At 38.3% G+C, this 72,089-nt stretch overlaps 1 long non-coding RNA gene across 1 annotated transcript; it reads right to left on the bottom strand.

Moving 5' to 3' along the window:
• Nucleotides 1-39,641: 39,641 nt before the first annotated feature.
• Nucleotides 39,642-60,563, bottom strand: LOC130704768 (uncharacterized). The gene is made up of 3 exons (XR_009005249.1): nucleotides 60,466-60,563; nucleotides 59,577-59,694; nucleotides 39,642-39,760 (listed from the first exon to the last, which is right to left on the bottom strand). It is a non-coding gene; the product is annotated as an uncharacterized LOC130704768 (long non-coding RNA).
• Between the last annotated feature and the right edge of the window lie 11,526 nt (nucleotides 60,564-72,089).

Below are 72,089 nucleotides of genomic sequence, written 5' to 3'. Positions count from 1 at the left end.
ACCACCTAGAGGGGTGGGATAGGGAGGGTGGGAGAGAGACACAAGAGGGAGGAGATATGGGGATATGTATATGTATAGCTGATTCACTTGTTATAAAGCAGAAACTAACACACCATTGTAAAGCAATTATACTCCAATAAAGATGTTAAAAAAATTAAATTCAATTAAATTTTAAAAAAAAAGAATCTGAACTCAGACTGATTCCTGACCCATGTTCTTAACCACCAAGTTATAGTTCTTACATTACATTACAGCCTTGCTGTAACAAACAAAATGCATATCCTTGGAAAGGAAAGAAGCTTACTTGATGCACTGATATAGTAAAGAGTAGCCAACTTTGAATAAGGAGTCAAGATACATAGGTTCTATTCATGACACTAGCTATGTGAATTTAATCAAGTTAATTCACCTCTTTGACCCTCAAATAAAAAATTTCAGGACTCAGAAAAGCTAGTTGAGTTGAGGCACACTTAACTCCTTTCAGGTTTTGACATTCTTTGTTTTCTAACAAGATGCCTGAGGTAATTTCATCCTTCTCATTATGTACCTCCTGTGAATGACATGTCCAATTGGACAGAAATTCAAACTGTGGCATTTCTGTAGCAAAGCCCCATGAACTCAACATTATGAGTAATAATAATATGCGGGACAGTTATCACGGTAACTAGCAAGATTCTCTTAACTTATCACTTGGCAGATTTTCTTTTCTTATATTCCTTTGTGACGTCTCATTTTCACTGTGTTACAAAGAATCAGAGTTTATAGAATTAATTCATAAAAATCAATATTTTGCTGTGGCAAACACTTACTTTTCCTGTCAATCAATATTTCACCACCTTATTTATCTTCTGTAAATGAGAAAGCACAGCGTAGGTGAGGACACTGAGGTAGAGAAGTGTTAAAAGATTAAGGTCACACAATAAGTCAGTTTAAAAAGGCAAAAAATAGAAACAGGGGTTTTCTGAGCCACAACTAGTCAATGACAGACCCAGTAATGAGGCACAAGCTTACATTAGCTTACAAAATAACCACGGGCACATTTCCCCTGAAACCAGGCCATGCACTCAGTGCATGACCTGGTGCATGTGCAAATTAATTGCTGGCAGCAGGAGGCCCTGGTACTTTTCAACTCTGGTATACTAGTAATTAAAACAAACAGACACACGTCAATTTTTTTTTCAGGTAAGAAAACCAGAACACAGGTCAAGCCCTAATAATTTCTTGGGTTTTAGAGTAACTTATAATATGGGGAAAAAGACACTGAAACTTTTCATTTGCAGTATAACTTGTGTAAGTCCCCTCCTTCCAGAAATTTCTCTTCTGTACATAGTATACACTCAGTCAGCACGGGGAATATTTGTTCAGCCTATTTATATGTACATTGGATACAATGCCATTTCTTACTCCATGTGGAAATATTGCGAGAATCCTTAAATTGTTGTTTGATGTTTCAAGCCAGAAAGAATGGCTCATTCTTTAAATAAAGGAGTTTGGATGATAAGAGTTACACTTGTAAGTGGAAAGAAAGCCGGTGGGAGCTCTTTGAAATTCCTAGTGTTTTATTTTTACGATTGTTTTGTACTCCTTCCCATAGAATCAACTATAGAGCCGAGTAGCCTAATAAACATGAACTGCACTGGATTAAGGGGTATAAATATTGTCTGGATGGACCAATGGATGGAGATATTTTAAAGGTAGGCGCTCTGAATAAGCTCTGTATCAAGTCCTGAAGCCCAGTGGAGTACTGTACACCCCATGGATGCCAAATTACACCAGATTTTAGTAATAGCAATGATATTAGCTCATTTACTCATTTATTTATTTAGTACACGTGTACCAAGCCCCTATTCTGTGATAGGGAAAGCAGGAGCCTGGAGATACAGAAGTAAAATACATATACTCTGCCTTCAAAGAGCTCACAATCTAATGGGGCAGGTAGCCAAGAAAAAGACATTGCTACCCCAGATGCTAAGAGCTGTATACAAGGGAAGCTCATTATGTTACAGGGATTTGGAGAACGGAAACCTGGCCATGATGAGGGCTAGGCAAGTGGGGAAAGGGATTGTGAGGGAGGAAGGTGGCACTTGACCTTGATTTGAATGAAGAATGGGAGTTATCGAGGCTAAGAAAAGGAAAACGTGTTTTTCGAGGCTGAGTATGAGACTGCAAGCACCACGAGGAGGGAGAGAGCACAGAGTTTGGGGGTTTAGGATGAAATGACTATTGCGTGCCCAACTCCTGGGTAGGCACCATTCCCATCTTAGTCTAAGTGATGGTACTCTGCAGATTTGTGTGACACATCAACCCTTGTCATAGCTGTGAGTTCAGAACTGGTGAGAGATAGGGGAGAAGAATAGTCACCTCATCTACTAAGATAAAAGAGAGGAAGAGAAGAATCTATGTCAATCCATTTTTTAAATTAATAGCCTTTATTTTTTAGAGCAGTTTTAGATTCACAGCAAAACTGAGTGGGAAGTACAGTTTCATATACCCCATCCCCATGTATAACCTCTTCCACCCAGCAACTGGTACATTTGTTACAATCAATGAACTGACACTGACACATCATTATTGCCAAAAATCCACAGTTTACATTAGGATTCACTCTTTGTGTTGAACATTCTATGGGTTTGGACAAATGTATAATGACATATATCTACCATTATAGTACAGATGAATGAAACAGAATTGTTTCATAGCCCTGAAAACTTCTGTGCTCTACCTATTCATCCTTCTCTGCCCCCAACATCTGGCAACCACTGATCTTTTTATTATCTCCATAGTTTTACCCTTTTCAGAATGTGGTATATAGTTGGAATCATACGGTATGTAGCCTTTTCAAATTGACATCTTTCACTTAGCAATATGCATTTAAGTTTCCTTCATGTATTTTTGTGGCTTAATAGCTCATTTATTTTTAGCACTAAATAATATTCCATTGTCTGGATTATCAAGGTTTTTTTGTTTGTTTTCTTTTTTTGTGCTTTTTTTTTTTTTTTTTTTTTGGAGAGGGCAGAAAGGTGAGGAGTCTGTCCCATGAAGTAGGAGGATAATTTTTTTTTTTCTAAACGTCTTTATTGGAGTATAATTGCTTTGCAATGGTGCATTAGTTTCTGCTGTATAACAAAGTGAATCAGCTATACATATACATATATCTCCATATCTCCTCCCTCTTGCGTTTCCCTCCCACCCTCCCTATCCCACCCCCTCTAGGTGGTCACAAAGCACGAGCTGATCTCCCTGTGCTATGTGGCTGCTTCCCACTAGCTAGCTATTTTACATTTGGTAGTGTATATATGTCCATGCCACTCTCTCACTTCGCCCCAGCTTCCCTGTCCCCTTCCCCGTGTCCTCAAGTCCATTCTGGGAGGATAACTGTGTTATCAAATCTGATAAGTCTGCATTGTCTGCTATATCTAAGTCTGTGATAAAACCAATGATTGAGGTAAAAACCTGTGATCTACCTTTGGGCCTCTCTCCAGCTTGGCATCAACACTCTTTAGATGTCATCATTCCAACAGATAAGAAGGTAACTGATGTCCCGAACAGCAATATCAGATTATGCCCCAAGGTAAGCCTGTGGAATTGGAGTTCTAGGAAATATACTCAAAAATCAACTGCCCAAATACAGCCTGGAAATATTCCCAATCATAATTAAACTAGCTTTTTCTACATATCACCATTAAAGGTAATTTTTAAATAACATGTTTATCTGGGGCAGAGGTAGAACCTGATAAGGGGACCAAGTTGCAGCAAGTAGGCTAGTATGGGAAGACTTTCTTTCCCTTTAGGCCTGAGATTCTCTTCCTTGGGCCAGAGATACCAGTGCAGGTAGATGAGGGGCCCAGCAGAAGCAACAGCTTGGCAGCTTGGTCCAGGAAGTCCCTATGTCTGTGACTTCCCCTGCTCCCACCCTTTAGAGACACCAGGGCAGGAAAGAGGTACAGTAGGGGGATCCCACCATGCCCTTCCCCACTGAGAGACCTCTAGTGGCCCAGCCTGGGGAAACCCCTGCCATCTCCCTCAGGCAGCACCAGCGGGGACCTGTGAGAGCCCCAGTGGCACCTGATAAACCAAACGGATCAAAACAACACCACAGGGCTTCCCTGGTGGCGCAGTGGTTGAGAATCTGCCTGCCAATGCAGAGGATATGGGTTCGAGCCCTGGTCTGGGAAGATCCCACATGCCTCGGAGCAACTGGGCCCGTGAGCCACAATTACTGAGCCTGCGCGTCTGGAGCCTGTGCTCCGCAACAAGAGAGGCCGCGATAGTGAGAGGCCCGCGCACCGCGATGAAGAGTGGCCCCCACTTGCCGCAACTAGAGAAAGCCCTCGCACAGAAAGGAAGACCCAACACAGCCATAAAAATAAATAAATAAATAAATAAACCCAAAGTTTAAAAAAAAAAAAAAAAACCCACAAAATCAGTAAAAATTAAACTGCCATTGGAAGAACAGCCCTCAAAAGTAGGCCAAGACCTGCATGCTGCTGCTAAAATAAGAGAATTGAATAGGACCCAGAATCTGCTACATAATAGACAATATGCCTAGAATACAATAGAAAATCTCCTGTCATATCAAGAACCAAGAAAATCACAACTTCAGGGTGAAAAGGTAATCAATTACTGTAACACTGAGATGGATCAAATGTTGGAATTCTCTGACCAGGATTTTAAAGCAACGATTATAAAAGTGTTTCAACAATCACTTACAAATTCTCTTGCAACAGATGAGAAAAAAATATCTCAGCAAAGAAATAAACGTTATGAAAGAGAATCAAATAGAAATTATAGAATTGAAAAATACAGTAACAGAATTTTTTAAAAAACCACTTGCTGTACAGGCTCAGTAGAGTGGTGATGACAGAGGTTAGAATCAGTGAACTTGAAGACAGAACAATACAATTAACCCAAACTTGAAGACAGAAAAATAGAAAAACAAAGAGAAAATAGGCTTAAAGCAAAACAAAACCAAAAAACAAAGCTTCAGGGACCTGCGGGATAATAACAAAAGATTCAACAGTAATATTGGAGTCTCAGAAAGAGAGGAGTGACGGGGGGCGGGGCAGAAAGAATATTTGAAGAAACAATGGCTGAAAACTCCCCAAATTTGGCAAAAGATACAGCCAAGAGGCTGAATGAAACCCAGACAAGATAAACACAAGGAAATTCATATCAAGACACATAATAATTAAACTTTTGAAAATGAAAAATAAAAATAAAAATTTGAGACAAAAATCCAGAGAGAAACAATGCATTACCTTTAGAGAAACTCCAGTTCAAGTGACAGCGGATACCTTGCCTGAAACCAAGGAAGCCAGAAAAAAGTGACACAATATTAATCAAGTGCTGAAAGTAAAGAACTGTCAACCATGAATTCTGAACCTGGCAAAGATGTCCCTCAGGAATGAGTGAAAAGAAAAACATTCTCAGATGGAGGAAAAGTAAAAGAATTTGTTTCTAACAGACACACCCTTAAATTTTAGATGAAGGGAATTCTTCAGACTAACAGGAAATGATTTTTTTTAAAAAGAAATCTTGGAATATCAGGAAGGAAGAAAGCACAGAGAGGAAAGAAATACGGGTACATACAATAAACTATCTTTTTCTCATGAGTTTTATAAAGTATGTTTGATGATTGAAACAAAAATTATAACACCATCTGACATCCAAGACAATGATATTTAAAAGTGGGGAAGGTAAAGGAACTTAAATGGAAATGATATTTCCATACTTCACTCAAAGCAGTAAATGTTGAATTCAGGAGACTGTGATAAGTCCCGTATTTATATTGTAATCTTCAGAGCAACCACTATGAAAATCATACAAAGAGATTCACTCAAAATTACTATGAATTAATCATAGTACAAGTATGTTTGGGGAAAACTGAATAATAAGAGGTGGGTTTTATCAATGTCAATATCCCTGTTGTGATTTTATGTTATACTTTTGCTAAATATTTCCATTGGGGGAAATTGGGCAAAGTGTACAAGAGTCTTTCTGTATTATTCCTTACAACTGCATGTGATTCCACAATTATCTAAATAAAAATGTCAGTTAAAAAAAGGCATGTCAATTACATTTTATAATTTTACTATGTTGTAACACGTTGCAAAACACCTGTGCTTAAAAAAATGTTTGCTGTATTCCATTAACTTAAATCAATTCATCAAATAATAAAAACAGGATAAACTCATATTTTCTGCCATGTACATGGAATAAACTTTTGGCATTTGGAGAAGAAAGGAACAGGATATTCTCAATTTTTTTACAAACATTTTGAGATAATGGTCATTGTGGACCCATGAATTGAGAATAGTTGTCTAATCTTTCACCACAAACTTTATACTCTTTTCATAATGCACAAATGAGCAAGAGTCTCCAAAGAGAAGAATGAGTTGCCCCAGGGAAGAAACATTCTCATAAATCCCCAACAAAGTGGTTTGAAATGCTCTGTTGCTATGAAAAAAAAAAAAAAAAAGCCCCCTTAAATTAAACAGCAGGAAAAAAGGAAACACAGTTTGCTCTTCTGTTGAGATTAAATCTATTGCCACTGACTTTTTGAATTTGATTTTTGCACATTATTTGCATTTATTTTCAAGTTTTTCCTTAATCTTCAGCCTTAATCCCGATTGATTTAAGAGCGGTAATATAAATTATTGGGTAAAGGCCCACATCACAGAGTAGCACCTGTTTTGGAGCCATAATGGACTCCAGTACATTATGCCTAAACAGGCAGAAAGTCTTCTTCTATTTCCTTGATCGAATCAACAAATGGTGTGTAGCAACGTTAACAGATGTGACTAGACTGGAATCATATTTTGCTATTGCCCAAAATGTATTGAATATGAAAAAACACATCGAGTCTCATATCTTTGAACATCAAAGGAATGGTCCCTTGTGTATCTACACTTTTTATTGTCTTTACAAAACAAGATGAGTTCACAGTAGGCTCTCTTTTGTCTAGAATCTCCATGAACAGTCTATTACTCTCTCAGAGCAGGACAAAAGTACAGGTTGCCCAGTTCATTCTTCGAGTCCAGTCCTCAACTGCATCGTGTTTGCAGCACACTTACAAATTCTGAACCTTGTGGTAGTGAGCTTAAAGAGATTAGAAGACTGAAAAGAGTACCGAACAAATTAGCAGTAATTGCAGTGGAATCACTATCTCACATAACAGGGCTTCACGGAATCTATAACATCCATGCTTATGCTTGGTTGCCCTTCAGCGCTATATTTCCACTTGAGTAGAATTGTTTACTGCCCTGACCATACCTTCTTAGAGACCCAAAGGCGAAGTTTTCTTATTTCCCTGGAAACATGCAATTTTTAAACATTTTTAATATATGCTTTTCTCTTATCTTGTCCTTGTAGCAGGATGAACCTTACTCTGCACTACCATTATCTTCTATCTTCTCAGCAGTTCAGCCCAACATTCTAACAGCACAGGATTCAGCCTCAGTTACAGTTTTTTTAAGTGATTTTTTTTTCTATATTGGTCAAAAAGTAGTGGTAGATGGGTGGGAGTTATGTTTATGTCTCTGAGCTGTAGCTCAACAATGATGAACTATCCTAAGACATACAAGAATTTCTCACACAGCATCAATGATGGTCAACATTCAGACTTCTCTTTTTTAAAAAAAAATTGCTATAAGAACACTTAACATGAGATCTACCCTCTTAACAAATTTTAATGTGTTCCGTACAGTGTTGTTAACCATAGACACAATGTTGTACAGCAGGTCTCTAGAACTTATTCATCTTGCATGACTGAAATTTTATACCCATCGAATAACAGCTCCCCACCACCCACTGCCCTTGGCAACCGCCGTCCTACTCTCTGCTTCTACGTGTTTGACTCTTTTAGACATGTCCTTTAAGTGGAATCATGAAGTATTTGTCCTTCTGTAACTGGCTTATTTCACTTACCATAATGTCCTCAAGGTTCATCCAGGGATGGATTGCCTTCCTTTTTTTTAAGGAAGAATATGTATATTCTACATTTTCTTTACCCATCCATAGGTGAACATTTAGGCTGTTTCTACTTCTTGACATTCAGCCTTTTCTGAAATATTTATAGTTATAGGGAACTCACCATCAATGGCCACATTCTGAAAGCACTGTTCACTCTTCTTCATACAACTCTGCTAGAAAACTCTTTAATTGGGCTAAAATCTTCTCACGAACTCTAATTCTACACCCAACACAATACAGGATAAATCTAAACCATGGGCTACAATCTTGAATGACAGTGAGTGATGCTTTTGGGGAGTAAGAAAAAATTTGATAGAGATGTGAAAAATATAATTATCCTATTAGAAAAAGTATGGCTAAAAAATGCTGAAAGATGGCTATAAACTGATGTTTCCCTCAGTTTGTAAGGGAGAATAACAGTGACTGGTGAAATGGAAGACACATGCCCTGTACAAAGGGTAACTGCTACTCCTCTCCAGCTGTTTGCTGATATAAATGAGATAGAATTTCTAATTCTTCAAGAGTTCAGAGAGCAAGATTTTCAAGCGAAATCTTATGATTTTAAGAGTCGGCAGCTAATTCAAAACATTTAAAAAATTTATTTGGGCCAACAGTGAGTTGGCCAAACATCATACCTCTGTAGACCACCATCTTGCTACCTCCAGTCTGAAGGCTGGACCACACATCAGCCTCTGAGCGTTTGAAGACAGACACTGAGCCTCCAGGGATATCTTTTCTTCCAGATCAAATGCCACCACCTTCATTAACCATTTGGTATATAAGTGTTCCAAATCCCTAACCACCCTGAATGGCCTCCTGACTTGTTTTGATTTGCTAAAAAACCTTTCTGAAGTACAGGATTGAGAGAGGTATAGAGAACTTCACAGAGGCTCTGATTGGCTGGCCAGGCCAGCTATTCTAGAGCTGCACAGCATCTTAACTTATGGGTCCCTCTTTTACCACCTTCTGGGTGTATTTTTAAAACTCTGTGGCTACTGATTGGGATGCTGTCTGAATATTATTTGTTTCTTTCTCATCACAGGAATGATGTGGTCTAAGTGTTATTTATTATTGCCTACTTATCTCCTCAAATCATCTTCCCTTTTAAAATCTCTGACTATAAATTCATATCTATTTTGTCTTAGCAAATTTTAAAATCTATATTCCAAAATCAGAAATGCCATCATTTTTATGCCCAGAATGCAAATTTGTATTTTCTGAAGCATGTCTATACCTAGAATTCCCTTCCTTAAGGTTTATTAACCCTAAAAGGATCATTTATCCCTAAATATTCCAATTGCTTCAACTTCAAAACACAAATATGCCTTTTATAGTAAAAAAAAAAAAAAAAAAGAAGTAAACTCTGGCTATGTATTAGGCCTTTAACACACATTATTCTTTTATTTAATTGTTCCAATAACCCCGTGAAAGAGTCTTATTATCCCAGTTCCTAGATGAGAAAATCGAGGCTTGGAAAGATTGCGTAAACAGCCCAAAGTTGAACAGCCAACACGAATAAAAGCTAGGAATTCAAACTTGGGCCATCTGATTTTAAAGCCAGGACTCTTTACACTACACCACTTGTCTAATTCTTTCTTGTGGGTTAGAATTAAGTCCATAGTGTTAATTCCACTCATTGTTTCATTTATCTTTCGAGACATTCAGTTGTTATAAGATGTTTGGCTTTGTGCCAAACAGGATAAGGCTTCCCGCAACTGTCAGGAGAATTAAAAATCCTCCCGGACTTTTGGCATTTACCTCCATGCAATATGATCCTGAGCCTAATCTGTATTGGTTGGAACACACTGGGAATAAATGAGCACTCCCAACCCATGTATAGTTTCACCACGAGTAAATACAATTGGAGTTACAAACAATAAATATAGGAAATAACGTCGTTAGAACTTCAGTCAATCCAGAGTTAGTAATTGCCTGTGAAATATGTGCAAACAAATGAATAAAATGACTTAGAATAATGATTTCTCTCTACCGCAGACACTGCCGGCTATCTACTCAATATCCATTTTCTCCTCTTTTACAAACAGAAATTCAATTTTGTTCATGGTGAAAATGTATGATGAGTTTAAATATATTTTTTTCAGCCTGCGTTTTAGCTATGCGATGGTCTTGTGACACACTTTATGGCCAATGAGATGTAAGTGGAACTTGCTGGGTGTGACTTAAGGGAAATCTCCTGAAAGGGAGACTCACTTAGCCTGTACCTTTTGCCCTTTGCCCTTCTCCTTCTTCTGCCTGGAATGCAGCATGATGCTGAAGGTGAGAAGAGCCACCTTGCCACCATGAGGCAACAATCTTGAAAATAAAAGCCACATGTTAGGGGTGCCTGAAATCAGAGTCCGAATCCCTGATGGCATCGTGGAGACGATGGTCTGCCTACCTACACACTTCTCGGTATGGGAAAAAGCACTAATCGCTTATTTGTAAAATGGGTTTTCAGTTATATGCAGCCAAACCCATTCCTAACTGATACCTTGAACAATGACTGACAAGTATTAGATATGGCTTTTTGTATTACCAAAGTGGTGAAATTCCACACACAGATCTTAGTCTTTTTGAATCTCTCCATGACACATCTGGCAACTCAGTGAACAGTCTAGATTAGGCAGAGGTGCTGAGAAGATCAAAGATTCTGGAACCTCTCCCTATACTTGAAGACTGTGAGAGCAGGGAGCATTTCCATCTGTTTCCCAGTTGTCCACCAGGGCCTGTTACTGACATGCATAGAAAGTTAAATCTTTGTCCAGTGAATGGATGAATGGATGAATTTATAGTCTAGTTGGGGAGATTAACAAGTAAATAGATGATTCCAAGGGAACAAAATCTTCCTTAGCGTACCTGTATAGGGCTTCCTGGAGGAGATTCTTTTCAAACTGGGGCATGAAAATTGAGGCACTAGTAAAGTACAGGGATTGACTTTCCAAGGACAGGGAGTAGCATGTGGCAGACAACTGTGTACAGTTCTGTAGGCTTATAGTTTAGGAATCCGAAAAGACTGTGATGAGTCTGGGAAGGCAAGCAAGAGTTAGACCATGAAGGGCCAGGGTACACACACACCAAGCACAGTCTTCTGGTCTAGTCTAATCTAGCTGCAATGATAAAATAATTTCAAAGTATTCTCAACCTCCCCATCTGCAATCACAAAGTATAGTCTTTAAATTTCAGGAATTTTGTGACTTGAGTGTACAAACGTCTTCAATCATACTTTTTGACTTGGGCTATTTTCATTTCTGTTCTACAGACCTACAACCTGCATCGTGAGTGCATCTACCAATAGTTTTAGGAAAATCTCTTCCACTATTGAAGTGGAACATTTTGAAGACCCTCCTGTCTTAAAGCATCAGGGGTTGCCTGGAAGTTTTATCTCCTTCACTGGGAAACCCTTTTAGTCATAACTGTCTTCCCCAACCCGTGAATTTTTATCACATGACTGCAGCAGCCAGGGTGAAACATTTTCCCTGCTTCCTGTCTCAGTAGGGCATTGTGGTGTACTGCATCAAGGTCATATACATATGGCTTCACTTTGCCCCTGTTAGGGCAAGCAAAAATGAATTGAAAGCAGCAGGTTAATATTTGTCCATGATTGGGGTAAAGGTCACATAAGCAAGTCAGTACTTTTCTCCATCTTTGTCTACCTGTCTCTCTGCTCCCCAAACCCATTAACCATCTTTGTAATTTTTCTCTTCTATATCTGGCACCCTTCCTAGAGATTGGGGTTGTTTATTTGTTTAATCTGAAGCACCCTCAACCTTCAGCGAATCTGGGATGCACAGAGTTAGCCTGGTCTTCCTGTGAATCTCATCACTTTGCCACAAAGCTTGATAGGGAGAGAAAATGAAAATACCTTGCATATAAACTCACTCTTTCCTCATCTTTCTTATAACTATATTCTCAGGTGCATATTTCTAATATGCCGTCTTTATCATAAACTTTATAGGCATTAAAACCTGGCCCCTTTTATTAAGGCACATGGTTTGAATGACAGGAGAAAGGTGAGAATTTCCCATTTCATTTTGCTTTACCATTGGCTGCCATATAACTTTAAGTGAGCTTTGTAATTTTATAAAAGGGAGTGACAATCTCAAAGACTTAAAAATTAATAAGTATTTCTGATCTCTTTATATGTTTTCCATCTCATTTTAGAAGTAAAAAGAAAAAATGGAAAGGGAGCGATTACATGCATAAGTGTGAAATTAATATTTATGAATTAATATCTGATCTAATTAACTGCTATCATAATCAACAGATTTGTCTAAATACCAGCAAGGTCATAGATGGGGGTCACAGATTATTTTGTTTTTGTAACAGTGGGTTTTATTTCTTATCTTGATGACAAGTTTGCATTTGACCCTGCCTTACGGCTTAGATTCCAATTTACGTATCTGACTGCAATTTACCTTAGACAATTTTCTAACACATTTCAACAGCTAATATTTTTCTTAATCTGAAAATTTGAAGGTGTGGAACAAACAGCTTACTGCTGTTTCTCCTGAACATATTTATGGATTGGTCTGCTTCTGAAAATAATTTATTGGTCTGTTTTTCTACTCCTAAACAATGGTTTTAACAACTCACATGAAGACATTTTTCTATTTTTTTGTTGCCAAGTGCAGGCCGTGGCATACTTTGTTTCGTGCTGTTAATATGTATTATTCAGAAAGCAGTGATCGGATTGACGTGGTTCTATTAGTCCAGGAAGTGGCATTTATGTATAATCCATGTGTCACTTTTTAAAGATGTAAAATGATGAACCTCAAAACACTTGAAAGTCAAGTTTAGTCTCTCTTGATTGAGGCTTCAGTTTTTGTCATCAAAAACTGTTAAATGGTTCATTTTCTTATCAGCTGAAAAACAGTCATAAAGTATTGCAGTAGCACACTGATGCCTTACAAGCATTACATTTATGTCCATAAGCACTGTGTAATAATAAGAAATATAAATTGTTCTCTGATGCTGGTTCTTGTTAGTACTTGATCTTTGACCCCAATTCCTGATTCAGAGCTTCAAAACCTTAGAATTTCTTGAGTGATAGGAGTGTCTGAGACAGAGCTCCTAAGTCCCTTGGAATTTCCTAGGTGACAGGAGCATCTTTTGTTCTAATGAGGTGATTTTTGGTGGGCTCCTGGTTGGGGGTTGGTCATCAGAAAGACCAAGGCATGATTAGAAGCTTGGAACTTTCAGCCTCACCCAGAGAGGGAAGGGACTGGAAGTAGAATTAATAATTGATTATGTCTGTGATAAAGCCTGCATAAAAACCCCAAAATTATAGGATTGGGGGAGCTTCCGGATTGGTGAACTCATCTATGTGCCTGGAGAGTGGTGCACCCCAGCTCCACAGGGACAGAAGTTCCTGTGCTCAGGACCCTTCCAGACCTTGCTCTATGTACCTCTTCATCTGGCTGTTCCTCTGTATCCTTTATCATATTCTTTGTTACATAATAAACCAGTAAAGTAAGTGTTTGCCTGAGTTCTGTGAGCTGTCGTATGTAGTAAATGATGGAACCCAGAGAGTTGTGGGAACCTCTAATTTGCAGCTAAGTCACACAGAAGTTGTGGGTAACCTGGGGACTCACTACTTATGACTGGCATCTGAAGCAGGGGGCAATCTTGTGGGACTGAGCCCTTAATCTGGGGGTCTGTGCTAACTCCAGGCAGTTAATGTCAGAATTGCCTGGTATGGAAAACCCAAACATTTGGTGGCCAGAAGTGAAGTACTAAGAGTGCAGAAGTATTCTGTGAGTGGAGGAGAAAATGTTTTTTTCCCAGACATCCTCTGTCTCCTTGACCCTTGGCATTTACTCTCCCACAGCCCTCAGGAATTCTGTGGTCAGCCTTCCAGCCTTCAGGGCCTTTCTCAGCCAGCCAGTCACAGGGTAGGAGTTCTTTCAAGACTGGCTTGGATCCCATGACTCCTAATAATCAAACCTTACAGAGAGCTCAACTTGTGTCTTGGATGCATGAATCATTCATTAACTCATTCCCCCCAAACAGTTATTGGGGACAATTATTAAATGTTTTCATTTAATGACTCATCTTTAGCGAAACCAACTCCAAAAACAGGTTCTGCTCAAGCATCCCTCTGAGAATGCCTTCTTCACCTACTCCCTATTTTTTTCCCTTTCTCTTCATTAAAAAACTACATTCAAGCCTCATCTCAAGTCCTCTCTATAAGCATGTAAGGAATTTTATCCTCTTCTGAAACTAGCAAAGTCCCTACTGTCATGCTTCCCAAGTTCTTTTCCAATTATGTTGGTGTTTATATTTAGGTTTCCTTATACTTAAGATTTTAGAGTTTAGAGAGACTACAGAAAAGTGCTCTGCACAGAGTAATTAACCAGTGTTATTGATTCTCTAACAGGAAGCAGAGGTTTGTTATCATTAAGTTACCACTGAAAGATAAAAGTTTTGCAGCTAAAGTAATCAACATTTTTGTAAAACATGTGTATTCCAAAGCAAACCCTTAAAGGGAGCACAAGTAGAATTTTGATTTGATTATGTTTGCTTTGCTCATTCTTTTTTTTTGTACATTCTCCCAGTAAAAACTAGACAAACAACTTGTGTGACATGATAATGAAATAGTTATTGGACTTATAACCCATCAACAAAGATAGATTGGATTTTCTCATTTAATTCCAGGAACAAAATACATACCAATGCCATTATGACTAAAATATGTGATTATCTGCTAGTGTGGGCTGAGTGAAACCACATAAGAATTGGATTTAGGCATCTCTACTGTGGTTATGTGAGTTTGGAGGAGAATACAGAGAGAACAGAGCATGGAGTGAATACATTAATACAATTTTCTCTATTTTGAGAACCATTAAGCCCAATATTAAACTATCTTTGGTAGAAATTCTTAACTGAGAAATATAATCCTTTTCATGATTTACAAAAGTTTAGGAGTTTTCAGGTTATACTTAGGTGACTGAAGATGCACTTTAAAAATAGAATGAAGATTCTATCAGCTAAGAGAGCAGTTATGAGTACAAGCATTCAAAAATACGTCTTTAAAAGATATGTACATTATAAACTATAGTTCTATGTTTGAAAATATAAACAGTTCCTACATACAATGAAGCTACTCCATAATGCTTCAGTAGAATTATACATAAGTAAATGCTTCAGAACATTACAATTCAAGAAAGAGTACATGATAAAAGGTGTAAAGCCCTACTTCAAATATATACAGTATGTCTTACCTTGAATGAATTATTTATCTTGCAGTGAAACTGAAAAAACATTTTAAAAAGAAATCAAGTCAGTACAGATGCCCAAAAGGCACATGAAAAGATGCTCAACATTGCTAATTATTAGGGAAATACAAATCAAAGCTACAATGAGATATCACCTCACACCAGTCAGAATGGCCATCATCAAAAAGTCTATAAATAATAAATGCTGGAGAGGGTATGGGGAAAAGGGAACCCTCCTACACTGTTGGTGGGAATGTAAATTAGTACAGGCACTGTGGAGAAAAGTATGGAGGTTCCTTAAAAAACTAAAATAGAGCTACCATATGATCCAGCAATCCCACCCCTGGGCATATATCCAGAGAAAACCATAATTCAAAAAGATACATGCACCCCAATGTTCATTGCAGCACTATTTACAATAGCCAAGACATGGAAGCAACCTAAATGTCCATTGACAGATGAATGGATAAAGAAGATGCGGCACATATAGACAATGGAATATTACTCGGCCATAAAAAAGAATAAAATAATGTCATTTGCAGTGACATGGATGAACCTAGAGATTATCATACTAAGTGAAATAAGTCAGACAGAAAAAGACAAATATCATATGATATTATTTATATGTGGAATCTAAAAAATGATACAAATGAACTTATTTACAAAACAGAAACAGATTCACAGACTTAGAAAACAAACTTAGGGTTCCCAAAGGGGAAAGGTGAGGGAAGGGATAAAGTTAGGAAGTTGGGATTAACATATACACACTACTGTATATAAAATAGATAATCAACAAGGACCTACTGTATAGCACAGGGAACTCTACTCAATACTCTGTAATAATCTACATGGGGAAAGAATCTGAAAAAGACTAGATATATATATATGTATAACTGAATCACTTTGCTGTACCCCTGAAACTAACACAACGTTGTAAATCAACTATACTCCAATATAAAATAAAAATTAAATTAAAACAAAGAAATCAAGTCAAAATAAACTCCAACTGCCTCTAAAGTTAACCTTAATGTATATCAGGCTTCATTATGTCATTAAGACAGAAATAACGCAAGATGCTAATAAACAGGAAAACAGTAGCTTCCATGCTCTTTAATTAATGTATATTGTGTAATCTACAATTTTACTGTGGTTTGGTTCTTTTAGCCTCAAAAGGAAGCCAAGATGTTTTCTTCCTAACATTATAGGATTATAGGAAATAGAAATTTTTAAAAGTTGAAAAAATAATATGAATAAGATACACATATTTAAAGAAGAATTAATACTTTTAAATATAATGGGAAATTAAAACCACTTTTTAATTAAAATTTATATAATTTTTTATAATATAAATTTTAAAATTTATTATATACAAAAAATAAGCATGTTTAAATGTTCAGCCTATTTTGCACCCTAAATATCTGTAGGGAGGCTAATTTCTCTTCTGCACCCAACAGAGGCCTGAAGATTTCTTCCCTGGAGAGGATAAAAACATAAAGTTTTTGGTCTGGGGAACACCAGGTTCAGTTGAGGCAGCCCTGCTATAAGGAAACAGGAGGATTAAGTGACAGTTATGTGCGGAAGAGTTTACATACATTCAGCCTGAGACTACAGGAGAATTGTCCCAGTAATCTGGTTATCTGAAGAAAAAAACATTTAAGGATACAGACATCCAAGTTCCCAAAAGATTGTCCCAACCAGATCCTTCTACACTGAAGCCCAGAGTTAACAAGCCCTATATCCCTCTAGCATTCTACTGCCCTACTCTTAAATAGGAGTGGATTTGGAGGATGGCCTCAAATTAGGAAAATAGTGGCCAAAACAAATGGGTCAGTGGTGGGGCAGGGGGGAACCAGTTTGGAAAAAAGAGAGTCTAAAAAGAGTGAAAAAAACAAACCAAAAAAAGTTCACAAAGAAGGAATAATCCTAGTATAGTGTATGGGTCAACTGTCAACATCATCTATGTGTTTACAATAATGTAAACACTGAATATGAATATAATCAAATTCTGTATATCCGTACTGGCAGGTGAGGAGATTTATGTGTTAGGAGGAAGAAAAGTCTTATCTTCCATAGAAAGTAGTTAATATATTATTCCTAAAATTTTTTAGATCCTATTTTTAATGTAAAGATTTGGAAATAAATGCCAAATTAATCAGTGAAAAGAAGTGAAAGAGTCTGTCTCTGAGGAGCAGGAAGTGGAAACCAAGATTGAAGGGCTGCTGGGTTTGGTTTAACAAACCTTATAGGACTATTTGACTCTCTTTGTTCTTTGCAGCATTTTTGACTTGGGCGCTATTTTTTAAAGTAAATTTAGAAAATTAATTAAATGAAAAAATTTGGTAGCAATAAAAGGAATGGGAAGAACCAAACTACTTCTAAATGGAGGAGCTACATTTGTACCTATTCCCTTACACAGGTTTGGATTTGCCTTTGGGATTAAAGTGTGACAGGGATGTGGTTGGTGTATCAGGCGCTAGGTTTTGAACACAATGTCTTTGAACACACTGTCACGCTAGTAGTCAAGGAACACCCACGGTAGCTTGGGAAGCACCACACATGTCTGTATAGTTTGTTTTAATCAGGCTTGAGGTCCTGGAATACTATCAGTCAGCAGTGTCTCCAAACCACAGTGCAGTGAATTCTGTTTGAAGGGCTCTATAACACATATAAATCAGATACTGCTGACTTTGCCTAAGTCATCTAGGAATTATGTCTATATGATTCTCCAGACCTCAATACCTGAACTAATAACCCATCATGGAGTCGACCATGCAATAAAGGAGGGACAAAAGAAAGCAGACAAAATTTCAACTACCAAACACCTATCTAAGGGCTTTACATATTTTATCTTATTTAATCTTCACAGCAGTACTACTGAGTAGGTGTTTAAGATGAGGAAGTTGAGCAGTTAACTAAAGTCATGCAAATTAAAAAAAAAAAAAAAGGTAAGCTAAGATTTGAGCTCTGTGTACCTGATTCTCATGTGTTCCTTCTACTAGCGTTGCATTCAGGGTCTATGGAGAATTAAATATAATGAATATTGGCAAGGACGGAATGCTTCTTGAGGTGATGCTTGGAGCCTTAAAAATGAATTTCTCTGCACATTAGATCCTTTTATTTCTTCTGGGAAAATACTTCTTTGACAATGAGAAGGAAAATACTGAGTACTTACAGATCTTTGTTTTACACCTTGATCACCAGAAATATATTTAATTGTAAACAGAGATCAACCTCTACCAGAAAACATGCTCGTCAACTCCAAAATAAATTATCAAACCCTGCAGAGATCAGGGATTTGTATGACAAGTAAGACGGCTTTGCTAACAGTAATTCCTTGCTGATGGGTTAATCTCCCACTCTGACAGACTCAGAGGCCTTGTAGATTGAAAGGAAACAATAAATAATCTTTCCTGATGTTGGTAAAGGCTTTTCATTCTACTCAATTTACACACTTACGGGAAAGCAAGCTTTTGCTCTTATGTTGGTGAATAAAAGTGATGTTGAAATCTACATATGTCATTTGAAATCTACATGTCTGTATCTGTGACATATAAACAGGGAAAATACAGACTTAGGCAGTTGGAGATGAGAGATTGAGAGAGAGAGAGAGAGAGAGAGAGAGAGAGAGAGAGAGAACCAAGCAAGAGATGGGAGTTGGTACTCAAGGTTCAGGATCTAGGAATTGTAGGTTCTCACAATTATAAGGTTCATTGGAGGTCAGGACATGGACTGGTTTTACCATCAGAAAGCTTATAGGAAAGATCTTTGGCCTCTTAAAATCTGTAAAAGGACCGTCCTGAAAGAAGGCACTCAGGTAGACCAACCACATCTCCTGCTCCCTCCTCCTGCTCCGACCCGCAACCCAGACTCCCAGTCATACCATGTTGGAGTCCAAACGATGCAACATTCTCTACTCTTACCCACCCCTGTGAGTCTTCTTACAGCCTCAGCTTTTCTGCCCTCACTGCCACCCAACTAAAAGCCTCGGGCGGAAGTTCATTCTGGGCTTGGATAGCTCTAACTGCTAGCTATGTTGAGTCAGAAATCTTCCTGTAATAACAATTTACTTATCCTACTTGGCAGTCTAAGGTGTATTTCATATACCATGCAGACTGCAAGTATTTGAAGATATCACATACTTTTCTAGCTGCTTTGTATTATATTCATATGTAGATGAGATCTGGCAAGAAACATCTATACAGGCAGATTCTAGGATGAGTTAAGTGCGCCATGACCTAAAACGCAAGCAGTCTGTTCCTGATTAAAACTCAAACATCTGGCTCTAAAAGTTGTTATATAAAACACTGACCCTTAAAAGTATACGCCTTTAAGACTAGTTCAATTGACATTGATGTTTGGTTGACAATACCTTTACACTTCTTGTAAACCTTTTTATTCCTCCTACACAATTCATGCAGTCTGATTTTTGTGACAAAAACAATGCTTTGTCTTTCTAATCCTTTTCCTCTCCATATCAAGCCTTTTCAGCTATTTCTATCACCTTTCATTTCAGCCACTTCACAATCCTGATTGGTCATCCGAAAGTATTTCTTTAGTCCACTGGGCATAAACTTTAATTCAGGGTACTTAAAATAAGGGATAAAAGTTAAATAGGAGCTTAAATTCTCTTAGACCAGCAGTTCTAACCAGAAGCATGCTTCTGAATTTCTTGGGAAGCTTTGTGAAAATACACATGCCTAGATCACTTTCCTGGGGCGTCTGATCACGAGGTGGTCTGTGTATTCAGCAAAAGTTTCCCAAGTAATTCTAATACACACTCTTGGTTGAGAACCATTGTTTAATGTTGATTCTACCCTTTGTGGCTTCATTTATCATTTTTCTTGACTAAGGACAATTTGGGTGGTTTCACTTTGTGTCAGTCACTCATTGAACATTACAAGTCTGGCCCCACTACCTAAGAGTAAATGGGATTTCTAAGGAAGATAATATGGTAAGAGAAGAGTGGAGAGAGGAAGACCAAACTATGAAGAGTGCACACACTTCGACTTAGGACAGGAAAATGGCTCATGGCAAGAATTGATTGTGTGGAGTGGTTAGGATACAGGTAAGATCCCTGGAGTTTGAGAGTAGGCAATGGAAACACAGAGGCAGGTGAAGCCACAGTAAATCCACTCTTCCCTGGCCCCAGCTCAGGATGCCCACCATGCCTGCTCCATTCTCCAGAGTACGCACATCTTCACCCACAAGCCAAAGGGAGCAAAGAACTTGAACCAAGCACCCCATTCTACCCTCAGGTCCTTCAGACTCTCTCTTTTTTTTTTTTTTTTTAACATCTTTATTGAAGTATAATTGCTTTACAATGGTGTGTTAGTTTCTGCTTTATAACAAAGTGAATCAGTTATACATATACATATGTTTCCATATCTCTTCCCTCTTGCATCTCCCTCCCTCCCACCCTCCCTATCCCACCCCTCTAGGTGGTCACAAAGCACCGAGCTGATCTCCCTGTGCTATGCGGCTGCTTCCCACTAGCTATCTATTTTACATTTGGTAGTGTATATATGTCCATGACACTCTCTCATCCTGTCAGACTCTCTTTTTAATCCTTTGAATACAAAAGAGCTGATCCCACCCTCTATCCATAAAGTAATCCATAGATTTTAAGTCTTGGTATGGTGCAGGTCTTTGAAATACAAAGGACAGTTTATGATTACACAAGATCCAAACCTAATTCTGCCTAAATCCAACATCTGTACTGTCAAGCCTGATATTATACTGTCTCTCCTTAAGAAAATTTGGCGATGAAACCAGGAAAATAGGTGAATAGTTTAAAAAAAAAAAAAAAGGTTCTGGAAGATAAGAATGGCACAGGCAAGGTTTGAAGCCAGAGAGCAGGAGGCCAACAGAGAGACCATCTGTTAGATTGTTACTTTTGTTGGTTCTTCTCTCCTTTTAGACTGAAAGATTTCTGGAGATTAGGATCTCCCTCACCACATCTGATATTATACCCTGCACATTTTAAATGCTAAATAAATGTCTTCAGATGGTTGATGGTCTCAAACTGTGATCTCTTTAGAGGCCCACGGTTCAACAGGATATGAGAACTCTAGGGTTAAAAGTGATGAAAGGGTGGCAAGCATAGGACAGCGTGGTGAAAGACTGTGTGAAGAAGCTCAGTAATTATAACCTGGCATCAAAGGCATTGTGGTGGGTAAGACAGAGGCAAAGACTGGAAAATAGCTACATTCTTCACAGAGAACACATTGCACATGGCGACCATAGCGAGCACAGGAAGAATGTGGGTAAAATTTCCTGCTCTGTTCAGCTTCCTTGCTAGGCTAAGAATTCAGTGCATTTTTTTCTGCCACTTTAGCTATGTGCTATGGCCTGCTAGAAAAGGGGGATAGGTAAGTATTGACCTGAATCAGAGAGGTTGTGTTGTAGCCATTCCCCTCAAATGCAATGAGCCTCCCATTGTGACAATCTCTGTCTGGCATGACCTCATGTGGGAGACTACGGTACAGTCACAGGATGAGGCAGAGAGGTGAACAAAGGTAGAAAATAAAACTTCTGAGAACTGAAAGGTACAAAGGCAGTAGTGACTGTAGCTTATCCACAGATGTTGAGTAGAAGTGATCCAGATGTTTCAGTACCTCTTTGCTCTACTGAACACCAAGTGATTGAACAAAACCGCCGTAACTTATTATAAATTCCTAGAACTTATCTGGTTTAAAAACCTTTAAGCAAATCTCAATACAACTTGAAAGGGCTCAAGGCACTGGGCTGAGTTTCCTGGTCCTTTGCTGGCTGCCTGCTGGCATTCTCAGATCATATACATTGTCTGCTAATGCATACCCTGGGAATTAGTTCAATGATTTTTATGAGTTCTATCTTTCAGGTATAAATTTCTTAATTTTTTAAATCCCAAATAGCATTAGATATATAGGAGTAAATTCCTTACCCTTTAATACTTTGGTTCATTTAACTGGCCTGTATGACTACCTGGAAGAAATGGACAAATTCTTAGAAAAGTACAACCTTCCAAGACTGAACCAGGAAGAAATAGAAAATATGAACAGACCAACCACAAGTAATGAAACTGAAACTGTGATTAAAAATCTTCCAACAAGCAGAAGTCCAGGACCAGATGGCTTCACAGGTGAATTCTAGCAAACATTTAGAGAACAGCTAACACCCATTGTTCTCAAACTCTTCCAAAAAATTACAGAGGGAGGAACACTCCCAAACTCATTCTACAAGGCCACCATCACCCTGATACCAAAACCAGACAAAGGTATCACAAAAAAAGAAAATTACAGGCCAATATCACTGATGAACATAGACACAAAAATCCTCAACAGAATACTAGCAAACTAAATCCAACAACACATTAAAAAGATCATTTTTTAAAAGTCCAAAATTAATCATTGTGGAAGTCTTGGGTGTATGAGTATTTCAAGGGCATATAGTATTTCAAGCTGATGAACTCACGCATCATAAGTGCATCTGCATGGCTTCTGAAGATGCTATGTGCTTTCTCCTCCCCGGAGACTCTCCTTTACCCTTTCAAATATGCTGAAGTCTTCTTTGTTACAATACCCTTTGTTCTAATGAAAAGAAGCTACTCACTCATTGGCTCAGGAGACCCTTTACTCACAATAGCTGGTATTGAACCTAGACACAGTGATGCTTATTTGGCAGTAGCCTGAATTTAAATAAAAAGAGAAATTAACCAAATCAAATCATGTTTGAGCTGCCAGTTTTCAAAAGATTGATATGACTATCTTTGCATTTAATTCTTGGCTTTAAGACATACAATTAAGGAGGCCTGGAATACATCTAAAAAGAGAGGTACCTAGCCCTTTATGATTGTAAACTGTACTTTGGAGTAGCGCTTCCTGCAAGTGAAAGGGCTCCTCTAGCCCCCAGTCTTTCTTCAAGGAAGATTGTCCTGCCAGAAGGATACACCAGCGCCACAATCCCTCCTGTACTTGAGGCTTTGTCCCAATCACTCCTTTGTACCTGCCTATGAGAAGTACAGCCTTCCTCTCCATGGCCCTTATTCCCTAAGACTATAGAGGTTATCTCTCATTGTTTCCTTATTCCTAAAACCTGCTTAAAGATGGGTGGACTAATTATTATCTCGATTGCATTATCTTGAATGGGGAGAGAATAATTTATAACTCTTGGAACTAAAACATTCTTATAATCAGTTCTTTCTAATCAGTATAGCTTTGCCAATAATTCATTTCAAAGCAATACTTTCTGGAAGAAAACAAATTCACGATGGTTCCCACTTCTAAAGTAACAATAATATTGTTTGGGAAAATTTTATGTTGTTCTGATAGAGATATTCAGGAACAAGCATTGGCCAAGCATAAAAGGTAGAGGGGAATTTCAGGCAGAAGAAACAATAGACGCAGAGGTAAACAGAGGTTCAACAGTTTGCCATTAATAGGAAGCTAAAAGAAGTTTGAAATGGATGATGAAGTACCATAAAATATATACCTAAGAGTCATGAGAAAGAGGACAGAGAGGTAAGGCAAGGGCAAAATGATTTTTAAAAATCTGTTTTTTATGTTTAGGGGCTTAAATTTTATTCTAAAATTTGTAAGAGTTACTGAAAAATTTTACTCAATGGCTGACATGGTCAAAGTTTGAATTTTAGAACCGTTAGTCTGGCAGCGGTGAGAAGAGTGACTTGGAGGGCATCAGATTGGAGACAGAGAGACAAGTGTGACCTAGGGGAAGTTAATTGATCCCTCTGAGCCTCAGTTTCCACATCTGTGGAGTGGAGAGTAATAGAACCTATTTCATTTGTGGCATAAATGAAACGGCACATGTAAAGTATAATGTGTCTGAGATTTGGGAAGCAATCGATAAAAGATTGTTATTATAAAGCTACCTAGACGGGGTTGGGGTGGAGGGTTGAGGTGGAGTTGGAAGGAGTTAGCAGGAAGGAAGGGAAAGGATTTATTTGTTTATTCATTTAAGAAATATTTCTTGAGTGTCTGTTCTGTGTTAGGCACAGTACAAAACAATGGGGTACACTTATTATCTGATAGAATAACCATTAATAATGCCATACACGCCTTGTATCTTAGCCAAAGTTACTAAGCTACCAACTGCAAAGGGGCACTTGTATTGAAAATAGTATATGACTCACATTTTGAAGGTTTTTTTCTATTGTATAGTTAGAAATGAAGAAGAAACTCTAAAAATTATCCCTTCATTAATAAATTCTTTAATCCCATATTCTTTGTCAACCTCTTCTATCAGTGATTTCTTTGTAATATCTATTCACATTGTCTCTTTTGTGAGTGAAAATCAAAGATGAGCACTTGTGCAATGCCTGGAAACTGACACGCACGACATCAATTATTTCTTACACTGATTTGGCAGTTGAACAATAAAAGTGAAATGTACCCTTTAGATGAAAATTTGCTCTGCATTTTATGTAGACAGTTCAATATTATATCCTTATTTTTTCTAGATCCACAAAGTAAACAGATTTTTTTTATGCCATAGACTATACAGATCTTTGTCCTGTAAAACTTTTGTTCTAAACAACTAAGATCCAGAATTGAATAAAAGGTTTTTACAATGTTGTATATTGTTGTATTATTAAAACATATTTCAAGAAAGCTAAGATAGTATCCGTATGAGATGAAATGAAATAAACCTACAAGGTTACTATATATTTATACATAAACTTTACCTAAGGATATTTATAAATCCACAAAGTAATAACACAGGTATGTTACCTTTACTGACTTCTTAATGTTAGTTTTTAAACAAGGCAGTTGAATCTTTTTTGACACTTGAATATCCTAAGAAAATTTTACTCTTTTTTTCTTCCAGAGATTTTTCTCACATCATTAGGTTTAAAGACTAGATCTACCCATCCCAAAGATTACCTAATTAATTTCCTCTAGTACTTTAAAGCAGAGTCATTGCTACCAAAATCAATCTCTACAGCCTCACAGTTTTCATTCTTCAAATAATTTTCCTCTTGCTACCTCTTTTTCTAATAACAGAATTCCTTCTACAGTATATCACTTCTTCCCCAGGGCTACCATTATCTCGTTTGTCAAAAACTCATGATGCTTAATGGAATAATTTGGTAAAGAAAAACCACATTACATCAAAACAGAAGTCAGTCCAACATCTTCCTAGACCAAGTATAGGAGGTCTATAGTATAGACCTCCTATATCCAGAATAATATCCAGGATAATAAGCAATTTTAAATAATTACATTTAAAGGGTGTTGTTATTTATTAGACATTTACCAGAGGAGCAAAAATAACTAATACATATGAGCTATCAATAAATGTTTATGCATTTTTGAGCAGCTTTAACTAGAACTTACACGACTAAAAACTTTAGAAAAAAATAAATCCTTCCTGGGAAAAGTGTGCAACAGTTTGAATCATCAAAAAGAAGGTGGAAAAGATAAGGAACATTTGAGGATATAATCCTATGTGACAAAATACCATAGCCTTAATTTACCCATCTCCGTTTAAGTCTCTTCAGAACTTTAAAGAGGATTAAATTTATTTTTGTTCAAAAAGAGATTTTAAAACATTTTTAACTTTCAGAAATATCTTAATCATTCCTAGTGTTTCTTACAAAGAATTAATTAAGAAATGCAGCCTGTATAAGCCTTCCATTATATTTATAGGTTACCATTATTAAATATAGAGATACCAACTCTTCATAATATGTAGTAGAAGGCTGTGATCATCTTAATCAACATGCTTGTTTATAAGTAAAATTTTAAAAGCAGTGTATAAATGTGTCCCAATTTAAATTTGGTCTAGTTTCAATGTTCATTTTGGTAGTTTTAAACAAAAGTTCATACTAAAAGAAAAGTAAGATTTTTACAAATGTAAGAACCTGTTTGGGAACATTTCTTTTTAGCTACATTGTCTAGGAATAGATTTGCATGCAAATATGTTTAACTAAACTTGAACTATAGAATGGAGGGAATATAAGTTGGGGAGAAAAAAAGTACGCAAAATGCCTATAGACATGTAAAAGTAATCCTATTTAGTTAGAAATACCTACACTGTAACATCAATTGTGGTACCGGCTAAGTCCTTCCTTCTTTTAAAATGAGAAGGAACAGATATTTCAGTAGATTAAATAGCACACATACTAAAAGGAGGCTAAATTTATGCAGCAACCTGCTTTATTCCTTAAAATTCTATCTTGAAGACACAGAGTTGTTTTATAATAACTCTAAAACAGTGGTGTTTGGGGAGCTTAGTCTGAAGGAAAGTAACAAGAGTAAAGAATACATATGTGTGTGTGTGTATACACACACATACGTTTACACATATACATATTTTTACATTATATATTAAAATTGTTAGAAGTATATATATGTGTGTATACACACACACACACACACACACACACACACACACACACACTTGTAGAGTCAGGGTAGGGTAGGACATTTAAGAGATAGAGAATTTAATTTTTCCAGGAGAAAAAAAAAAAGATATTAAGGTTGCGTCTTTAAGTTACATCAGCACACATCAGCATGTGTTGGCAGTGGCGTGATGGCTCTCAGAAAGATATGTCTTAATCCCTGGGAACTGTGAGTGTGACTTTATTTGGAAAAAGGGCCTTTGCAGATGTAATTAAGGATCTTGAGATGAAGAGATCATCCCAAATTACCCAGGTGAGCTCGAAATCCAGTGGCAAGTGTTTTCCTAAAAGACACACAGAGGAGAATACAGTCACAGAGGAGAGGACCATATGAAGGTAGAGGCAGAGATAAGAGTGATGAAGCCGCAAGCCAATGAAAGCTGACAGCTACCAGGAGCTGGAAGAGCCAAGGAATAGAATTTAGAATCTAGAGCTTCAGGCAGGAGAACAGCCCTGCTAACACCTTGTTATTGGACTTCTGTCCTCCAGAACTGTGAGAGAATAAATGTCTGTTGTTTTTAAGCCACCCCATTTGTGGTAATTTGCTATAGAGGCCACAGGAAACTAATACAATATGTATATGTATTGTGTGTGTGTGTATGTATACATATACATGTAAATATATAAGTACATACATTCATATGCGTACGCTCATGTATTAAGACACTACTAGTACACCTACATACATACCACGCCACATATCACATGAGAGTCTATGAGGCGAGGTGAAGTTACCTGTGTCATACCATGTCTTAAAGCCGAGTTTAGCCTCTGCTAGCCGTAGAATACAGTTAATGTGCCGAGGACCATGCTAAGTCCTTCGGAAGGAACAGTGACCTTCTCTACTCAAGGAACATCCCGGGGGTGAACACACACAAGTAATCCCTTTAAATGCATTACGATGACACTTGCGAAGCTTGCATGTTGGGAGGCTGAAGAGCTGCTAAATTTCAGTGTAGGAGGGGCAGGAGTGGAGATCACAGTAAGTTTTCCAGAGGAAGAAACTTCTAAGTTTAGTGAAGCCAGAAAGGTGAGTCAGCGTGGTGGTGGTAGCAGCAGAATGGCAGGGTGGTGGTGGTGGGGGGGAACCTAGGGGAAGGACAGAGAGGAGGAGGGTTCAGGCTGAGGGAACAAAATGTGTATGAAAGAAGTTCTGTAAGGCTGCAGTGGGAAAGAGGCAAGAGATGAGACGGAGGGCGTTGGCAGAGACCAGAGAATGGCGTCTTGTAAGTTATTCTAAGGAGTTTATGCTTTACCATGAGGGCACTGGGGGCCACTGGAGGGTTTTAAGCCGGAGAAGGACATAAGAACATTTAGAAAAATCACCATCTGTGGTGTGAACTAATGTTGGGAAAAGTTGGAGCCAGAGATACTTTTTTATCCGGCTACCGCAGCAGCCCAGGCAAAAGATGATGGTGTTGTGGATGAGAGGACCAATACAGGGATGAACAGGCAATTGGCACTTGGGTGAATATGGGTTAGAAGAATAGAACAGAGATATCTGGGTGTCTAACCTGAGTAATTGGGTGGGTAGTGGGGTCATTTCCAAAACCTGGCATGAAAGCCAAGGGGCAGATGTTGGAGGAGGAGATGAGTTCAGAGCTAAAATGTGTGACGGCCACCCCAATGGAGATTCCAAGGCAATTGGATATGTGGGATGGGAACTCAGACTACAGATTATCTGGGTTAGAGATACAGACTCAGGAGTCATTAACACACAGATGATCGTGGAAGATATAGGAACAATTGCAAGATCCCAGGCGAGCAGGTGCAGTAAGAATTTGAAGGCACACAGGACAGAACTCTCAGGAATACCATGTTGTAGAGATAGAGGAAGAGGAAGCCTCAAAGGTGACAGAGGAGGAACCAAAGAAACAGGAGAAAAAACACACAAGCATAGGTTGCAGAGACCCAGAGGCAACAGTATTTTATGAAGATGGGAGTGGCCAGCAATGGTAAATGCCCCAGATAGTGTTATAATGACTCAATTTTCAAGTGCATTTATCAATAAGGAGGTGATTAGTGACCTTAGTGAGACACATTACAAACAGAGCCGAGGAGACAAAAGCTGGATTTCAGTAGCTTGAGGTGTGGTGGGTGGAAAGGTAAAATGGTGGCGGTAGCAGCAAATGTGGTCAGTTCTTATAAGTGATTTAGCTGTGAAGGGAAGGAAACAGAAAATGGGGCATCTGAAAATTTGCTTCCTTTTTAAGATGAAAGAGGTTTTAGATGCCGATGGTCAGAGCCATCTTTATTTTAATTTTATTTATTTATTTATTTTTCGCTTATAGGTGGAATCTTTTTTTTTTTTAACATGAGCCATCTTTATTTTTTTAATCTATATACCTGGCATTCATATAGATTTTAGAATGTTAGAATAATTCTAAAATTGAAAGGAATCTTAAAGGTAAGTTAAATTCTTGCCTAATAGGAGCATCCTTCCTATAAAGGCCTCTTTAGAAGATCATCCAGACTCTGCTTGGACACTTTCTGTGGTAGGGAACTCACTACTTCGTAAAGGCTCTGGTTGCATTGCTGGACAGCTCCACCACTTAAAAAGTACCTTCTTAAAATGACACAGATATGCTTTGCTCTGATATGGAGAACACTTAATTCCAGTTCTGCCCTCTTGGCACCATGTGTAAATATAACTATTGCATGTCCTTAGTTTTTCCAGTCTGTCAACCCTCCCCATCACCCTGGTTGCTCTCCTCTGGGTGAATTCTACTTTATAAATTTCTACTTTAAAGAGTAGTGCATCCAATTAAATAATTAAAAGCAACTTTTCAACTGTCATCTTGTCGATGTTGGATACATCAGGACTGTACTGCCTATGATCTGAGTTTCTGTTAACACAGCGTGAGTCTGTTGTCAAATAAACAGTTAAGAAAAAAAAAAAGCTACACTTTGCCCCTTATCCTGTCAGGCATGATACTGCATTCACTGATTCTCCTGCAAAGGAACATTCGGATGATCCTCTTGAGAGAGCTGATTGCCATCCTCACAATGACCTAGCTATCATCTTTTCAAAAATGCCGTAGCCAAGCTGGCTTTTAATAGCATCCTTATCATGACACTAAGTGGTCAACTAGGCCACCCAAATAGTGCTTCGAAAGGACCAAAGCCTAATCTTGTCTTTTTCTTGGATACCTGTACCCTCAGTGTTATTGCACAGAAGGTCAAGGAATCACCTAACCTGTCATTAAAATACAGTGCACAGGCAATAAATATTTTTCAATGTGCTTTCCATTAAATACTTTATGACCTTTTTGTAGAAATAAAATAAAGCTTTTCAATACAGTGGCTTTCTTAGAATTTAAATGTTAAGGCCTTTTGAGTTAAGCACCATTTTCCCAGGAAAGCATCATGATGTGTAATGGAAAGTACCTATAGTAAATTCTGTGGAAACTTGCATGTTCTTCAGGAGCCCATATATTTGATCATTTTGATTTTTCATTCTTTTATTTATTCAGCAAATATGTAATGAGTGCCTCCATGTGCCGAGTACTGTGCTAAGTCCCGGGGAGAGAGCAATCAACCAAATCCATGAGATTGCTGCCCTCAGAGGGTGTACATCCTATGGAGACATGAGCATTATTACCCAAGTTAACACGCAAAGAGCGCTGTTTTAGGAACTAGGATGGAGCAGGGTGATGCCTAATTTAGTTTGAAGAGTCAGAAAAGTGACTTTATGCTGAAAAGGATGAGTAGGTGTTTGGGTTTTTTTCTTGTTGTTTATTTGTTTGTTTCCAGAGAAAGTGGGGGAAGAACACTCCAGGCAGAAAGAACATAAAAACGTTCTATGTGAAGTTCCCAGAACTGTTTTTTGGTTGTTGTCATTTTGTTTTGTTTTTTTGTTTGTGTTCCTTCCAGTTTTAGTGAGATATAATTGACATACAGCACTGATGTACAGCATAATGATTTGACTTCCATACATCATGAAATGATTACCACAGTAAGTTTAGTGAACATCTGTTATCTCGTGTAGATACAAAATTAAAGAATTAGAAAACATTTTTTTCTTGTGAAGAGAAACAGGATTTACTCTCTTAACTTTTATATATAGCATACAGCAGTATTAATTACATTTGTCATGTTGTAGATTACATCCCTAGTACTTATTTATCTTGTAACTAGAAGTTTGTACCTTTTGACCACCTTCATCTGATTCTTTCTTCCCCCATCCCCACCTCTGATAACCGTAAATCTCACCTCTTTTTCTATGAATTTGTTTGTTTGAAGTTCCTGGAGCCGTTTTAAGCCTTAATTTTTCCCTGTGGCATAAAGATGACTGAGACACCATGGTTTGATCTGTGCAAGTGTGAGACATATCTATAAATTAGTTAGTGAATAAATTTTGCAGGTGTTAAAAAATAGATTCTTTGGCATGCAAATAAACCCAGCCTCCTCAATCATATGTATAAAAGGAGGACATTTTCTGAAGATGCCAGCTCTTTCAAGGACGATATCAATATTTTTTCATCTGCTAGGAACTGGCACTGTTTTTTTCCGTTCAGGCTTACTTCGTTAAACAGCAGGAAATGCTCTGAGTCAGAAGTCCCCTCCAGGTTAGCATTTGGGGGATCTTTTTCTAAAAAAATTCAGCATTATTGAGGTACAATGGACAAATAAAATTGTAAAATATTTAAAGTGTATGCTGTGGTGGTTTGATATACACATACATTGTGAAAGAACTCCCTTCATCTAGTTAATTAACATATCCATCACTTCACATATTTCTATATATGTATACACACACACACACACACACACACACACACACATATATATGGTGAGGACATTTAAGTTCTACTCTCTTTGACAATTTCAATTATACAACACAGTTGTCAACTATATTCACCATGTTTTACGTTAGATCCTCAGACCTTATCATCAAAAAGACACGAGATAAGTGTCGGCAAGGATGTGGAGAAAAGGGAACACTTTTTTGGTGGGAATGTAAATTGGTGCAGCCACTGTGGAAGACAATATGGAGGTTCCTCAAAAAGTTAGAAATATGGGAACTCCCTGGTGGTCCAGTGGTTAGAACTTGGTGATATCACTGCCATGGGCCCGGGTTCGATCCCTGGTCAGGGTACTAAGATCCTGTAAGCCACGTGGCACAGCCAAAAAAAAAAAAAAAAATTAGAAATAGAACTATCATAAAATCCAGCACTCCCTCTTCTGGGTATATATCCCCTCCCCAAAAAGAATGAAAACAGAATATCAAAGAGATATCTGTACTTCCCCTTTCATTGCACCATTATTCACAATAGCCAAGATGGAAATAATCTAAGCATCCATCAATGGATGAATGGATAAAGAAGATGTGATGTATATACACAGTGTAATATTCAGCCATGAGAAAGAAGGAAACCTTCCCGTTTGTGACAACATGGATGGACATTAAGGGCATTATGCTAAGTGAAATAAGCCAGAGAGACAAAGACAAATAGTGCATGGTACCATTTATATATGGAATCTAAAAAACAAAACAAAACTTAAACTTATAGAAACAGAGAGTAGAAAAATGGTTGTCAGGAACTATAGCATGGGGGAAATGGGAAAGGTTAGTAAAAGGGTACCAACTTTCAGCTGTAAGGTAGGAGATACTTAAAGATGCCTTAGAACTTGTGAGCAGTCAAAACAGAATTAATAATATTTGCAGTTTTTCTAAGGAAATACGTCCATTGTATTTTCAATCCCTCTTTCATTGGTGGTTAAGCTTATGCTGAGCTATATACATTCCATTCTGTCAATATGAAAGATAGAGATTTTTGAGGAAGACAATAGAAATGGAAAGCTGATTCAATTTAAAAAAAAAAAAACTGAGAGAAGTTTCCCATCTGTATTTTCATTGTTAATTTCATGTAAAAGCACCACTCTACTTCAAATAATACCTGATGGCTGATCTTTCAGAGAGCATCTCAGGAAAGATTCACTGAATAGACATTCTCTGGCCAAAGTCTGAATAGTTTGAGATCTGTCTTCAAGACCCACCAATGTGAAGTGGTATCACAGGGCTAGGGTGACTAGTTGTCTCAGTTTTCCCAGGACACTTCCGGTTTTAGCATAAGGAGTCCTATGTGCTAGGAAACCCCTCAGTCCTGGACAACCTGGGACAGTTGGTCACTCAGACTGTACTCAGACATGCCAAAATAGACATGGTATTCTTCACAGAAAGTAATTAAAAGTAACTAAAGACATGTTGACTATTTGCAGGGGCAGGGTAAGTAGGTTAATTAAAAGGGAAGTTTTTAAGAGAAGAGATTTGTAAGAGAGCCTCAAGGATGCATTGTACAACATGGGGAATATAGCCAATATTTTGTAATAACTGTAAATGGAAAGTAACGTTTCAAAATTGTATTAAAATTTTTTAATTTTTTTAAAAAGAGAAGAGATTTATATAAAACTGGCATTCATAGGCCATGAAGATCCCAGTACCGTGGGACAACTTGGGAAGTAAAGCGTGTGCACAGACACACACACACACACACACCCTTACCTCCACCCCATCCTATGGACAGTTATGCTGCCTGTGACCAAAATTCTGTAGGGCTGCTATTGATGATTGTGTAAATTAGTTGGGAACTTTTTCAACAAGGAAATTTTAGCTAAGACTTTTAGCCAAATTTGGGAGGTGGAATTAACATTTTCACCTCTTTGTGTAGCATACCTGAATAAAACAAATCTGTTTCATACATCAGTTTTAGCTGGTAATGTTACATGCTCATTGTGTCAAAAGCCATAAAGCCTCTGAACATACATCAGAATCTGAGTGTTAGGTTTTGCTTCCCTGCAGTCCTGGGTTTCGGGGGCCTTTTGGGGGATACATTCATATATTACTCTAATGAGTGGCTGTGAAACAGCTGCCTTCCTTGTCCTGCCTTTGGGAGATGATTATGCTCTAAGTTCTATGCCAAGAATGCTCTGGATATCCTGATGGAGCACTTTGCCAAGGCAGCCATTCCCTCTGTCAGCTCACATGAACACAAACCTTCAGATTGAGAGTCTGACCAGCTTATCTGTACGGAGAAGTGGTTGGGAAAAGGTAAAAGTGATTAGTAGAAAATGTCTGCTAAAATGAGATATTTTAATTGGGTCACTGAGCTTAGGTAATAACCAGAAGTGGGTTCTTTTCTTTATAGACAAATGAACATGACAGAACAAATATGGTGATGCCAGTATGGTTTTAGGTTTCAGCTTTCAGGGTGAAGCAACATCATCATTCCAAGGGGCAGTTGACCTTGATTTTCTGTAATCTACACACTTCCCCTTGTTCTTTCTTCTGTCTTCCCTAGGGACATATTGTGGCTTACCTAGTGATGGAATGAACCAGACTGAAGAAGGTTGGAACTAGGAGTCTAGTGAGACACAAATGAACAAGCAAAGGGTAGGCACAAGCCCATGAGACCAATATCTGGAGTGGGTGATTCAAAGGACAGGTTGATAGGGACCTGAATTTATAGGTAAGTCCCAAACTAGAAGGTCCAGCTATAAGAAATATTCAGGAGGTAAGGGAGACAACACACGTGGGCAGGATGTGTAATCTATGAGCTCTTAAGGAAGAGGAAATAGATGAAGGTGCTGGAAGGCAGGTGGTTGGCATTGGAATCCAGTCATGAAGAATCCAGCATTCATTGGCAGGAAATCCAGATAAACACAGTCACCAGGCAACCAGGTTGGAATTCTATCTCAAAGTGGCAAGGAAAGAGATCAGTTACTAGGAAACCAGTGTACCTAATTCAGAGAGGGATCTGCTTTCTCCAATGGAACAGCAGAGATTATGTACTCTACTCTCATTTCTATGTTGTATGGCCAAGGAAGAAGGCGTTTAAACCAAAATCCTTGACATGAAAAAAAAAAAAACCCATAAGGGCCTCCTCGTAAAAAAATTCATTAAGAAAACAAATCAGGGGCTTCCCTGGTGGCGCAGTGGTTGAGAATCTGCCTGCCAATGCAGGGGACACGGGTTCAAGCCCTGGTCTGGGAAGATCCCACATGCCGCGGAGCAACTGGGCCCGTGAGCCACAATTACTGAGTCTGCGCGTCTGGGGCCTGTGGTCCACAACAAGAGAGGGTGCGATAGTGAGAGGCCCGCTCACTGCGATGAAGAGTGGCCCGCGCTTGCCACAACTAGAGAAAGCCCTCCCACAGAAACGAAGACCCAACACAGCCATAAATAAATAAATTAAAAAGAAAGAAAACATCAATTTATTAGCTCTCCTTGTTTAGCTAATTGTATGAATCAAATGTTTAATTGGTACACATTGTAAACTTTCAAAAGAGTTAAGAAATACAACCCTTTATCCCTGAGTAGCAGCTATTCATTATGAAAATGGCCTCACCTCTAATTGGTTGTCATGCGTTGGCTGCTGAGATACAGAGCTCTACACCATGCAATTTTGATCTGGGGTCTATATAATCAGTCCTCCTGGTTGTCAAAGCAAAATCTCCAGAGATTTATTCCAGCAATCTAAGAAATATGAAAGTCCTATAGCACATAATTGAATATTTTATAGAAAGTTCTCTCTGGATTTTTTTCACATGTACTCACTGTCCAACTGAAACTCATTTGCAGGTTATAAATACAAAACTAAGAGCAAAATTCAATAGTGGAATAAAGAAAAAGAAGTTCATTGTAAATCCATAGTTGAGGTGTTGAATATATATGTACCTTATAGAGCAAGGAAATGCAGTTTTCACCTTGTACCTTGTTTTTAATTATCTACAACAGTTCCCAGCCTTAATTTTGGTCAATAATTTTAAACATTCATATTCTTTAATGGCTAAATATTTTAGCTCTATGATGTATATATAGTACTAGAGAGAAAGAACTATTAGTTATAATAAATGCTACCACTTTGGGTTTTCCTCTCAATTTCACTCTATGCCAGCGGCTCTTGAACTTTGATCTCTGGACCAGAAACAACAGCATCACCCGGGAACTGCTCAGAAAAACGAATCTGGGGTCCAGCTCCAGACCTACAACCAAAAACTCTGGAAGCAGGGCTAAGCAATCTGTTTACCAAGCCCTCCAGGTCCAGGCGATTCAATGGACATTTAAGTTTGAGAACCACCACTCTCTACCAGGTGGGCGGCTTCCAAATCTACATCTGTTCCCAAATACCAGAGGAGTGGAGACTTAGAGAGACGGCACAACCCAAAAACACATCGAAAACCAAGTGTTTCATCTCCTTGGCATATTGGTTCCTCTTTTCGTATTTTCTACCTTAGCTAATTAGATCTGCCCCGTTACCCAGTTTATTAGTCATCGATTGCTACGTAACAGATTCCCCAACCTTAGCAGCTGGAGACAACAAACACTTATTCTCCAACACAGTTTCTGAGGGTCACGATTCTGGAAATGGCTTAACTTCATGGTTCAGGCTCAGGATCTCTCAGAGCTTGTGGTCAAGCTGGGGCCATAGCCATATGAAGGCTCCTTTGGGTTGGAGATATGACTTCCAAGCTCACTCACACAGCTATTGTCAAAAGGCCTCAGTTCCTCAGCATGTGGCTTTATCCATAGGGCTGCTCACTAGACGTTCTCAGAGCAAATATCTGAGAACGAGCAACCAAGACAGAAGTCACAGTGAATTTATAACCGAATACTGAAAGTCACACACCATTACTTCTGCCATATTGTATTGGTCAAAGAGACCAATCCTGGTGCAGTCTGATAGGGGACTACACAAACATGGGAATGCCAGGAGGTATGGACCATGGGGAGTCATCCTGAAGACTGGATACCACAACCACAAGAAACACCAGGATATTTTCAACTCTCTTACTCTCACTGCCATATACAACTCATAGCCAAGACTCATCAATTATACATTCAATATCTGCCATGCCTATCTTCTTCTTTAGAGTCCAGTTACCCCTGCCCTATTTCCCTTTTCTTGCCATCTTGCCTCAAGTCTGTAGCCTCTAGAAATTCCCTTTCACGGCTGGGTGACATTTCTAAAATATAAGTCACATCTGCTCAAAAACCGTCAAAACCTCTCTGTTGCCTATGGAATAAAGTATATAATCCTTAACATGGCATTTAAAATCCTCATCTTTTAACTTTAATTCATCTTCCCAAACCCATTTCCCACTCTGACTCTCCATCATCCTGTCCTCCTGCCAATGATTGCATAGCACCCCTAAGTTTCTATTCCTGGAAGAGCTCCTTTGCTGTGATTCTATTCACCTAGAATATACTCCTTCTACTCCAAAACCCAGACCAAATGCTATCTTTCCTGGTACCCTGGTCAGAATGGACTGTGTTCTTCCCGTACTATTTCATTATACTTTAAATACAGAATTAGTTGCAATTGTAATTAGTTTTTTAGGAGTCTCTATCTCACAAATAGATTTTAATCACACCAGGGTTAGGTGTTTTATTTTAGTCATCTTTGTAATTATCAATAAAATACAATACAATATCAAGGTCTGCTGAATTATAACATACAGTTTCAACAGGCCTTTGCATATGGGAAATGATTCACTCTATTCTCAAAAATGCAAAGGGGAGATATTAAGTATGACTTTGAAATAATCATGACTGTTCCTCTGAAGAATAATCCTTCTTACAAGCTTCCAACTGGAAAAACTGCCTATCGTGTCCAGGCTATATTACCATTTGAAAGACTTTTCCTAAGGACCAATGGAAGAGTCTCCTTCTATGTAACATGGAAACCAGAGTTGTGTGTGGAGGTAGGAGTGGTGAGTGGTTTATGGACAGGCTAAATAGGGCGATAGGTGCTCCTAAAGGGTTTTTATCAAGGGGAGTACCTGATCAGATTGCATTTGGGGGAATAAACTCTGGGAGAATCAATTGCAGACTGCCCAGCTAAACTGGAGGGGTACAGGAGACTACAGAACTAGTCATGAGGGTGGTACAGGAGTCAAACCAGGGGGTGATGGTGATAGATTTGTCAATGGTGATAGCAGAAGAGATGGAGAGAAGAGAGTCACTTAAGGGGTAGAACTTGCCAGACTTGCTGATTGATTAAATGATTGATTGATTGTGAGGAGACAGAGATGAAGGTCTAGAATGACATCCAGATGTGGTTTTGTACCTGTGAATCTGGCCTATGTAGCATCACTCAGTGGGAAAAACACCTCAGAGCATTACCTTTATGCAATAAGGCACCTCCAGCATTATGTGATATATGGAAGACAACTCATTCTGGAGGAGGCCACAGGAGATATCAGGAAATTACACTGACATTTTTCACAAATGAATAGGCTAAAAATTAGATTCTTTTTTTTTTTTTTTTTTTTTTAAAGGATTTTCTTATTTATTTATTTATTTATTTATTTATTTTTGGCTGTGTTGGGTCTTCGGTTCGTGCGAGGGCTTTCTCCAGTTGCGGCAAGCGGGGGCCACTCTTCATCGCGGTGCGGGGACCGCCCTTCATCGCGGTGCGCGGGCCTTTCTCTATCGCGGCCCCTCCCGTCGCGGGGCACAGGCTCCAGACGCGCAGGCTCAGCAATTGTGGCTCACGGGCCCAGCTGCTCCGTGGCATGTGGGATCTTCCCAGACCAGGGCTCGAACCCGTGTCCCCTGCACTAGCAGGCAGATTCTCAACCACTGCGCCACCAGGGAAGCCCTAAAAATTAGATTCTTATAGCAACTGACTAAAGGGAACGCTATTAAACTCTCAGGCAAGAGCTCACCATGGTTTTTATGAATTACCATGATTCGTCTTTCCAGGGGAAGGATCCGAGTAAGAATCTTTTCTGCCGCTTCTTGGGAGTTCCTGAAGGATCACATAACTAGAGCATTAGAGCATAAAGAATGATTCATAGTAATAGTATCCAGATTTGATTGAACATCTACACACAAAGTGTACATTCTTGATATCTTATTATCAAGCCTGTGATGTGGTTTTACTAAATCAACTTGATTTTTCTGGTTTGTATTATGAAAGTCCTTTTCATGTGCGTTTAGGGGGTTAGGGATTGTAGAGATCCAGAATATAGCTACCTACATATGAAACAGAATCTTTCTAACTAAACGTGGTCAATTGACACCAATTATGACAGCCTCACACAGTAACACGCTTTATGTGTCATTAAGGAAATGGACTTCTTATATTACATATTACATTCAACAGCCACTGGGGAAATAGCCAGTAAAATATAACATGTTTTGCACAGCTTTTTGAAACATTTGAATTTGAATACCTTTAGATGGAACAAGTATCTTTCAGCCCACAGTCACAAATATTCCTCATTTTTTCACCCCCTATCTCACTTTTTTCTTTTACATTTCTACCTTGCTTCTGAGTTGGGAATTTTGAAAGAGAACAACTGGGAGGGCTGAAATGGATGTCCTTGAGTGTAGAGGTCACTGAGCCAATTTGAAAGGAGGCAGAAACATACGGGACAGCTACACTGCAATTTATGGGGATCGCATTGCCTGGGACTTGCGTTACCTGCCTGAAGCTGTGTCCATCCCTTGTCCTTCTGATTCCCTTCACTAGCTCTTAAGATAAAGTCTGAAATCCCTCAGACAGCTTCCAAGGCCCTCTGTAGTCTGGCTCCTGCCCACCCTTCTGACTTCTGTCCTACCCCTCACTCTCCCTCCAGCTTTCCGATGTCCAGCCGCAGAGCCTCATGGGGCCAGCAGCAGTGAAGGCTGTGGCATCCTACTGCCTCCTCCTCCAGGTCTGAGGTACTCTTCCCCAGCTCCCAGGGTGTGGCTTGCTAATGTCCACTGCTCTGTCTCATGCTGGGAATTGCCCTCTGCAGGCTCGCCTAAGGTCCCACCCTCCACTTTGGGGATGAAGGTCCACAGGGGGTGCAGGGGTTCAATCTGAGGCAGTTCAGAGGGGTCACCCCAGCTCCACAGCCTGCCTCACCTCCTTACAAGTGTGATTCCTGAGGGCACTCCCAATAAACAGCTGACCACAAATCTCCATCCCAGAGTCTGTTTCCAGGGAACCCAATATAAGACACAAGCTCCACTCATACCTGCCCAGAAGTCTGGTCGCTATTCTTTCTTCTGTCTGGAACATTCTTTAGCCATCCTCCCCTCCCTCTTCCCCTAAGTGTCTTACCTACCCCTCTTTCTTAGCTCTGGGATCATTTCCCCAGTAATGCCTTTCCTGAAAGTCCATCTAATTCAGGTCCTGCTGTTACATACTTTCATGGAAACCAGTTCCCTTCAATCAGAGGACTTCTGTAAATCAGAAAAGGAAAGACAAATACCGTATGATATCACTTGTATGAGGAATCTAAAATATGACACAAATGAACTTATCTATGAAACAGAAACAGACTCACAGACATAAAGAACAGACTTGTGGTTACCAAGAAGGGGTGGGGGGTGGGGGAAGGATGGATTTGGAGTTTGGGATTAGCAGATGCAAACTACTATATATAGAATGGATAAACAACAAGGTATTACTGTATAGCACAGGGAACTATATTCAATATCCTGTGATAAACCATAATGGAAAAGAATATGAAAAAGAATATATATATGTATAATTGAATCACTTTATTGTACAGCAGTAATTAACACAACATTGTAAATTAACTATACTTGAATAAAATAAATTTTTTTAAAAATCAGAGGACTTCTGTTTACAATTATATGGGAGTTAATTTGCATGTTTGATTCATGTCTCACCTACTCAACAGAAAACTCCATGTGAGTAGGGGCCCTGCTTGTTCTTGCTCACCGTTGGCGTTCCAGTACAGAGCACTACATTTGGCTCAGATTCGGAATTCAACAAATACACATTAAATTAAGTAATTAATGATTTGGTGAATGAATGACCTCTGCCATCAGAGTTCTTTTCTGAATGGCAACCATGTGATAAACTGTGATCATAGTTTCTCTCAAGGTTACCTTGGAGATGTTTTTTAATCTGTTATGTCCAAGGTTAATCTTAGGAGGCTGAGCTTGAAAACAAGGGGGAAATGTTTCCCCTACCCCACCCCCAGTACTGTACTTCATGGTAGGAATTGCAAATGGTTAATGGACAATAATAAGGAAATAGTTCAGTATATAAATCAGTATCAGTATTTCATCATGGTCTTTTAAAGATTTTATAGTGAAATAGTGGGGAATTGATTTATAAAATAAGGAGGACAAAAGCTCTCTTTGCATCTATATTCAGAGGTTTTTGTTCTAGAAATTATTTTTAGTGTTGGTAAATTATGCTAATTAAGACAACTAAGCTGAAAAGCAGTATATTTGGAACCAAGAAAACTTATTTTACTAATTTTTTTTATTTCCCAAGTAGATTTAAAATTAGATTTTTTTAAAAAGATTTTCTGATTATTCAGCCGAAAGCCACCCTGGGGTCAGAGAGAAAGGAGAAATCAATCCCAACCAACACTCCCTGAGCACATTCACGAGCAAGTTACTCAAGGCCAGGGTCGTGGGGACACAGACTCGGACCTGAGTGATTCTAAGCTTTGGTTATGGATTCTGAGAAAGAGCAAAGCAGTCAGAAGCCAGCCTGGCAGGCTTCCCTGGTGGTGCAGTGGTTGAGAATCTGCCTGCCAATGCAGGGGACACGGGTTCGAGCCCTGGTCTGGGAAGATCCCACATGCCACGGAGCAACTGGGCCCGTGAGCCACAATTGCTGAGCCTGCGCGTCTGGAGCCTGTGCTCCGCAACAAGAGAGGCCGCGATAGTGTAAGGCCCGCGCACCGCGATGAAGAGTGGCCCCCGCTTGCCACAACTAGAGAAAGCCCTCGCACAGAAACGAAGACCCAACACAGCCATAAAGAAAGAAAGAAAGAAAGAAAATTAAAAAAAAAAAAAAAAAAGAAGCCAGCTGGCATCACCACTTAGGCCTTAGTGTTACTAGACGCTGGCCTGACACTCAGGGCCAAGTTGCGGTGTTCTCCAGTTGGACATAATTTCACAGAACAGCCACATCGGTCACGGACACTCTGTGACTTTGATGGATCATGACACAATCAAGACTACCTCCAAATGATGTCTGAACAATGACACAGACAAGAACATTGTCCAAACACTGTCACCAAAATCAGTAACATCCCCTATCCCGGCTGATAGGAGTGCTGCAGCTTTACTAATTATAGCTTCAGCGTGGCTTCATTCCTCCTGCTATTTAGGTAAGATTTCATAAAGATAATAACATTAAGCCTGTTCTAACACCCTCGTACTGAGTGGCCACACAGTTCCCTGTGGCGTGTGTTTTGCCTTTGTTGCAATGAGTCAATAAACCACACTTTAACTAAAGATAATGAAACAAAGGGGGTCTTTGGAGGCCATTGAAATCTCCCAATGATGTAGAAGTAAAATATAGAGAGCTATATAGGAATAGTCAAACAGCCTGTATTAAATATTTAACCTTGAAATATATATATTTATTTCCACACCTGCACTCTTAGAGCTAACCCAGTAATTCATAGTGGAATAAGCATTTGGGGCACAACCAATGATGAATCAAGTCTTCTCTGACCGATCGATTTATATCTCTCAAAAGAGAAATGATAAATGACAGAAGGTCAAGAAATACAATGAATAGGGCACTGTAAACAGCAATTTTCAAGACCACAAAAAAGACCTGGTGAAGCCTAGTTGCCTGGTTTAGCTCAGTCCCCTAACACCCCTCCTCCAAACTGTCGAGGTGTTTGGCAGGCAGTAGCCAAGCAGCCTGGGGTGGGACACAGCCCATGCCCCTGCGGGGGCGCTGCTCCCTTCCCCTGTGCTGTGAGGAGACCTCCTGCCTGGGAGCTTGCCCTCCAGGGGATGCTGGGCCCAAGGCGGCCACAGTCAAGTGCTTCCACCCCATTGGCCTGGTTACGGGATCCTCACATGGTGGAGGAGAGTCATGCCCCACATCCATTCCCATCCCTCTGGATTTGTTACTCTTTTGCACTCAACACCTGCCAATAAAGACTGTCTACACGGAGGGGAAAAAAGGAGCAGGAGCAGAGTGGCCGCTGGGGTACAGGGTGAGCCCTGACTATCCAGGTAGATGTTCAGGCAGACAAGTTACTGTGCAGGTGATGTAACTTGCAAAGCTTTGGGCAGCATCCTGCTTCACTGTTTATGCCTTTACAAAAACAGCCTTTGTTTTCTTCTTGATTGTGGAATGTGTTATTCACTTGTTTAATTTTCATCTGATTTAGTTTAATGGTACATGGACTTTTTTCTAGTCTTCACATATCTTTAAGGCACTGTTATCCAAGTCTAAGATTTAAGTCTTAATTTGTCCCTAGAAAATTTCAGAATTATTTACGTGAAATATTCGCGTGAAGTATTTTAAGAAAGTAGAAATCACTGGGAAATCTGATTTACGCAATAATTTCAGAAAGTGAAGATATGTCCATGTATCTTTTTTATGATGGTGTATTTAATCTGAGAACATGAGAGCACTGCAGCAAAGGCATTCCATGCTACAGAGAAACTCAGAATCCAAGAAGTACCAAATCTAATCAAACAGATGTGGTAAAGGTTATGCTGCTCTCATTTGCAGCTCCAAATGGCAGTCACTTGTTTATTATTTTTACTTTCACAAAGGCAGGGTAAAATGTTAAATAACAACATGTATTAAGAGGCAATATAGTTTGGAAGTTAAGAGTATCAACTAAATTCAGACAGACTTGGGTTAAAAACTTGGCTCTATTTCTTCTCTCTGGGTGATCTTAAGGAAATTACTTGACCTCCCAAAGCCTGTTTTTTTCCCTCAGTAAAATGGGAAGGAATAATAGTATCCACACAATAGAATTCTTATTGAGTTAAATGCCATGATGCCTATAAAATATTCAGCTCAGTGCCTGGTACATAGTAAGTGCTATGATTACTGTGTGGTTGTGTTTTTAATAACCTGTATTCAACCAAGTGCAGAAATTCTCATGCTGGAATAAAGTGTGAAGGCTCAGATTGTCTTAGCTTTGTGGAGAAACCTATATTTTTAAATACATTTAAATATATTTTAACATTAGCTCTGGAATTCTGATAAGAGAGTTTAATAAATCAAACACTGATCCAATAAATATTTATCATGTACTTGTTTGGTGTTGTGCATAGTATCTGGGCATGTGAAAAGGTAGAAAAGAAAAAGCCAAATAAGACAAGATTAGACACAGATGTGTTCAAAATCAGCAATTAAACATGGCTGACTTTATTAAGTGCTATAATCAATGTCCAATAATGTTATCCTAGTAAGAGGACAATTCATTTATGAATAAGACATAAGTCTGGGAAGCCTCATGGGGTTGGTGATTTTGAAACAAGCAAGGGATTTCCTCAGGCAGAGACTGAGATTGCAAGTCTAGAAGAGCAATCGGGGTAGACAGATGAATATAAACAAAGGATCAGAGGTGGAAAGGGGCAGAGGATGTTGAGGGAATCGGGTGCAGAATCATGGATGTGCTGAGTATGTGGCAAATGGCTGAGGAACTCATGAAGTCTCCAGCATGGAGGCCCCTTCTGTGCCCTGTTAGAGTTCATATCTTGTCTTATTCAGCTCGGGCTGCCACAACAACATACCACAGACCTGGTGACCTAAACAACAGAAATTTATTTCCCACAGTTCTGGAGGCTTGGAAGTTCCAGGTCAAGGTGCCAACCAACTCAATTCCCTGGTTAGGGCCTTATTCCTGGTTTGCAGATGGCCACCTTTTTTGCTTTGTCCTCACATGGCAGAGAGAGAGAGAGAGAGAGAGAAAGAGAGGGAAAGAGAGAGTGAGACACAGAGTGCTTCGATGTCTCTTCCTCTTTTTATAAGGGTACTAATCCCATCATGGAAGTCCTACCCCCATGATGTCATCTAAATCTTATTACTTCCCAAAGTCCCCACCTCCAAATACCATCACCTTGGGGGTTAGGAGTTCACCAAATACATTTGGGGGCTGGGGGTTGCAACCATTCAGTACATAACAGATCTTAACCTGTACTCAAAGGAGAATTGACATTTTCTGAAAAGGCAAATACAATCATTAGATTGATGCTTTCGCAGGTAAATCTGCTGTGAATAGGTGAATGAATTGAAAAGAGATACAGAGACCAGTTAAAATATCATGCAATAAGTTCAATCTAGAGGTACAATATTTCATCCCACCTTCAACAATATCAGTTGTTAGACACACCATTTTTTATATGCCTCTAAGGAAAAAACAAAACAAATCAAAACTGCCGTGGAACTATGATCTAATGTTTTCTTGTGTAGAATTTTCATTTTATATTTATTGGAAGAACGTCTTTAGAGGTGTTCAGGCATCAATTTTTATTATATGTCATTCTCTGTATATACATAGAAGGAAAATATGAACAAAACACATTAGTTAAGATATTTCTAAAACTATTTCATATTCACAGTTCATTTCTTCTGAATCACTGTTTTCATTCAGTCATTATGGTGTGTATTATTTCAAAGTTTATCGACACATGTACAGATATGGTGATGATTTTTTTAAAAGTCATCACATTTTATATTCTCTCTGTCATTTTTTTTTTCACTTAATATACTATGGACATTTTTCCAGGTAATTAACTATACCATCAACATCTTAATTATGCCATTATCTTAATTCACTCAGCAACGATATTGAGCATCTAGACCTTGTATTAGGAGCTAGGGAAACACTGGTGGGCAAAAGCAGGTGGAACATAACCCTCTTCCCTAAGCAGACATTTTGCTTATTTCCATATTTGTGTTCTTTTTTTCTACCATAATCAATAGCATAATAAATACTATTGTTAGATTATCTCTTTATGAGTTCCTAGAAGTGTAATGTCTGGGTCAAATGGCTTGTATATCTTTAAGGTTTTTTTTTTTTTTTTTTTTTCCTTATTTATTTATTTATTTATTTATTTATTTATTTATTTATTTATTTTTGGCTGTGTTGGGTCTTCGGTTCATGCGAGGGCTTTCTCCAGTTGCGGCAAGCGGGGGCCACTCTTCATCGCGGTGCGGGGACCGCTCTTCATCGCGGTGCGCGGGCCTTTCTCTATCGCGGCCCCTCCCGTCGCGGGGCACAGGCTCCAGACGCGCAGGCTCAGCAATCGTGGCTCACGGGCCCAGCTGCTCCGTGGCATGTGGGATCTTCCCAGACCAGGGCTCGAACCCGTGTCCCCTGCATTAGCAGGCAGATTCTCAACCACTGCGCCACCAGGGAAGCCTATCTTTAAGGTTTTGATGCATGTTGTCAATGTGCCCTTCAGAGACTAGCACCCATGTATATTCCCATCAACAGTCCCATCACGTGCTTATTTCCCCACAACTCTTCCACCTCCGTGTTTTATTATTCTTTTTCATTTTGGCTACTCAAAGAGGTAAATATTGATATTTTATTGGTTTAAATTGCATATCTTGATTACTGGTGAGGTTGAATATATTTTGATGTTTATTAGCCATGTATAATATTTTATATATAATATATATTATTTATAGATGTATACAATATTTATGCATACATTCTATGTTTATTAGCTAGATATGTATGTAGTGTGTGTATGTGTGTGTGTATACACACACACGTGCACATAATTGTTTTTATACTTTGCCTACTTTTCTATTGGTGTATTTTATTCAAATGATTTTTAAATAACCGTTTCTGCCTTTGAGTTCCAGTGTTAGTATTTTAGAAATGTACAGAAATTCAAAAACATAATCCCTACTTGTAATTGGCACTTTATAGCAGCATAGTTTCCCATAATAAGGTTTGATTTATTAACTCAACTGTGAAAATGTCTATGTGATATTATACTCACAGCAGAATGCTACTATTAGTTTTAACTATTTGAATCTATTTCAATAAATCTAAAGACATCTTATGCAAACAGCAAACCAGGATGTGCAGTTGCCATAGAAACAGAAGCTAGTATTATGAAAAAGGAATAAGCCAGGCTGGAACCGTTCCCCTCAGGGACGCTCTTTTGCAACCAGTTCCTTGAATAAGTCATATATGTGAATTATACCACCTGAAGCTAGTTAACATTAGTGATGCCTAATAAAGACTTCACTAGGCATCTGATCATCATGAGGAAAAGATCGATGTAAACTGCATTGTCTGCTAACTAATTCAGGTTTTTATTTTAAATTGAAATGTAAAAGTTAAACTCATTTCATCTTAATTTCCTAGGGAGAGTTGTTCATTTCCATGCTGAAAGTGAAATAAGAACAATAATGTGGGTGTATGATTTCTTTTTCAACTTTGAAAATTCTGGTTCTAAAGCAAACTTTCTCCATTGAATCAATTTGCCGATTAGCTTAGATATCTCAGTGGAAAAGATTCCTTAAGAAAACAGGCTTGAACAAAATAAATATTTGACACAAAAGTGCCAAAACCCTTTTTGGAAGAATATGAGATAATTATATGACTCAGACCATCAGAGTTTATAATTACCATTCGGAAACTGAAAATCGCCCATCCAAAGAGGTTCCCGTTGAGTCTAAATCACCCAGAGAATGATGTGTCACATATGTTACCAGGCTCTACAAATAAAGTCTGTAATTCAGTTTTTCATCCAAAAGTTTGAAAGCTGTTGCCTGTTATATATTCTAATATGTCTTATTTGTCTATAAAAATCTCCACTTAGTGCTGGCAGTGACTCTTGATGTATATGCTTTGCTTTCATAACGTAGTGTGAATTTAATCCTAATAGGAGGTAATTTACTGTCCAAGAAAGGATAGGTTATCATAAAAAGATTACAAATGTGAAATAATTTTCATGCTTGTAATAATAACATTGTCACTTGAAAAAAATAAACCTGTGCATCTTCTCATTTGACCTTTACAACTACAATACTGACAGTAGTAGTATCGCTAGTAGACTCTTTAAATGATCACTTATAAATACATTATTTTTTAACAGTTAAAATACTCAATATAACCAGTCAATGTCAAAATTGATCAATATGGGGAGAAATCAGAGTGTTTGTTCAGGGAAGGACTTGAGTTAGGCTATACCAGAGGGGTTGGACTTGGCTTGGCAGAGAGGAAGGAAAAGGCAAGTCCAAGAAAGGGGGTCAGCCTGAGCAGGGACAACAAAGTGGGGGGAGCAGTGGGAATGCACACTTGGTGGGTGGGAAGGGTGAACTGGGCTGATTAATGCCAAAGACTCCTGCAAACAGATTGTAAGGAATAAGGCTACAGCAGCAAGACAGGACCAGGCAAAAGAAGATTTTGAATTCCATGGTAAGAATTTGAGAATTAACTCAGTAGGCAATAGCTTCACTAGGGAAGAGTCATAAATTCAGGGGAACTTGGCCTAATAGAGAAACAAGTTTGGCCTTCCTGGATGTCTTTCAAAGTCAATCAAGACTGTCCAGAGTACTCTTGTAAAGAGTTCCTATTTAGTGGCTGTCAGTGTACCAGACACTAAATGTATACATTGTCTCATTTCACTTCAGCAATAACCCTGCCGGATAGTGTTTCGACCTCTTCTAAAGAAGTCCTGGGAAGGTTAAGAAAATGTCCAAGGTCCCAGGACAAGTAAGTAGCAGAGCCAGGACTTAAACTTAGTTCTTTGTGTCTGTAGATCCCATTCCTTCTATTATTCTATTCTGATTAAATGGGTCTTTGTTTTATTTTGCTTTGCTTTATCTTGCTTTGTTTTCTGTTTTTTTTAATGAATGGCCAATGAGAGAAGCAACAGAAATTAAGAGAAACAGGCAAGGTCATAAAAGAAATATTCTCCACGTGACTTCAAGGATGAACAGAAGCCTTCACGGGAATGATTATAAAGCAACATTTCTCTTGCTATTAAATAGCTATTAAAATTACAGAAACATTATGAGAGTGTTGGATAGGAGTGCTGGTTGCGGAACAACAAAATCTATCCTGGCTAGTTTAAGCAGGAAATAATTAAATGATATTAAGTCACTCATAGAAATCCCTGGTGGGCTAAAGGGCCAAGCATCTTGGATGGATACCATCCCAGATGCAGGAGCAAGCACACCACAGCCCCCTCACGATTCGCAGACAACACTTGGGACTGGGTACCAGATGAACCACCTGCCTTGCCCACCACAGTAACCAGGCATGTTTCGTGTGCAGGAATGCCTCTTCACGCTGCTTACTTCCAAATCCCAGCCTAGATGCATGTGGTCTGATTAGTGGAACTTAACTCCCATGCCTGTCCCAAGCTGCAAAGGAATCTAGGTTAGGGTGTTTTTCATGGCTTTTCTTTTTAACCTTTAGCAGTCAAAACTCATAATGTGGGAAATTCCCAAAGTATAGGTTTGGGGGCAGTCACAAATAATAAATGTCCATTCTTAGTAGGCAAAGGGGTTTTGGAAAGTTAAGAATCCACCAGTAAGTGTCTAGCACTCTTCAGGGGAAAGTTGTGCTGATGGACTTGAGCATTTAGTTCTGCTTGACACGTTCAATATTCTATTCTGGAAAGAGAAGCGTGACTCACCAAATGTAATGAAAATATCCATGAAAGCTATCCAGCTCCCTTGGGTTTGATTCATATGCACTTAGAAATCTTTATGGTCATTAAATTTCCCAAGCAAATTTATCTACTGGAAAGAGAATGAACTTACTAACTACAAAGAATATTCTGGTCTCTTCCACAGTTTCGTTTTATTGTGGGTTGATAAGTTCACTCATTGACAAAGTCCAGGCATCCGACTAGGCACTGGATATCCAATGACATTCAAATCCCATCTTTGCCCTTGAGGAGCTCACAAGCTGGTGAAGCAAACAAATATGTGAATAAACAGTTATGGAATGATGTGATCAATGCAAACCAGGTAAAAATTATAGGAGCAGTGAGAAGGGGCACTGACTCCCAGCCCCTCCTGGGTAAGGAGAAAAGTCATCAGGAACACAGCCTGAGCAAAGGCTTCACAGTTAAGGGTCAACCAGATGGAGAGGGGCAGGGAGAGAAACATGCCAGACTGAGGAAAGGCACAAAGGAAGGAACACAAATTAATTCATCCATTCAACAAATATTTACTGAGTGCCTACAATGTGTGCCAAGCACAGAGACAGAATATGGGAGACAGGATGGCAGAGGGCATGCCACAGCAATAAGGCTGAAAGGACAGATGCAACAGACCAAACATCAGTGTGTACACCAATTTAAGAAGTTTAGAATTTAAATTTATCTTTTTAAATTGATGGATGGATTCAGCTTCTAAAACATCTCCTTCCTGAGTGACTTGCCACCTCACACTGTGACTGAAGTCTTTGTGCTCACGTTAGCAGATGGCTTACTTAAGCCATGTGACTCGGGTTGGGTACCGCTATCTGCGTTTTCTTTCTATATTTTGGCATTCAGGTTTGGTCACTCTGAGAGTATGAGCAGGAAGAAGCCAGGCCCGTCCTGGTAACGCACTTAATAACAGAAGATGTCAAAGATGGCCGTTCGAAGAAGGTTTCTTGGAGAAGAACAGTCTTCTGGGACTTCCCTGTGACACACCCGAGAAGTGGCGATTTGACTTCAGAAAACAGTAGCATGAACAATAATTAAGGATTAGCATTTGCATAAATATAATGGGACAGTAATAGGGCAGAAGCAAATTAGATGTAAACCTATGTGTCCTTGAGAGTGGGAGAGGGAGAAAAGCACACAGAGACAATAGTGAACCTTTAAAAAAGGAAGTCACACATTTGCATATTTTAAACACTGCAATTAGATGCAGCCTGCCATCATAAAACACATCACCTGCCAGCTGCACTCAACGGGGGATGGGCTCCCATTACACAACGCCTGAAATTTTATGTGCTCTCACCTATCGCATGGAGCTCAGAAAAGGTTCTACTTGCTGGGTCTATATTTCCATGTTAAAACCTTATGGCTTTGGAAAAAGAAAGAGACAGAGAAGAAAGGGAAGATATGATATCAGGAACATTAAGTACAGACCCACTGTGCAATCATGACAAGGTAGATGATTTCTTTAGTCTACAAGGTCAAGACAGCAGGGCCTCATATGTGAAATTCTTTACACTTGAATGGCTTGTGAAGAGTTGTTTAAATGAGGGGGGATATCTCCCAAATAAAAGAATGACTTCAGTGCTTACAGTCATTGGCTATCGGAAGTGGAGAGGGAAAGAGGGGGAAAGAATCAAGAGGGAAGCTGGGAAGCACACAGAATGCCACCCGTGGTCACCCAGGGTCTGACCCATGGCACTTCCCGTCCTGATGCTCCATCATCAGCTCGCTCAGGAGTGAACCAGTTCTCACTGGAAGAATTCACAGGAGGCTGGCTTGTAAAGGAGGTTGCTGACATGTCAGTCGACAATGAGGACCCATCTTATTAAATGATGACATCCTTGTCCTCTGTGCTGCACAATTTCCCAGATAGGTAATTTTAGCCATGAATCTAAATCAGTTATTATCGGGGCCTTATATATCGGGTCAGGAAAAAAGCAACTGGATGATCTTTTATAGCAGCAGTTCTCAAAATTTTAATGTCATAACACATATCATGTCTGACAGTTATCTGCACACACACACAAATCTCCTGAATGTGGCCAGACATCAACACAAAATAGGCCCTCAAGAAAATGATGTGTTTATAAAACAGAGATTTCTAGGTATCCACCATAATCTATTCTCTACAGTCATTCTCAATAAAAAGAAGTCTAATCGCTTCTCGGCCTTTTGGCTAAGATCAAGTGTAGAAGTCTATTCAGACACATGGCTAAACTACATTTCCTAGACTTCCTTGCAGAGAGTGTAGCTATGTGACTGAGTTCCCACCAATGGAATGTAGGTGGAGATGATTTGGGCCTTTTCTGGGCCAGAGAGCGGGCATGTATCTCCAAAGTCCTGTCCTCCTTCCTACTGGCTGGAGTCCAGATATATCTGTGACCCAGTCCTGACAACTAACAATGCACCATTGTCTCCTAGGAAAGGGTAGAGTAGAGCCTCAACATGAAAGGAACAGGAGTTCCAATATCCCCTGTGGGAGAGCTGCCTGCAGCCTGGAAAGTGGGCTTTAGGGTGCTGCCTGAGGGAGAAATAAACCTCTCTCTTCTTTAAGCCCTGAATTTGGGGTCTATTAGAAAAGCTTTTCCTCTAACTGCTAATAATAATCAATAAAACTAACCTTATCAAGCTTTCAAAAAGTCTTATTTTCACGGAGAAACATGAATAAATATGACTAAACTCTTAATGCTGAATGCCACAGTTATTAATAAAGTTCACACGCCTTCCTCTTGCACTGCCTCTTTGCCCACCTCCATCCCTCAGCTTTCCTGGGTTTTCGGCCCCAAGTCTTTGGAGTCGTCCTGGACACCACTCTTCTCTTCCTCCCAACAGGTCAGCTCTCACCTCATGCCACTACGTCACCACAATGCCCTGGGGCCAAGCCACCATAATCCCTGGTCCCCAATCCCATCTCCCTGCTCCACTTCTGTCTTCCTCCTACAGACTCTCCTCCACAACGCAGCCAGAGAAACCCTTCCAGAATACAAATAGGATGATGCCATTCCTTTCTCAACTGAGATGACTAAAACTCTTGGGAAAATTATTAGGGAATTAATCAGTGATGGATTACTATGTATATAAGCCTTAAAATATGTTAAATTTTAACTGTAAGATGAATGTTTTAATTGTATAAGAAAGGACCTGCGGAGACTTTCCTGGTGATCCAGTGGTTAAGACTTTGCCTTCCAATGCAGGAGGCGTGGGTTTGATCCCTGCTTGGGGAGCTAAGGTCCCACATGCCTCGCGGCCAAAAAACCAGAACATAAAAACAGAAGCAATATTGTAACAAATTCAATAAAGACTTTAAAAATGGTGCACATCAAAAAAAATCTTAAAAAAAGGACCTGCGATTATAATACATTTTCACTTATAGTACAAGTCCATTCTCTACACATCTACCTCACTTTTATAGCATGGCTGCCAAATGATTTTTTTTCCAAAGTGCTCCCCACATCCTATAGGATAGTGTCCAAACTCTTCAGCCAAAAGTTCTGATCTGGCCTTAATCCGCCTTTTCTTTCTTGGATCCGATTAGTCCCTTACACAAACCTTTTGCTGCATATTGTAGTAAGCAGGGGGAAGGAAGGAAGGAAGCGGGGGGGGGGGGGGAGGGAGGGAGGAAGGAAGGAAGAGAGGGAGGGGAAGAAAGAGAATGAGTAAAGAGAAAAGTAGATCTATTTAATCTGGCATGAAAATATATTCAAGATGTACTCTTAAATTTAAAAATCTAGTGGAACAGTACATTTAGTATGATTCAAAGGTGTGAAAATCCTGTCTCAGTCTATGTGTACATATGTGAATGTTATTGCATAGAGAAAGAAAAGTAAATGCAATTTCACAAAACTGTTACTTTTGGGGAGAGGACTGGGATTGAGGCGGGTGGGATAAAAGCAGCATTACTCTATAGATTCCATACTCATTCAACATATATTAAGAGGCTATTTTTATTTCAGGCTCTGGACTAAAATCCATATTACAAGCAGTTATTCAAATCTACATGGAAAAGTAGTTACTAAAACAGAAACTCTTTCCTCAATAAAGTGAAGAAAATATTTTGTAAATGACCAAGTTTCTATAAAATTTGAAGTTTGATACAATCTATGTTGATTGATTTTAAATCTCTTCATAAAGAGATTTTTTTTATTCCTACAAAATATAATTTAAAATTTTTTTAGCAATTAGTTTACAGCTGTCATATTAGTATTAACGTTTTCTCTCTCTTTTCTTCTCCCCTGAAACCATGTGCCTTTAAAAGTCTGGGGCCTTTTCATGTAACTCTTGGCCATCTGTATGTCTTCTTTGGTGAAATGTCTATTTAGGTCTTCTGCCCATTTTTTAACTGAATTGTTTGTTTTTTGATATTGAGTTCCATGAGTTGTTTGTAGGGAGGCTCAAGAGGGAGGGGATATGGGGATATATGTATGCATATGGCTGATTCACTTCGCTGTACAACAGAAACTAACACAGTATTGTGAAGCAATTATACTCCAATAAACATCTATTAATAAAAAAAAGAAAAGAAAATTACATTTCTTAAAAAAGAAAAAAGTCTGGGGCCTTAGTTACATCATCTACAAAAAGAAGCTAGTAACACAGGAGGGCTATTGTAAGGATTAAATGAGGTAAGTCATAAAAATTGTGTGACAGAGTTGGAACAGAGCAGGGAGTTGAGAAATGACGGGTGCAACCAATTTCCACTGACCTAGTGCCTGCTGGACAAGGAGAGTCCCTTCTCCAGGTGCACGGATCTGTAACACCTGGATGGAATCGTTTGGGCATTTTCAAAGAATACTTTACAGTTTTAGGAGAAAGTTCTTGCTGCCAGGGGATTCAGAAAGAGAAATGCAGAAAGAATTTTATAGTGGAAAACATCTAAATAATTCAGGGGCTAAGTCTAAAACACCACTTGTTTTGCACTTTGCATTACTGAATCTCCATCAAGACTTACCTGCCAGCTTGGAACAGCCTTCCAAGAGAAAGATAAATCAACTTAACGTTCCCATCTATAACAGACTAGAGTTAAATGCTATATATTAACAACATTTGTTTTAGCATTGGCAGCAATTCTGCTCTGTGCAATAGCACTGCATTTTTAAAAATATTTTTAAAATATGATGATTATTGAGGCTTTCTTATTTTAAGACGAAGCATCCTAAAAAGAAAATCTTCACTGAGTATCAGATGTTCCAAGTAAATTCGAATCATGACTGTTATACTTTTTTGAAAGGTTATAAGAAGAAAGTGCCATAAATTGTTCTTGATGTGATAAACTCAGCTTCAAAGTAACACAGAGCAGCCAGAATTCTTTAATATTCATGCCAAGCTAAAAAAATGGAGTGAGGTTAAGATTTGGTTTCAAAATTTGAGTCGTTAGAGAATATGTCTGTAAAAAGAAGAAATCCTAATGTAAAGCACTTTACCAAAATGACTAGATCAGGTTTAATTTTTTCAAAATATTAAATGCAGACCACATGCCCAACACTGTGCTAGGGTCGCTGGAATTCAAAGGAAGCACACAGTTCTCTGCCCTCAGAAAGACTGCAATCTAATCAGGAAGACAAGTCACATTCATATGAAATAAAGAATTATACAATGTAGGGCTTCCCTGGTGGTGCAGTGGTTGAGAGTCTGCCTGCCGATGCAGGGGACACGGGTTCGAGCCCTGGTCTGGGGGGATCCCACATGCCGCGGAGCGACTGGGCCCGTGAGCCACAATTGCTGAGCCTGCGCGTCTGGAGCCTGTGCTCCGCAACAGGAGAGGCCGCGATGGTGAGAGGCCCGCGCACCGCGATGAAGAGTGGACCCCGCTTGCCACAACTAGAGAAAGCCCTCGCACAGAAACGAAGACCCAACACAGCCATAAATAGATAAATTAAAAAAAAAAAAAAAAGAATTATACAATGTAGAATTAAGTGCAAAAACCATGAGGTATGCACTTAATCCCACAGAGAGCCAGGAAAAGGACAAGATCAGAGTAGTAGCAACTATTACGCTACAGATGTTTGCATTAAATAATTTTATTTTTCATATTAATATAGGACTAACTACTTCTAAATAAACCCATTAAAACCATCTATTATTGAATTATTGCCAGTTTTTCTGGCAAGCAATTTGAGTACCATTTTCTGAACTTCTGCTAGTGTATTGAGTTACTCTGTTCCTTTAACATGCTTAACTTCCCCATTCCTGAGATGGTACAGCTTGAACATCTTTCATTTGTTTAAATATCTATGTCAGAGATATTTACATATGGTTTGAGATGTTTTTGTTTAATATTAATTAATGTTAATAATTTTTCAGATTTTTAACAAGACAGCAAAATATTGGGGCACATGATCAGAATTCTCTAGTTTGTTGCTGTTGTTTTTAAGCAACAGAGTACTTTCACCCAATTAATTTTTCATGCCCAGCAAGTTGCTGAGACAAGATTGATGAGCCAACAGCTAGAATAAGAAGAAGAAAAAACTTTTTCCTGCTGGTGGAATAAGCTAGAACTCAGCTGGGAGTAGATCCCTGACTGTGGAAAGAATAATGGAAACTTCTTTGGAAGGCCCTTAAGGAATTTAGCATCTCTGCACGGTACTATATACAGAACAGCAAGAGGGAAAAAATATAATGTGAAAAAACATGCATACACAACACATCTTCAGGTGAGTTCTAGATCCTGAAGCTTAATCAGTTTGCAGCTGCTAGTGTTAAAACTCTTTGCTTAGAACAATCCAGAGCAAGTTCTCCTAGTATTAATAAATTATATTTCCAAGCAACTGAATGTAAATAGCAAAGTTACTAATTATTTAGGCACTTCAGCAGTTTTTTTGTTGTTTATTCATAAACTGGACTTTTTAGGAATATTCTTAAGATATTAAGTCAGAAAAAAGTGGAGTGAGTGATAGGGGAGCACTGAAGGTTATAAAAAGAACTCATTCTTTGGGGTACTCAGCAGTTTGAGCTTTTCACAGATAATATATACATATATATATATATATATATATATATATATATATAAGAGAAACTGTCAATCAACATTGACATCAATGCTGATGTCAATCAACATCAGCATTAATAAAAATATTAATTTTCTTGCCACGTTCAGATAATAGCCACCAGAAAACAAATAGAAAAAGCATTTTGTCTGCATGACACCTCATAGCTAACTATTTAAAAGTGACTGGGTAATTAATGCACATTTCACTTTTTTTCCCAAATACGTGGAATCTTTCCATGACTGGGGTTTATTTTGTTCATTAGCGGGCTATGATTACCACTTGGGAAATAAGATGTGGCAGAAATTCACCACAAAATGGCACTGCTATTACCTGCCTGGGATGATTCCCACTCTTGTCCCACCTGTACGGTCGTCCTTCTGTAATCTTGGCCTTGCCGCATCTAAGGTGGAGACTTAGTCTTACCAACAAAAGAAACACCTCTTGGTCTGAGTCATAGAGTCATAAATGTCGTCACATAAAAGTGTTATCTTTAGCGATGCTCATTTCAATGTGCCTAGATTTATGAAATTCCTGTTAAACTGATTTCAATTTCCAGGGGCAAATGACTTAGAATGCAAATTAGTTGATGTCCTTCCCACAAAATTCAAAATAATTTTCAGAATTTCACCACCATACGCTGAAGAGCAAGGCAGAAAAAGAAAAACATTTTTTCCTAGTCTCTAAAGCAGTGAGACACGAATTATTTATTTGTGGAAAGCTAGAAGTCCCTTTTAACTAACAGTGAATCAATTTTGAACTTGAAACAGATATTGGCACCCTGGATGATTCATTATTCTTAACCCCTGTTGTAGCACTGGCCCTCTGGGTCTCAGGTTAAATTTCAGAAGACAGGCAGCAGCTCTAAGTTCTGAGGAGAAAATGTCACTAGAATGCCATTTTATACCAGTGACAGTGGCTTCTTCAGAAAATTAAGCTTCAGTCCAAGTCAGCAAACACAATGACCATTGACCAACCTCTGAGTTAGTTCAGACTGCCCAACAATAAGTAGAGTGTTTCACTCTAAAATCAAGTGTAATGACTGCAAAACAAGCTAAGAAAAAAGACTCAAGCAGAGCACCTTATAAATATTCTTGCAATTATTGTTCTTCAAAGCTCACTGCACTTCCAAAAACCTGTTGTGAGTATGGACATAATTTTATCCTTTAAGTTTAAAATAGAAAATATCAGTTTGGCTAGATTAATTCGAATGTTTGATTAGAATTATCAAGCAGTATCAGAAATTTAGCATTACAGACATTTCGAGATGGCAGAGTAGGAAGACCCTGACCTCACCGCCTCCCACAAATACACCAAAACTACAACTACATATAGAACAACTCTTTCTGAGAACAACCTGAAGACTAGCAGAATGGCTCTTCTACAATCAAAGATATAAAGAAATAAACACACAAAGACTGGCAGGAGGGGAAGAGAAGCAATCTACTTGGGATCCACACCCTCAGCGGGCCACCTGGAGGAGGAGGGCTATCTCACAAGCTTAGGGATCCCTCCTAAGGAGTGAGGAGCTCAAGCCCCACATTGGACACCCCAGCCCTGGACGCAAGCCCCTTGGCTGGTTTTGAAAACCAGTGCGGCTTAGCAGAGGGCCACAGAAAACTGAGACCCCGCTCTTAAAGGGTGTGCACACAGACTGCTCGCTCCCAGTCCCAGCACAGAGGCAGCATATCGCAGAGTACCGGGTGCTCTGGCCAGTCTTCCAGGACAGCCCAAGTGCATCCCCCAGCCCACCGCAGGCTGCAGCTCTAGACCATGGGGCTAAGGAAGCAATTTCCGTAAAGCCGTCAGCTGATTTTTTCAGCAGAAATTTTGCAGGCCAGAAGGGAGAGAGTCATGATATATATTTAAAGTGCTGAAAGGAAGAAACCCACGACCAAGGATACCCTACCCAGCAAGGTTATCATCCAGAATTGAAAGAGAGAGAAAAGTGTCTCCCAGACAAGCAAAAACTCACCACTTAACCAGCCTTACAAGAAATGTCAAAGAGTCTTCTTTAAGCAAAAAAGAAAAGGCCATAAAAAGAAATAAGGAAAATATATGGAGGAAAACATCTCACCGGTAAAGGCAAAAATATAGTAAAGTCAGTGGATCAACCATTTAAACCATTATGTATAAAATAAATAAGATACAAATGTATAGGAATTAGCCAATATTTTATAATAACTTTAAATGGAGAATAATCTACAAAAACAATGAATTACTATATTGTACAACTGAAACTAATATGATATTATAAATCAGCTATATACTTTAATTACTATATACTTTAATGTAAAAACTACATCCCAAATTAAGTCATAGGAGGTTAAACAGTTATATGTAAATTTTTAATTTAATTTAATTTAGAAAGAGAGGTGAATATTTATCTGATCTCTGGATTGGAAGAACTCTAAACTTGAAAGCATAGGAAGGTATCACAAAGGAAAATATCAATAGATTTGGCTTTATAGAAAAGTTAAAATATACATATCTAAAAGGTATCATTGACAAAATTAAGAAACAAATGAAAACTAGGTAAATATTTACAAAAGATATCACGAAACGTTGCCTTCTTAATTTAAACTGATAAATGACTCTCCAAATATCATTATGCAAAAAGACATGAACAAACAATTCAAAGGTGAGAAAATGTAAGTAGCAAAAACATTTAAGAAAAATGTGTTCAACTTACCAAATTAAACTAACAAGACATTATTTTTTACTTAACAAATTAACAAATTTTTAAATATATGTATTATTATTAACATTAGTATCCATATAATTATAAACTAGTACAATCTTCCTGGAAAATTCTTCAGTATTTTTTACTAAGAGCCTTAAAAATATGCATATGCTTTTAACTGGAAAATTTTACATAGAAATATCTTCACTGCTTTGTAATTTATATGAGTGGAATATTTGAACACCCTAAATATTCAATAATAGAGAAATATTTCAATTGATTGTGAAACACAAAGTATAACATATAATGCACACATATGCAAGCCTTAAAAAGTACTTGCAAAGTACTTTAATTATCAATATAAGGGGAAAATATTTGACATATTATCCACTAAAAATATATAAAACTTTATATAAAGTAAAATCTCAAATATGTAAAAATGTATGCATAGAAAAATACTGAAGATATACCTAAACACAAATGATGGTTACTACTCAGGGCTGCATTATGGGAGACTTTTCCCTGCCTTTGTACATTCTTATATTTTTTAAGTTAATATGCATGCATTACTTCAGTATTTGGGAAAAATGAATTTAAACCTTATTTTAATATTGCATCTTAAATGCTCACTTTAATTTGAAAAAGCACTATTACATCTGTGACATTTGCAAAAGTAATGGCAGAAAATAAATACATGTCTTAAAAAACTATAGTTGAATTTAAGAACAGTTGGAGCAGTATATGTTTATTACGCATGAAGAATTAACCATAGTAGAGGGTGACCTTAAAGTCTGGAAGTACAGATCTATTATCTCATCATGTATTGCAATATAATATAATATCAATAACCTACTTATTGTGTATTCACCCCTGTTTTCAGACTTGGTGGACACTCTGTAGTGAGTAATCATTAAAAGGTATATGTGGCAGATAAAAAATGAAAAGAACTGACCTTACGTTCCTTGGTAACTCCATCGCTCACTGCAATTTCAAGATTCCACTAAGGCTTCCTGTGAGGCAGGGGGAGGGTGTTGAGAATATCTATGAAGTTTTCTTCCTGGCAATCATGACTGGAGGGAGAAATTAAAAGCTATACTGACATACTGCAGTTGATCAATAAGTATACAACTTGTGTGATCTTGCTTCAAGTTCAATCGTATAATAAACTGTCTCAAAATTGTCTCAAAACTGATTAACAAGGCCAGACATGCATACATTTTAATTACTCTTACTTGGACTAAAGTCAAAAAGTATTACTGAGAAAATATTTCCACAAGAAAATATAATGTACACTGCTTTAAATTAGCAAGACTCCTGTGAAGGGGTTTAACGAAAGTCAAATGCCTCTGGAAAACCTTTCCCAGGTTTCTTCCTGTGGGGCTGGTCTACCACCTGTGTGTCAGCACCCAGGGCGTGCAGGGTTACTACCCCCTTCAGCAACCCTGACTTGCTGGGCTCACATTGACAACTCTGCCTCTCCTGCCCATTCAGGTACTAGGGGATTCAGAGATGAATAAAATAAGGTGTTAATATAATGCAGATTGTAAAAATGTGCGGAAGGAAAGCAGCCTGCTCTAAGACTAATAGTGTTGGAGGGATTGATTTCAATCGAGCTGACAGGCTCTGAGGAGAACATGAAATATGAATCCAGCTCTGATGGATGATAGCCCATAATGATCAAGATTTAACTGCAATGCCTTATTTGACTATTGTCTCAGATTTGGTAGTATTCCTAATTTTGTTCTAGCTTGTACCCTCAACTATCATCTATGTGAAAACTCTTAGTCAATCTGAATAAAAGGAGTCTTTTAAAAATGGTTTAAAGAAGATTCTTCTGTTACCTTTTTAACATACTTTAATCAAAGGAAATCTTCCTGTCATGTGGAAGCTCCCTGGATCACACATTGAGGTTAACCTAGATTTCATCACATATATACCTAAAGGCAAAGAAAGAGAATTGATTATCATCTTAAACAAGAGTGGTCTGCTGAGAAATTTCCTTTTATTTGTGTTTTCTGAGAAACTGAAATAGCCAGAAACCCCTCAGTTGACGTTCTGTAATCTGGGACTTGGGAGACTTGGTTTTGAAGCCTCTCTCACTCAAGTTGTGAGTGGACTAAAATCTTGTTCATACACACTGGTCTGTGAGACTGAGATACTAAGAGACAGATGTATGAATAATCTTTCCCTGGAACCAAAGGATGCTGAAAATACTTATATATAAGAATTGCCCCCTCCCCCTCAAAGAAAGGAAGAAAGAAAGAAAAAAAAGAAAGAAAGAAAGGAAGGAAGGAAGAAAGGGAGAAAAAGAAGAGCAGAGAGGGAAATGGAAATGAAACCAGGGTCAAGTTTAGCAATGCCCAAATGAAGCTGAAGTGTTAGGCAGAAATGGATGGTTTTGAGTCTGACACTTGTAGGCATTTGTTCCCCCTAATGTCTCAGCCAACTGTACAAACTTATAAACATTTGACTTTACTTCAATAAATCAAATAGGTATTTTGTAAACTGTACTCAATGTATAAATGTGCAGTGTCCTTATTAATATTGCAATTTTAAATGTATTCCTTTGGCCCCAATCAACTCACTATAAAAATCCTTGTTATTCAAGAGGATACTCTTTATAGAAATGTCTTAAAATATATTGTTGTTTTAATTAACATTATAAATTAAAATTCTAAAGAACATTGGGTACTAGATCCCTTAGTACTGTAATTATTGCTTTAACATATAATTTAACCATGTCTTCTTAGTATAGATAATTAAGGCTTCTACTCTAACATATAGTAAAAGTCTCTATCTCTAATGTATAATTATGTTCATAAATGATAGTAATAAATTCTTAATATAACCAAACACTGATAACCAAACAAAAGCTTACTTTGAATAGCTTAATATGTTAAAAATCATGGAATTAAAAAAAATCATGGAATAGCATTTTTAACTTAATATTGTTTTGGTTAAATCATACATGTATTTCTTGTTTTGTATGCATGAAACCGAACAGGACCCTGCAGGGCCTTCCTGGTGACAGACAATACCTTTTCTGTGCCCCCCACCTCTTGTTAGTAAAAAGCCTTAGCCTCTTAGGTCTTCCTCGAGTTCCAAAGAGCAAATTGAATCAGAGAAGTGAAAGAATGAAAAAACAAAGAAAAACAGTCAAGCAAGACAAAATAATAGTAGTTTAGCCATAAAACAAAGTCAAGGACCTTTAGTTCCTCCTCAGGGGCTATAGATAATATCCTGAGCCATATCCTTGAGTTGTTTTTCAGACATTAACACTCCCACCAGGTGGAAGAAGTTAACTGCATGCTGACCACCAGCACATAGACCCCAGACTGGTTGGAGCCAGAAAACTGATCACTGAGATTCCCAAAATACCACCCTCACCATGGACCAAGCAGAATGTCCCTGAGCTGATCAGACACCCTGCTACCCTCTCCCTCACACTGTCTTTAAAAACCCTTCCCCCAAGTCCATCAGGGAGTTTGGGTCACTTGAGCATTAGCTGGCCACTCTCCTTACTTGGCCCTGCAATAAATGCCTTACTTTCCTCCACCACAATCTGGTGTCAGTAGATTGGCTTCATTGCATGTAGGGTGGGTAAGCAGACCCAAGTTTGGTTTGGTAACATGAGCAAAAGATTTTAAATACACAAGGAATACATTTTCTTTCATGCATTAAATGTTTGCCTGACCCAATGTTCTCTCTGATACAGAAGTTTCATGCCTTCTATCAGCATAGCTCTTATACCTGATGTCTTTGTTTGATATACTAAAGAACACATTGTTGTACTGAGACAAAAAAATAAAACTAGATTTAGTCTAATAAGGCTGGCATGAAACTTTGTTATATTAAAAAAAACCCACATGTCCAAACAAGAACAAACTTTTTAATTACTTGCACAGTGCTTATTTTACTGACATTTATGCACATTTTTTTAACCACTGTTCACTGCAGTTGTCTGCTGGATAGGGCTATCTGGCTCAACACCACTCACAAGCAATACCAGAAGTAGTGTTTTTAACTGAGGACTTTAAAAAGCAACACAAAATGACCATTTGAAAAACATAGAACTCACATTATAATATGACTAGTGTCAGTAAATACAACACACAAAAATATGTACACAAAGTACAGATAACAAAGCAAGGATGATGATGTTTTTATTAAGTAGATCCTCATCTCTTTCTTGGCTCTTCTCCTCCTGCTGCATCCCTGATATGCATCTACGGTCCACACACATGACCCAGTATTCATACTGGACCGGTTATGTCCTGAGTTGTGATTTAATGTAATATTAAATGCAAAGTGTTCCCAGTCTGCTTCAAAATGCTCAAATTGTGGTCTTCATCAGACATACTCATCAGTTGTAGGTGTTTGCTGAGTAGTGTCCACACACATGCTCAAAATGAGGCACCTTCCAATTCTGCAAATATGTCTTTCTAAGAACACTGAAACACTTCCTCTGGCTCTTTGTGTTTCTTTAAGAATATTGTGAGCATCTCTGTCTTGAAGCAGGAAAGATGGGAAGAATCTCCTTATGGCAGAATCCTTAATTTCATCCTTTCTTTGCTTCCTATGCCTCATGATCAAATATGCCCACCCTAACCTTACCCTCAAGCCTGTTGTGCTGTTAAAACTGTCACCTTAGGAGTGACTTTTATTTTTATGCTGGGCACTAATTATAAAGGTGTATTCAGTTTGTTAAATTCATCAACCTATATACTTGATTGGTGCACTTTTTAAGCTTATTCTTCAATGAAAAGTTAAAAAAAAAAGCCACCTAGTGTTCTGCCAGGATTTCCCTGGTTATCAGCTTCACACATATTACAGCAGAAGAAGATGGTTTCCAGGACATCGGTAGGTTACTTTCACCAGACATTTGCAGAGATAGGTGAGACACACATTCATTTAAAAGAATACATGGTATATACAGTTGACCCTTGAACAATTTCAGGGGTTAGGGACCCCAATCATCCATGCAGTTGAAAATCCACATATAACTACAGTTGGCCTATATCCTCTGTTGCACATCCAGGGATTCAACCAACCACAGATCACATAGTACTTATTTTTTGAAAAAAAATTTGCTATAAGTGGGCCTGTGTGGTTCAAACTCATATTGTTCAAGGGTCAACTATATATATATGTATATGTATATATGTATGTATGTATATGTATATAAAATTTCCCTTTAATCTGCCATAAATTAGTTTAATCAAAGTAAACGAGTAACGTTATCGATATACTTGTATAAAGCATTGGAAAATGCAAAGTGCTCTCACCCACATGCTCTGCTCTCACTTGATTCCCAGCTTCCTTGCCTGACAGCGTTCATTTTAGTTGGTCTCCATAATGGAGAGCAGGCCTTGACATGTTCTATAACAACTTAACTTACAGCCACCATACCATGTACAACGGAGCAAACCGGTCTGCTGCCTAGTGACTATTATCCAAGGTAATCAGAGTAAACAGCAAATAGCACAAATAGTTTTGAACAGGCGTTTGTTGACCCAGATACAATATTTATATGGCTTACTACTTTCTTAGACAGAATTGGTCCCTATCATATCCTATGGAACAGAAATTTGTTATTCCTTAATTATTCATTGCCTATTCCTAGAAGTTTTTTTTAATGAGGAAACCTTTGAAAAGGAGTGATAATAAGTTCCCAAGAGGAAACTCAAATGTCCCTCAAGCTTTATTTTTTTAATTCACATCTAATGAAAATCTTTGCTCCAGATGAGTTTGTAAACTCACAATAATGCTAGATTTTATCACATTCTTTCCTACCTCCTGGAGTATTTACATGCGACATTTATTTGATAGAAGTATTGTGAATCTGTTCAGGTCATTTTGCTGGGTACCCTGGAAAAGTCACCCTACACATTGCCCAAGGCTCAGTCAAGGCTCACTGCCCTGGGGCGGGTCTTCATGGGACAAAGTTCCACATGGGCCTCTCCACAGGCACCTGTCCAGCTGATGTGTGAATGAATGCACAGCTCTGTTGTAAGTTGTTAACTCATTGTGTTTTCATTGTTGGTTTACCGCAATTGCCACAAAGATTATGAGCTGTTTGTCAGAGAGATATGGCCCATTCATTTTTGGAGCATATTGACTGGAATACAATATGTGCTAAATAGAATTGAAGGAATAAAATAAGGCCTTTTATTGTTCTTGAACAGAGTCTGATATCTTTTATTTAATGCTTCTTGAAAACTGTTATGGACTGAATGTTTTTGTCTCCCCAAAATTCACATGTTGAAGCCCTAACCCTCAATGTGATGGTACTTGGAGATGGGGCCTTAAGGAGGTAATTAGGTTTAGATGGTGTCATGAGGATGGTGCCCCCATGATGAGACTGTCTTTATAAGAAGAGGAAGAAACCAGAGCTCAAGCTCTCTTCCTCTGCCATGTGAGGACACAGCCCGATGGTGGCTGCCAGCAGGCCAGGAAGAGAGCTCTCAGCAGCACCCTGCCACGCTGGCACTCTGGTCTGGTGCTTCCAACCTCAAGAACCATGAGAAATACATTTCTGTTGTTTAATTCACCCAATCTGTGATATTTTGTGATGGCAACCTGGGCAAACTAAGACAAAAACCCATTTTTAAAAGTTCAGGTCAAATTATTTGTGTAGGGGCTTCCCTGGTGGCGCAGTGGTTGAGAATCTGCCTGCCAATGCAGGGGACACGGGTTCGAGCCCTGGTCTGGGAAGATCCCACATGCCGCGGAGCAACTAAGCCCATGAGCCACAACTACTGAGCTTGCGTTTCTGGAGCCTGTGCCCCGCAACAAGAGAGGCCGCCATAGTGAGAGGCCCGCACACCGCGATGAAGAGTGGGCCCCGCTTGCCGCAACCAGAGAAAGCCCTTGCACAGAAACGAAGACCCAACACAGCCAAAATTAAATAAATAAAGTGAAATTCTTTAAAAAAAAAAAAGGTAACATGGTAAATTTTAAAAAAACAAAAATTACTTGTTTAAACATCTTGATATTGTGACATTTTAAAGGAATGGAGAAAAGATGGATAATTTAGTAAATTGTGTAGGACAACTGGTCAGTTGTTTAAGGAAAAGCATGAGTCCTTGCGTTACTTCTTATGCCCAAATAAATTCTAGATGAGGCAAATATTCAAATGTTAGAAGGAAATAAAAGAAGTGAGAGAAGGAGGAAAGGAAGAAGGGAGGGAAGGGGTAGGGAGGAAAGGAGGGAGGCCAGCATTGGAGACCCAAAGATCAACAACGAAATGTGTTTATAATTTTAAAGTGGGGGAAGGCCTTTTAGGTATGATATAAAACCCAGAAATTATAAAGGAAAATTTACATATATGAAATTTTTAAAAAATTGATCCTGAGAATAGCAACATGTACAGAGTTTTAAATTACAGTTTAATGAAAAGTGGCAACAATTAGGACAAAGGCATGACCAAAAAGAAAATAGAAATGAACAAAGGATATAAGAATGTATGTTACAGGAAAAAAATACATATGGTCAAAGTATGTGGAAAGATATTTAATGTCACTAAAAATAAATCAAATTCAAACTAAAACCATAATATGCTATTTTCACATGTTTACAAAGGTTGTTAGTACCCCTCTTACTTGTTGGGAAATGGAAAAGCATCCCTTTTATAAACTTTTGATAGAGTATATATTAGGATAAGCTTTAGGAAGCCATCTGGCAATATCTTCCAAACTTTTCAATGTCAATACACTTTGACACTGAAATCCACTTCTAGGAGTTTATATTTCATTTATTCATACCCATAAATGTTTGTCCACTAATAGAAGATAGGTTTCCAAATTTTAAAAAGTAAAAAAAGAAGTTTGAGTCCCAGCTTCCTTGCCTGACAGCGTTCATTTTAGTTGGTCTCCATAATGGAAAGCAGGTTGAGCATTGTTTAAAAAGTAATAAAAGAAGTGTGTTTACTTTCATACAAATATAAAAATATATATTTATATGTATTATATGCATATATTATATATAGATATATATAAAACTTACTACAGCTACCTCTGATCAATGAGATTTTGGAATAAATGTGTGAAATTTTACATTTACTTTATGTACTTTGGTACCATTTAACTTTTTAAAAAAGCCATAAATTTGTATTATTTTATAACTAAAAATGTAATTAAAAGTATAGGAGAGAATGGCCAACCTACAACTCTGTAAAAATTAACATAATTATGCAATCACTAAGTTATACAAAAATCAAAATATCAAAAGAGAGCAAGAGAAAAATCCCAAATAAAATGATTTCAGAAATAAAGAGCTTGAAAGAAAAGTGTTCAGGGAACAAAGAGCGTGTGTCAGGAAGTTGACAAGCCCCACCTATAAGGCGGGATCAGAAGCCCGGGAGCCCGAGACACACCTGTCACTCAACCTCTCTTTCAATCAAGAAAAGGCTGGTGCGGGACATGGAGCTGGTGAATGAGTATGCAAATCAATGGAAGAGAAGAGAGAAGCATTCCCTAAGGTGAGGGAAAATGGGAAGGGGATGGTTTCAGAGGGGAAAAAATCATTTCCCATGAGTTTAAATCAGCTCAAGAACAGGCCATGACCTTCAGGAAAGACTTTTAAAAATAGATTTTTTTGCCTCAGAAAATAATCAAACCAAACCTTCTGTGTTTTCACATTTTAAATTTAGACTCCATAAGTAAGCAACACATGTATTTATGCTTGTATTGTCTGCATGTGGATGATGATTGAATTTTGATGCTGAATTGGACCAAACATCCCAAATGAAAATTTTCATACCAGCTGTAAAACTGTAACATATCATAAAGCTACACATATTCTGTTTTCACCTTGTACAGTTTTCCCACAAGTAAAGGTTATTTATTCCAAGGGGGGAAAATGTATTTCATTTGCAACCTTCATATGTCCCAGGAGAAAAAGAATTGCATGTCAGATACATTTGATTTAGGATCATCCCCACCTTTCTAAAGTGAAGGTTCCCTCTAAATATTGATTCTTTTTTCATAAAATGTTCCCCACATAGCACCCTTCCTGAAAGAGGAGAAATATGAAAGATTACAGCTGTCCTGTCTTTGTAGACCGGATACAACAAAAAAAAATTGCTGGAATTGATTGAGGTGAACCAAATTCAGGATCAGAATGTCTTTCTTTATTACAAGTGAAGGCAATCAAAAATACCTTCTGACTCCTAAAGTTACATGTTTTGGTTCTTTCTCCTTTTTATCCTTTCCGCCTCTCAGTCCTCAGAGCCACTTTTTTCTCTGTATATCACATTATATACACACTTACACACACACACACACAGTATTTAGCAAAAATATCTAATTGAAAATTTACTGTGGTTTCTTACAATCAGTGGTAAGTCATCTAGCAAATAATGTGTTCCTAATAATGGTTAAAGTAGTAAATTTGTTGGATGAATTTACTGCATATATCAACCAGAGATTTTGGGCATCTGAGGAAGTACCCATGGGCCTGTAGCAGCTGTAGGGAAGCAAAATTTGCCACCCCCAAATGTGTCTCTTTGGCATGAGAAAGATACAGAAGACGAAGGAAGTTTTTCTTTTCACCTCCCACTTAACTGTCTAAAAGAATTTAGATAGAGGGCCTATTCCAGGAAAGAGAACTATCACCAGAGATATCTATAGTATAATATGAAGTAGGCGTGGTAGACAGGGAGGAACCTAGCAAAATCTGTTAAAATTCCTCTCTGGGTCCCATTGTCTCTGCATGGCATAGCAAACGTTTGTTTACCAAACATTTGCTCTTAATTCATCTTCCTGTGAATTACCTTCCTTCCCTTTGAAGTCCCAGACCCCAGTCTAGAATGACAATAGAGACCTCATTTTGTCTTACTGTCTTTGGAATCTCTCATGTTCAGATTCCCTGCATATATGTAATTAGATTTTACTCTCTCCTTTTAAATTGTCAATTTAATTCTTAGACCAGCCAGAAGAACCTACTAAGATAGAGGAAAGATTTTTTTTCTCTTCCACTCAGCAAAATTTCCCTGACCATGAGACTCCCTAACTTAAGTATCTTCATTGCTACATATGGCACAGATGGCGTAAAGATCAAATGTTCAAAATGGTTACTATCAAACATTATGCAAATGTGACGTATCGTAACATTGCCATACAATGTCCAGTGATTCTCGGTGTTATCACAGCAGCTTTGCAATGCTCTCTTGCTGACCTAAGAAAGTTGCTCTGCAGGCTTTGCATTTGTATTCACACAAACTTCCTTCAGTTTGTGTTTAAAATTATGTCTTCTTACTGCTCATGTCAGTAGGGCTTTTACTGGCTTTCCTATTTTAAATCCCCAAATTAAAATAATTTCTTTCAAGGAGATGATTCAATTCTGGAGATTTACCTAGAAAATCATGGTGTGTTATTCACCAATATAGCCCGATGTGTGATTGGAGAGTTTCATAGTAATTATACAGTGGGCCTTTGCCCTTTCTACTTGCCCTTCAGTCCTTTGAGTGTTCTGCTCTGTGGCTGATCACCTGAAACAGCTATTGGGAGTAGGCAGTATTTAGATAATTAATAAATAATTGCATTTATTGTTAAATAATAAATTGTTATTCCTTTAAACAAAATAAGTGTATGTGGGTTTATGCACACAAGTAAATGTATACATACAAGTAAACATACCCACTTTCATATATAGCAAAGAATTTAGAAGAAGTTACACCAAAAAAGTGGTATCCCTGGCTAATACCTTTGTGTTTTTGTTCTGAGCTTTCTAATTTTTCTGCAGACATGTTCTACTTGGGTCAGAATAAGAAACAACCCAATTTAACTACTGAAGACTCAAACGTCTTTGTGTTAATAGTAGATACTTCCTAATTTATTTTGGTAGTTTCAATCATTGAGTGTTGACATTTACTACATTTTCCAAAAGGTAATAATGAGCTCTATGAAGAGAAAATTTAGCTTTAATAATTTTCTCCAGTTACCTCTTTTAAAAGAATATGATAATATGCTCCGGACATAGGAAGGTATGTGAAATTGGAAAGCTATGGATTGCTTCAAAGTAAAAGTGATGGGAATAAAAGCATATGTCACCAGGAAAAAATAAAAGAGGTTTTACATTTTTGTAGTTATTTCTGTTATATTACTGAAAGAGGCTAAGCAAATCCTCATGTGCAAATGGCCTAAATAAAGCCAGAAGTTCTCCATTTAAATTGGAAAAAGAAACAACTTAGGAAATACAGTGAAATCAAAAGAATAAGTTATACGTATACTACATTTTCTTTCTCCCAGGTGCATTAGTTTGAGTATTTGACTTTTAGTTGAGATATACAGGAAAAGAGAGTCCAGTAATTCATGAGTGCTAATTAGAACTCTGAAATAAATGTCAATGCTGCTAGTGAGATAAGTACTTCTCAGTGATATAGCCTCCATTAACTGGACTAGCAATCTTGCAAACTCTGTGACTTGTGTGGGCACAGCAAAGAGAAATGTTAAGACTACCTCCAACTGCACAGTGAGTCTCTGATCACTGAGTGGATGAGATGAGAAGATATAAGCAAAACTGTGCAAAGTCACTTCTACCAAATAAGTGGTAAGTTTTTCACAACCATGATATTATTTTGATGGTTCCACTGAAAACTGTGATTTATTTGGAGCACAGCACCACATGCCTTTTGCTTAGCATCAAATTGTATTTTCAAATTGTCATTTTATTCTGTCAGGAAACACACTGGTGAAATTGATTAGAAAGCCCCCAACATTTTTTCTCTCTGTAACCATACTTTGCATGGTGATAATTAAAAGAAATCAATGGAAACACTGAAGCAGAAACAGTAAGTTATACTCCCTGACCTAATCCCAGTAACTGAAGCATATTAAAAATGAAATCACACCAGAGGGCAGACAGCAGAAGCAAGAAGAACTACAATCTTGCAGCCTGTGGAACAAAAACCACATTCACAGAAAGATAGGCAAGATGAAAAGGCAGGGAGCTATGTACCAGATGAAGGAACAAGATAGAACCCCAGAAAAACAACTAAGTGAAGTGGAGATAGGCAACCTTCCAGAAAAAGAATTCAGAATAATGATAGTGAAGATGATCCAGGACCTCAGAAAAAGAATGGAGGCAAAGATCGAGAAGATGCAAGAAATGTTTAACAAAGAGCTAGAAGAATTAAAGAACAAACACCTAGAAGAATTAAAGAACAAACAAACAAAGATGAACAATACAATAACTAAAATGAAAAACACACTAGAAGGAATCAATAGCAGAATAACTGAGGATAACTGACCTGGAAGACAGAATGATGGAATTCACTACCACAGAACAGAATAAAGAAAAAAGAATGAAGAGAAATGAAGACAGCCTAAAAGGCCTCTGGGACAACATTAAATGCAACAACATTTGCATTATAGGGGTCCCAGAAGGAGATTAGAGAGAGGAAGGACCCGAGAAAATATTTGAAGAGATTATGGTCAAAAACTTCCCTAACAGCGAAAGGAAATAGCCACCCAAGTCCAGGAAGCTCAGAGAGTCCCCAGCAGGATAAACTCAAGGAGAAACACACCAAGACACATAGTAGTCAAATTGACAAAAATTAAAGACAAAGAAAAATTATTGAAAGCAACAAGGGAAAAACGACAAATAACATACAAGGGAACTCCCATAAGGTTAACAGCTGATTTCTCAGCAGAAACTCTACAAGCCAGAAGGGAGTGGCATGATATACTTAAAGTAATGAAAGGGAAGAACCTACAACCAAGATTACTCTACCTGGCAAGGATCTCATTCAGATTCGAAGGAAAAATCAAAAGCTTTACAGACAAGCAAAAGCTAAGAGAATTCAGCACCACCAAACCAGCTCTACAACAAATCCTAAAGGAACTTCTCTAAGTGGGAAACACAAGAGAAGAAAAGGACCTACAAAAACAAACCCAAAACAATTAAGAAAATGGTCATAGGAACATACATATCGATAATCACCTTAAATGTGAATGGATTAAATGCTCCAACCAAAAGACACAGGCTTGCTGAATGGATACAAAAACAAGACCCATATATATGCTGTCTACAAGAGACCCACTTCAGACCTACGGACACATACAGACTGAAAGTGAGGGGATGGAAAAAGATATTCCATGCAAATGGAAATCAAAAGAAAGCTGGAGTAGCTATACTCATATCAGATAAAATAGACTTTAAAATAAAGAATGTTACAAGAGACAAGGAAGGACACTACATAATGATCAAGGGATCAATCCAAGAAGAAGATATAACAATTATAAATATATATGCACCCAACATAGGAGCACCTCAATACATAAGGCAGCTGCTAACAGCTATAAAAGAGGAAATCGACAGTAACACAATAATAGTGGGGGATTTTAACACCTCACTTACACCAATGGACAGATCATCCAAACAGAAAATTAATAAGGGAACACAAGCTTTAAATGACACAATAGACCAGATAGATTTAATTGATATTTATAGGAAATTCCATCCA

The sequence above is a fragment of the Balaenoptera acutorostrata genome, chromosome 14 (assembly GCF_949987535.1).
Source record: "Balaenoptera acutorostrata chromosome 14, mBalAcu1.1, whole genome shotgun sequence".
Taxonomy (NCBI): Eukaryota; Metazoa; Chordata; class Mammalia; order Artiodactyla; family Balaenopteridae; genus Balaenoptera; species Balaenoptera acutorostrata.
This window is presented reverse-complemented; position numbering and strand designations above follow the sequence as displayed.